The sequence below is a fragment of the Rhinoderma darwinii genome, chromosome 12 (genome assembly GCF_050947455.1).
Source record: "Rhinoderma darwinii isolate aRhiDar2 chromosome 12, aRhiDar2.hap1, whole genome shotgun sequence".
Taxonomy (NCBI): Eukaryota; Metazoa; Chordata; class Amphibia; order Anura; family Rhinodermatidae; genus Rhinoderma; species Rhinoderma darwinii.
In genome coordinates this window covers 27735965-27808053 of record NC_134698.1, presented here as the reverse complement: position 1 = coordinate 27808053, position 72089 = coordinate 27735965, and the positions used below count along the sequence as shown (strand labels likewise).

The 72089-nt window shown below is 42.9% G+C and overlaps 1 protein-coding gene across 1 annotated transcript; it reads right to left on the bottom strand.

Annotated features, from left to right (window-relative positions):
- Positions 1–13706: 13706 nt before the first annotated feature.
- Positions 13707–65668, bottom strand: VPS18 (VPS18 core subunit of CORVET and HOPS complexes). Its single transcript, XM_075843329.1, has 5 exons — positions 65439–65668; positions 63595–63736; positions 62205–62296; positions 57046–58901; positions 13707–15223 (listed from the first exon to the last, which is right to left on the bottom strand). The coding sequence occupies exons 1-5, from the start codon at positions 65644–65646 to the stop codon at positions 14495–14497; spliced, it is 3027 nt and encodes a 1008-aa protein (XP_075699444.1). The 5' UTR covers positions 65647–65668; the 3' UTR covers positions 13707–14494.
- Positions 65669–72089: the final 6421 nt, after the last annotated feature.

The window sequence follows — 72089 nt, the reverse complement described above, 5'->3', positions numbered from 1 at the left end:
AATTTCAAAAATGATTTTTAATACTGAAATGTTGGCCTACTGAAAAGTATGTCCAGTATATGCCCTCAATACTGCGGCGTGACATGGAGGCGATCAGCCTGTGACACTGCTGAGGTGTTATGGAAGCCCAGGTTGCTTTGATAGCGGCCTTCAGCTCGTCTGCATTGTTGGGTCTGGTGTCTCCCATCTTCCTCTTGACAATACCCCATAGATTCTCTATAGGGTTTAGGTGAGGCGAGTTTGCTGGCCAATCAAACACAGTCATACTGTGGTTATTAAACCAGATATTGGTACTTTTGGCAGTGTGGGCAGGTGCCAAGTCCTGCTGGAAAACGAAATCAGCATCTCCATAAAGCTTGTCAGCAGAGGGTAGCATGAAGTGCTCGGAAATGTACTGCCAGATGGCTGCGTTGACTCTGGACTTGATATAACACAGTGGACCAAAGTCCTGTTTTCAGATGAAAGTAAATTTAGCATTTCATTTTGAAATCTCGGCCCCAGAGTCTGGAGGAAGAGTGGAGAGGCGTCAATCCAAGTTGCTTGCGGTCCAGTGTGAAGTTTCCACAGTCAGTGATGGTTTGGGTGCCATGTCATCTGCTGATCTTGGTCCACTGTGTTATATCAAGTCCAGAGTCAGCGTAGCCATCTACCAGGACATGTTTTGTACTGAGCTTTGTTCTGGTGCTGTATATATGTACTGAGCTTGGTTACGGTATTGTTTATGTTCTAAGCTTTGTTCTGGCATTGTATTTATGTGCTTGGCTTTGTTCTGGTGCTGTATATATGTACCGAGCTTGGTTCTGGTGCTGTATATACTTAACTTATCTTAAGGTAAAATTAGATGTTAAATCTAAATCAATGAACAGGCCATACTAAGGGTATGTTCACATGGCAGCGTCCATAATGGCCGAAATTACGGGGCTGTTTTCAGGATAAAACAGCCCCGTCATTTCAGCCGTAACGGCATGTGCAGGCGCTTGAACGCCGCGTCCATTACGGACGTAACTGGAGCTGGTTTTCCATGGAAAACGGCTCCATTTACGTCTGAAGAAGTGACATGACACTTCTTTGGCGCGGGCGTCTATTTACGCGCCGTCTTTTGACAGCGACGAGTCAATATACGCCTCGTGTGAACAGACAAACGTCAGCCCATTGCTTTCAATTGGCAGATGTTTGCCAACTTTTTCAAGCCGTAATTTCGGACGTAATTCAGGGGTTAAAACGTCCGAATTACGTCTGTAAATAGGCCGTGTGAACATACCCTTACTCACATGGGCAAGTACACACACAGGTGAGCTTAAAAGTCCAGGGGATGGTGAGATACTCCCTGTTAACCCCTTAACGCTCCATGACCTATTATTAGGTCATGCTAACTGTAGCGTTCGCGCTCAGTGACCTAATAGTAGGTCATGGAGTAAACACGGCGCCGTTCGCGCTGGGGGCGTTCATGAGCTGTGATAGCTGCTGTTTCCGACAGCAGACTATCACTGCTCAATGTGCCGGGACCGATCGCAGAGCTCCCCCGCCGATTAACCCCTCAGAAGCCGCGTTCAATAGCGATCGAGGCTTCTTAGGGGTTAATCCGCCATCGACGGCCTGCTACACGATAGCGGCCGGCGATGGTGACTATGGCAACCGGACACCAAACAATGGCGTCCGGCTATGCCATAGACGGAAGCCTAGTGGGTCCTGACAACGTCAGGACCCACTATGCTTGCTGTCAGTGAGTAGCTGACAGTTCTAATACACTGCACTACGCATGTAGTGCAGTGTATTAGAATAGCGATCAGGGCCTCCTGCCCTCAAGTCCCCTAGTGGGACAAAGTAATAAAGTAAAAAAAAAGGTAAAAAAAGATGTGTAAAAATAAGAAAATAAAAGTTTTAAAAGTAATAAAAGTAAAAATCCCCCCTTTTCCATTATCTGTCGTTTGTTTATATATTTTTATTAATAATAAACAAATAAACTATACATAATTGGTATCGCCGCGTCCGTAACAGCCTGAACTACAAAATTATTTTGTTATTTATCCCGCACGGTGAACGCCGTAAAAGAAAATAATAATAAACCGTACCACAACAACAATTGTTTGGTCACTTCACCTCCCAAAAAATTGAATAAAAAGAGATCAAAAAGTCGCATGTACCGAAAAATGGTCCTGATTGAAACTACAGTTCGTTACGCAAAAAATAAGTCCTTGCACGGCTTTATTGATTGAAAAATAAAAACGTTCTGGCTCTTAGAATAAGGTAACACAAAAAGGAATGATTTTTTCCAAAACGTATTTTATTGTGCAAACGCCATAAGACATAAAAAAAAAAACATCTGGTATTGCCGTAATCGTATCGCCACGCAGAATAAAGTGAATATGTCATTTATAGCGCACGGTGAACGCTGTAAAAAAAATTTAATAAAAAACAATAGCAGAATTGCTGTTTTTTAGTCACCACGCCACCTAAAAATAGAATAAAAACTGATCAAAAAGCCGCATGCATGACATGAAAACTGCAATGGATTCCTCAAGGGGTCTAGTTTCCAAATTGGGGTCACTTTTGGAGGGTTTCCAATGTTTTGGCACCACAAGACCTCTTCAAACCGGACATGGTGCCTAATAAAAAAGAGGGCTCAAAATCCACTAGGTGCTCCTTTGCTTCGGAGGCCGGTGCTTCAGTCCATTACCACACTAGGGCCACATGTGGGATATTTCTCAAAACTGCAGAATCTGGATAATAAGTATTGAGTTGCGTTTCTCTGATAAATCCTTTTGTGTTATAAAAAAAATGTTATAAAGAGGATTTTCTGACAAAAAAAAAAAAGTAAATTTCACCTCTACTTTGCTCTAAATTTCTGTGAAACACCTAAAGGGTTCATAAACTTTCTAAATGCTGTTGTGAATACTTTGAGGGGTCTAGTTTCTAAAATGGGGTGTTTGATAGGGGTTTCTAATATATGGGCCCCTCAAAGCAACTTCAGAACTGAACTGTAACCTAAAAAAATAAATAAATGAGGCAATACTTCGCTTCTCACATTATACTGATAATGAGTCGTGCCCACCCCGAGATTACCCCAGTTTTGACCGCTTGTATAAACGGAGACCCCTATTAGACCGTTTCAGTGCCCGGTTTTCCCAAGCATACACCCCCGAGAAGTGTATTTCTATTGATGAGTCCCTGGTACATTTTAAAGGGAGGGTTCAATTCCGCCAGTACCTGCCGGGTAAGAGGGCAAGGTATGGCGTGAAGATGTATAAGCTGCGAGAGTGCATCAGGGTATACCTACAGATTTAGGATATATGAAGGAAAGGCCACCCCCAAACCAGACTGCATCCTGGACTACAATAGGTACATGGGAGGGATGGACTTGTCAAATCAAGTCCTGAAGCCCTACAGCGCCATGCGGTGTGGTATAAGAAGCTGGCCGGGCACATCATACAGATGGCTTTGCACAATGCGTACGTGCTACGTCGATGTGCAGGCCAGAGGGGAACTTTCCTGGAATTTCAAGATCTAATCTTTAGGGACCAGGAAGGGGGGGGCACCCAGTACTTCTGGAAGCGAGGCCACACGCATCGTACCAGGGCAACACTTTCCAGGAGAAGTTCCCCAAACCGGTGGAAAGGGAAAGAGTCAAAAGAGGTGCAGAGTTTGCTATAAGAGGGGGATAAGGAAGAACACAATATACCAATGTGACACGTGTCCCGAAAAACCAGGGCTCTGTATAAAAGATTGTTTTAAAATGTATCATACATCCCTTGATTTTTAATTTACCCTGATGCACTCCGCACAGCTTACCCCCCTCATCTTTCCCTTCTGAGCCCTGCCATATGCCCAGGCAGCTGATAACAGCCACATGTAGGGTATTGCCGTACCCGGGAGAACCCACATTACAATTTAAGGGGTGTATATCTCCGGTGGCGCATGCTGGGCACAATATATTGGACACTGAAATGGCATATATTTATATATAAAATTGCAAATCTCACACTGCACCATCTGCTGCGCATTATCTTTTACACAGTACCTGTGGGGTAAAAATGCTCACTACACCTCTAGATGAATGTCTTAAGAGGTGTAGTTTTTAAAATGGGGTCACTTCTCGGGGGTTTCAACTGTACTGGTACCTCAGGGGCTTCTGCATACATGACTTAGTACCAGAAAAGCTCCAGTAGGCCAAATGGTGGTCCTTTCCTTCTGAGCCCTCCCATGGGCCCAAACGGCAGTTTATCACCACAAATGGGGTATTGCCGCCCTAAGGACAAATTGGGCAACAAAATGGGGTATGTTGTTCCTTGTGAAAATAAGAAATTTTGATCAAAAATGACATCTTATTGGAAAAAATATCATTTTTTTCATTTCACAGCCCAATTCAAATAGGTGATGTGAAAAAACTGTGCGGTCAAAATGATAACAACAACCCTAAATTAATTCCTTGAGGGGTGTAGTTTCCAAAATGGGGTCACTATTGGGGGATTCCTACTGTTTTGATACCTCAACACCTCTTCAAACCTGGCATGCTGCCCAAAATATATTCTAATAAAAAAGAGGCCTCAAAATGCACTAGGTGCTTCTTTGCTTCTAGGGCTTGTGTTTTAGTCCACGAGCGCACTAGAGCCACATGTGGGACATTTCTAAAAACTGCAGAATCTGGACAATACATATTTAGTAGTATTTCTCTGGTAAAACCTTCTCGGTTACAGAAAAAAATTGAATAAAATTGAAGAACAGCAGAAAAAATGAAATTTGCAAATTTCATTTCCACTTTGCTTTAATTCCTGTGAAATGCCTGAAGGGTTAAAAAACTTTCTATATGCTGTTTTGAATACTTTGAGGGGTCTAGTTTTTAAAATGGGGTGTTTTATGGGGGTTTCTAATACATAGGCCCCTCAAATCCACTTCAGAACTGAACTGGTACCTTCAAAAAAAGGCTTTTGAAATTTTCTTAAGAATATGAGAAATTGCTGTTTATGTTCTAAGCCTTGTAACGTCCAAGAAAAATAAAATAATGTTCAAAAAACGATGCCAATCTAAAGTAGACATATGGGAAATGTGAACTAGTAACTATTTTGGGTGGTATAACCGTCTGTTTTTCAAGCAGATGCATTTAAATTCAGAAAAATGCTATTTTTTGTAAATTTTATCTAAAGTTTGCAATTTTTCACAAATAAAGACTGAATATATCGACCAAATTTTACCACGAACATGAAGCCCAAAGTGTCACGAGAAAACAATCTCAGAATCGCTTGGATAGGTTAAAGCATTCCGACGTTATTACCACATAAAGTGAAATATGTCAGATTTGAAAAATGGGCTCTGAGCCTTAACCCCTTAAGGACGCAGCCTAGTTTTGGCCTTAAGGCTCTGAGCCCATTTTTCAAATCTGACATATTTCACTTTATGTGGTAATAACGTCGGAATGCTTAAACCTACCCAAACGATTCTGAGATTGTTTTCTCGTGACACATTGGGCTTCATGTTCGTGGTAAAATTTGGTCAATATATTCAGTGTTTATTGGTGAAAAATTGCAAAATGTAGTGAAAATTTTGAAAAAATTGCATTTTTCAGAATTTAAATGCATCTGCTTGTAAAACAGACGGTTATACCACCCAAAATAGTTACTAGTTCACATTTCCCATATGTCTACTTTAGATTGCCATCGTTTTTTGAACATTCTTTTATTTTTCTTGGACGTTACAAGGCTTAGAACATAAACAGCAATTTCTCATATTTTTAAGAAAATTTCAAAAGCCTTTTTTTTAAGGTACCCCTTGAGTTCTGAAGTGGCTTTGTGGGGCCTATGTATTAGAAACCCTGATAAAACACCCCATTTTAAAAACTAGACCCCTCAAAGTATTCAAAAAAGCAGTTAGAAAGTTTTTTAACCCTTCAGGCATTTCACAGGAATTAAAGCAAAGTGGAGGTGAAATTTGCAAATTTCATTTTTCTTGCTGAATTTCAATTTTATTCATTTTTTTTTTCTGTAACACAGAAGGTTTTACCAGAGAAACACTACTAAATATGTATTGTCCAGATTCTGCAGTTTTTAGAAATGTCCCACATGTGGCCCTACTGCGCTCGTGGACTAAAACACAAGCCCTAGAAGCAAAGAAGCACCTAGTGCATTTTGAGTCCTCTTTTTTATTAGAATATATTTTAGGCAGCATGCCAGGTTTGAAGAGGTGTTGAGGTGTCAAAACAGTAGGAATCCCCCAATAGTGACCCCATTTTGGAAACTACACCCCTCAAGGAATTCATTTAGGGTTGTTGTTACCATTTTGACCACACAGTTTTTTCACAGCACGTATTTGAATTGGGCTCTGAAATGAAAAAAATGTCATTTTTTCCAATAAAATGTCATTTGTGATCAAAATTTCTTATTTTCACAGGGAACAAAATACCCCATTTTGTTGCCCAATTTGTCCTTAGTGTGGCAATACCCCATTTGTGGTGATAAACTGCCGTTTGGGGCCATGGGAGGGCTCAGAAGGAAAGGAGCGCTATATGTTTGTTGGAGTCCAGATTTTGTTGGATTGGTTTTCGGGTGCCATGTCGCATTTGCAGAGCCTCAGAGGTATCAAAGCAATGGAAACCCACCAAAAGTGACCCCATTTTGGAAACTACACCCCTCAAGGAATTCATTTATGGTTTTTGTTAGCATTTTGACCACACAGTTTTTTCACAGCACCTATTTCAATTGGGCTGTGACATTAAAAAAATGACATTTTTTCCAATAAGATGTAATTTTTTACCAAAATTTCTTATTTTCACAGGGAACAAAATACTCAATTTTGTTGCCCAATTTCTCCTGAGTGCATCAATACCCCATTTGTGGCAATAAACTGCCGTTTGGGCCCATGGGAGGCCTCAGAAGGGAAGGAGCGCTGTGTGTTCTTTGGAGTACAGATTTTGCTGGTTTGGTTTTCGGGTGCCATGTCGCATTTGCAGACCCCCAGAGGTATCAAAGCAATGGAAACCCACCAGAAGTGACCCCATTTTGGAAACTACACCCCTCAAGGAATTCATTTATGGGTAATGTGACCATTTAGACTCCATAGTTTCTTCACAGAACTTATTTGAATTGGGCTGGGAATTAAAAAAATATATATATTTTTTCCAATAATATGTCATTTTAACTCAAAAATTCTTATTTTCACAAGAAATAAAATACTCCATTTTGTTGCCCAATTTGTCCTGAGTGCGGCAATACCCCATTTGTTGTGATAAACTGCCGTTTGGGCCCATGGGAGGGCTCAGAAGGAAAGGACCACCATTTGGCCTACTGGGGATTTTCTAGTGCGAAGTCATGTATGCAGAAGCCCCTGAGGTACCAGTACAGTTGAAACCCGCAAGAAGTGAACCCGTTTTAAAAACTACACCCTTAAGGCATTCATCTAGAGGTGTAGTGAGCATTTTGACCCGAGACCTACACCCCATAAACTGTAATGTGGGTTCTCCCGGGTATGGCAATACCCTACATGTGGCTTTTATCAGCTGCCTGGACACACAGCAGGGCCCAGAGGGGAAAGACGAGGGGGGATAAGCTGTGCGGAGTGCATCAGGGTAAGTAAAATTGGGGTAAATTATAAACCAAGGGATGTATGAAATTTTAAAACACTTTCATACAGAGCTCTGGTTATTCGGGACACGTGTCACATTGATATATTGTGTCATCCACTATCGCCCTCTTATAGCAGACTTTGCACCTCTTTTGACTTTTTCCCTTCTTGCCAGTTTGGGGAACTTCTCCTGGAAAGTGTTGCCCTGGTACGATGCGTGTGGGCTCGCTTCCAGAAGTACTGGGTGCCCCCCCTTCTTGGTCCCTAAAGATCAGGTTCTTGATAATCACCTCTTGAAATTCCAGGAAAGTTCCCGTCTGGCCTGCACATCGACGTAGCATGTACGCATTGTACAATGCCATCTGTATGATGTGCCCGGCCAGCTTCTTATACCACACCGCATGGCGCTGTAAGGCTTCAGGGCTTGATCTTACAAGTCCATCCCTCCCATGTACCTATTGTAGTCCAGGATGCAGTCTGGTTTGGGGGTGGCCTTTCCTTCATATATCCGAAACCTGTAGGTATACCCTGATGCACTCTCACAGCTTATACATCTTCACGCCATACCTTGCCCTCTTACCCGGCAGGTACTGGCAGAATTGAACCCTCCCTTTAAAATGTACCAGGGACTCATCAATAGAAATACACTTCTCGGGGGTGTATGCTTGGGAAAACCGGGCACTGGAACGGTCTAATAGGGGTCTCCGTTTATACAAACGGTCAAAACTGGGGTCATCTCGGAGTTGGGCACGGCTCATTATCAGTATAATGTAAGAAGCGAAGTATTGCCTCATTTATTTATTTTTTTAGGTTCCATTTCAGTTCTGAAGTTGCTTTGAGGGACCTATATATTAGAAACCCCTATCAAATACCCCATTTTAGAAACTAGACCCCTCAAAGTATTCACAACAGCATTTAGAAAGTTTATGAACCCTTTAGGTGTTTCACAAAAATTTAGAGCAAAGTAGAGGTGAAATTTACATTTTTTTTTTGTCAGAAAATCCTCTTTATACCATTTTTTTTTATAACACAAAAGGATTTATCAGTGAAACGCAACTTAATACATATTGCCCAGATTCTGCAGTTTTGAGAAATATCCCACATGTGGCCCTAGTGCAGTAATGGACTGAAGCGCCGGCCTCCGAAGCAAAGGCGCACCTAGTGGATTTTGAGCCCTCTTTTTTATTAGGCACCATGTCCGGTTTGAAGAGGTCTTGTGGTGCCAAAACATTGGGAACTCCCCAAAAGTGACCCCAATTTGGAAACTAGACCCCTTGAGGAATCCATTGTAGTTTTCTTGGGGTGCATGCGGCTTTTTGATCAGTTTTTATTCTATTTTTAGGTGGCGTGGCGACTAAAAACAGCAATTGTACGATTGTTTTTTTTTTCGTTTTTTTTTTACAGCGTTCACCGTGCGCTATAAATGACATATTCACTTTATTCTGCGGGGCGATACGATTACGGCGATACCAGATGTTTATAGTTTTTTTTATGTCTTATGGCGTTTGCACAATAAAATACGTTTTGTAAACAATCATTCACTTTTTGTGTTACCTATTCTAAGAGCCAGAACTTTTTTATTTTTCAATCAATAAAGCCGTGCGAGGACTTATTTTTTGCGTAACGAACTGTAGTTTCGATCAGTACCATTTTTAGGTTCATGCGACTTTTTGATCTCTTTTTATTCCATTTTTTGGGAGGTGAAGTGACCAAAGAATTGTGATTGTGGTTCGTTTATTATTATTTTATTTTACGGCGTTCACCGTGCGGGATAAATAATGAAATAATTTTGTAGTTCAGGCCGTTACGGACGCGGCGATACCAATTATGTATAGTTTATTTGTTTGTTTATATATTTTTATTAATAATAAAGGACTGAGAAGGGAAAAAGGGGGATTTTTACTTTTAAATCTTTTATTTTCTTATTTTTACACATCTTTTTTTACTTTATTACTTTGTCCCACTAAGGGACATGAGGGCAGGAGGCCCTGATCGCTATTCTAATACACTGCACTACATGCGTAGTGCAGTGTATTAGAACTGTCAGCTACTCACTGACAGGAAGCATAGTGGGTCCTGACGTTGTCAGGACCCACTAGGCTTCCGTCTATGGCATAGCCGGACGCCATTGTTTGGTGTCCGGTTGCCATAGTCACCATCGCCGGCCGCTATCGCGTAGCAGGCCGGCGATGGCAGCTTAACCCCTAAAAAGCCGCGATCTCTATAGAACGCGGCTTTTAAGGGGTTAATCAGCGGCGACACAGCGATCGGTCCCCGCTGAACAAGACAGCAGCGTCACAGCTCCTGTATGTGTCGGGAGGACGGCCGAAATGGCCGTTACTCCCGAGACGTACTATTACGGCATGGAGCGCGAACGATACAGCTGCCATGACGTAATAGTACGTCAAGGAGCGGGAAGGGGTTAAAGAGGCTCTGTCACCAAATTTTGCAACCCCTATCTGCTATTGCAGCAGATAGGCGCTGCAATGTAGATTACAGTAACGTTTTTATTTTAAAAAAAACGAGCATTTTTGGCCAAGTTATGACCATTTTTGTATTTATGCAAATAAGGATTGCAAAAGTACAACTGGGCGTGTTGAAAAGTAAAAGTCCAACTGGGCGTGTATTATGTGCGTACATCGGGGCGTTTTTACTTCTTTTACTAGCTGGGCGTTCTGACGAGAAGTATCATCCACTTCTCTTCAGAACGCCCAGCTTCTGGCAGATCACGCTGTGACGTCACTTGCCCAGGACCTGCATCGTGTCAGACGAGCGAGGACACATCGGCACCAGAGGCTACAGTTGATTCTGCAGCAGCATCGACTTACCTGCAAACGCCGATGCTGCTGCAGAATCATCTGTAGCCTCTGGTGCCGATGTGTCCTCGCTCGTCTGACATGATGCAGGACCTGTGAGTGACGTCACAGCGTGATCTCTCGAGAACACGGCTGTCTGCACTGCCAGAAGCTGGGCGTTGTGAAGAGAAGTGGATGATACTTCTCGTCAGAACGGCCAGCTAGTAAAAGTAAAAACGCCCCGATGTACGCACATAATACACGCCCAGTTGTACTTTTACTTTTCAACACGCCCAGTTGTACTTTTGTAAGCCTCATTTGCATAAATACAAAAATGGTCATAACTTGGCCAAAAATGCTCGTTTTTTTTAAAATAAAAACGTTACTGTAATCTACATTGCAGCGCCTATTAGAAGCCAGAATGCTGGCGAAACGCGCGTCGGGTGCTCTAACATTTTAATGTCCACTGGTGCACTTAGGGCCATAGTTGCCATATCTAGGCTCATTTGCTATCGATTGCTTCCGCTGCATTGCTGACAGCAGCCGGCTGTTCAACTTACAGCACGAGCGTGCTATTAGCGCAGCACACCCTGCTGTCACACCCGAGCAGCTGGGTGTCAGCTACCAACCACTATGCTCCTTTTGACCGCCGGTGAACCCACCGTGCGGTCTTATCATTGGGCTCACAGCACCAACGTACTGTCAGCACAAGCACACCCCGCTGTCATTTTTGAGCGGCTGGGTGTGAACTCTCACCAGCCGCTACGCTCTTTCTGACCGCCAAGGAATTCACCGAGCGGTCCTGTCATTGGTGCACTCACTGGATCAGGGCTGCTGCCTTGCAGGACAGCTCATCCTGCGGGGCTCCTTGATCTCTCAGCACTGGAGGCATCGCTCCGTTCTGAGAACCATTACACTTGCCAAGTCTGACTCCACTGACAGTTGAGTCACACTTCGGCAGAGTGTTGCGTTACCGCCTCTCAGCTGATGCTGAGCGCGGCCACAGCTAGGCAACCCCGGCTGTTCCTGCAGATGTGAAACACAACACGATCAACCTACTGCCTTACATCTGCACATACTGCTTTTGATTCATAATAAAATTTATTCTACCTCTCAAAGCCCTATGTCATTCAGTATGGTGATCACATTGCTATACAATTGACAGCTCTGCAGCCATCACTGTGCCACACGCTCAGGTTTTGGTTCACCTAGATCTTTACCTGGGGGGCGTATATAGCAAGGTCACATTCACACTGTGCTGCAGCACAGCCGCATGGTACTGCTATCGGCTACCATTGCCCTTATAATTGCATAGCTGCAGTCTTAGACCTCAAGCATGGTAGCGCAATAGTGTTTCCCTCACTGAAGCACTGTTGACAGCAACACAATCCATTTATTATCCATATACCATACTTTACTACACATGGCCCACAGGTATGTGATTTTGGGGGTCACTCACACATACCTTGGTGCACCATTGGACTTTTAGCTTAATTGTTCATTTAATATATACCAATAAAAGTTAACTTTTAATTACAGATCACATACTTTCTTCCCCCTTTCCCTTCCTCAATCATACAACTCTAAGGGTATGTTCACACGGCAGAGTCCGTAACGGCTGAAATTACGGGGCTGTTTTCAGGAGAAAACAGCACCGTAATTTCAGCCGTAATGGCATGTGCAGGCGCTTTTCGCTGCGTCCATTACGGACGTTAAATGGAGCTGATTTTCCATGGAGTCCATGGAAAACGGCTCCATTTACATCTGAAGAAGTGACAGGCACTTCTTTGACGCCGGCGTCTTTTTTACGCCCCTCCTTTTGACAGCGGGGTGTAAAAAAAAAAAAGACCTTGTGCACAGAACATCGTAAGACCCATTCTAATGAATGGGCAGATGTTTGCCAACGCTATCGAGCCGCATTTTCGAACGTAAATCGGAGGCGTAAAACGCCCGAATTACGGCCGTAAATAAGCAGTGTGAACATACCCTAATTAAAGAAGGTTTTCAACATGGTTTTTATGTTCCTGGTTGTAATGTTAATGGCTGTTTATGGGTAGAGAATTTAAAGTCCGTTAAGTTATTTACAGATATAGAGTTAAGTTGTGTTCTGAGATCGCTGAAGGCAGAATTGTGGGTCCTTTCATTTCACCACCGTTTAATGATTTTAAACTTTCCTCCTTAAGAGTTGTTCCAAAAAAAGAACCAAATTCTTATAGAATTGTCCAACATCTTTCGTACCCTAAAGGTGGTTCATTAAATGGTAGCATAGACAGTTCATTAATCTCTGTCAAATATGCATCTTTTGATGACGCTGTAAAATTATTACTATTATTCTTATTAAATTATTAGGACCAAAGCGCACATAATCTGTTTTTGGAGTTTTCATAAATAAGGAACCTTTAGAACTTTTACATATGCTCATTTCCAAACAGTTTGAAAGTGATGATCCAGCCACTTGCCGAAAGATGATCCCTTCCAATGCTCTAAATATTTAGCTATATTAACACGCAGAGCAATACAATTTTCAATGGTTAAAGCATACCTAACTTCTCAAGTGACTTTTCAGAATAAGCAGTCATATTTGCGTACATGAGGAATAACACTATTTCTGGCCATTACAGGACTTGTATATAGCAATTTTTTGTAGTTTTCTCCTCTCGATCTCCAATTCTAACTTTTCTCTGAGCGAGTGGGAGGGGCAAACGGCTATCATGTCTTCTATACAATGCACACAGAGAAGAGGAGAATCCTGCTTTCCTACCTCTGTCTATTACATATATAACAGCTGCAGTAGCATGGAGGACATAATACAGCAGTAATTAGCAGTGTAGCTGATAATCTAGCACTAGGGTGACAAAGAAGTCTTACCAGCAATCTGGGTGTTTCTCACTCTGCTCCTGCTCCCCCCTTAACTCTCCATAGACTTGTATGCAGCATGTCTGGTGACGATTCACTCTGTCCCTGCTCCAACTCCCTTCTCCATGGACTTGTATGGGCAGGCAGTGAAGAGACACACCCCCACCTTTCTACAGTCTGTCAATTCTGCACTGCAACCAGGGAAAGACTTTGCTTGACAACAGGTAGTGGACAGCAGATTCCAGGAAAAGAGACACCTAGTGGCAGTAACTCCACACAGAATTCCATGGATAAAAACAACTACATTTTAATCTATATCAGGTATAGTATTAGATTAGAAGTTGTTTGAAAAGTTAGTGTCCAATTAAAGCTCTCCCACTGATTATGCAAGTATAGAAAAATAACTATTACTCCCATCCTCATAATCCTAAAAGAACAAATACCTTTTTTCCCACTTTTACATATTGCTTAAGTTGTAACCAAGACATTGTGAACCACAAAAGATGAAAGAAAATAATCAAAGTTTAATACGCTTTAGTAACATTTGACATGCTACATTTTTTCCCTCATCAGAAGAAAAAAAAAAAAGGATACTAAAGAGGTGTATCTCTAAACTTAATAATGCAACATACTACTGAACATTAGTTAGGCTGCATCTTTGCAGATCAATCAAATAGAAATGACTTGAAAATAACAAGTTAAAGGGGTTGTCCAGTCCAGAAAAATTGATGGCCTATCCTCAGGATAGGCCATCAACAGCTGATCGCTCGGGGTCCAACTCCTGGTACCCCTGCCGTTCAGCTGTTTTGAAGGGTTTGCTTCGCTCGTAAAAAGAAGGCTGCAATACCTGTGAATCACCACTACATGTGTGTCAACGATTCACAGTGAGCGAGTAGAAATGATGGGGAAGCAGTGCCTCATTCAAAACAGCTGATCGGCTGGGGTCCCGGGAGTCGGACATCGAGCGATCAGCTATTGATGGCCTAACCTGAGGGTAGGCCATGAATTTTTAGGACTGGACAAACCCTTTAAGATAGAAATCTTTCCACAAGCAAAACATACATGATCACAACTGCAATATTATAAAAATATTGAGCAGTGACATCGGATGAAAATAAAAGTGTAAGTAAGTAAGAGGCTTCTTGATGGTCAAAAAGGAGTTTGAGACCACACATTACAGCAGCTGTGAATATTTACTGCTGACAATAATCGATTTTATTGTTAGAGATGGAAAAACCCATCAGGGTAACTTATGACCTTGCGTGACTTCACTAAAACCTTACAAGTAGATCCTAAAGCCAGCTGAGCATCTCTTCTTTATATCGCTGAGGATCTATGAAGGGTGTGTCAATAGATCGAATCATCAGTTCACCACAGAAAGGACACTCAGCTGCAACAATGTCGTCGATGTCTGCTTTAATTTGTTCGCGACTTTTCTGCCCTTTCCCCAGACTTATACTGTCCTCATCCTTTGCATGTGAGCGACTTTTGGAAGGCTGTGCTACAGCTATCAGTTTCTTCTGCAGGTCTTCCAGCTTCAACTGTTTATATTGTGGGAGGTTGTAGACCACAGTCTGCATCAGGCAATCATAATGGAACATGTGGTTACAAAGAAAGAGATAAAAGGGGCGATTCAAAAGGGGAAAGTCACAGCTAGAACATTTATCTTGAGGATCCACCGAGCCATACTTATTTCTCATTTCTTGCATGTCTTCCCGTATTCGCTTAGCACTCAATGTAGCATCTTCCATTTCTTGCTTAAGCTCCTCAATATGCAGGTTGTACGCTTGTAAGGAGCTGCAAATAGCTTCCTTAAAGTGGTCAATGGTCACAAAATCTGGAAAGAACGGGAGAATATCCTCAATTTTAAGTAGATTACAACTGGACAGACAAACCATGGCCTTCTTCACGTCCTTCTCTTCTTGCACCACATGGCGAGCAATCTTCAACCACAACTTTTTCTGAAGTTCTTCATCATCGGCTGGTAAATCTGCACAGGATTTGGCTAGATCCACATCAACCTATGGAAATTAAAATAAAAGATTTAACACAAAATATCTCTAACGTTAAGAAGAGTATCTTACAATAATCATTTGAAGTGTATTTTAGTTTTCTGTACAAAGAAAGGCTCAGGCGGCATAGAGATTGCAGAAAAAGCATCAGTGTGGCTGTGGAGAGCTCCCTAAGCCAGGAGCAGTCAAACTGGTTGTATGATATTAAATATAATCTGTGTGGCTAGAATATTCCTTTAACGGAAAATAACCAGAACAAATTTAGGATAACCCTTTAAAAAGGTGTCAAAAGACAGAAAAAATGTGCCCTGTAACTTCTAAATCTGCTTTTATAGCCTTAAAGCGTAATTAAACTTTCAAACAACTTTTTATTTTCTAGCAGCATGTGTAATATAAATATATTTTGTACTTATATATATACACTTTATTAATTTCGGCTACTTTTTGTGTTATATGTGTTTGAAATAGCCACTCTGACACTTTTCTACCACATTTTATTTCTAGATTTTTTGCTGTTGCTAGCAGAAATCCATACACCATTTGAACCTACTCGGTGTACGGAGTCTGCTGCCTGTGTGAACGGGTGGGCAGCGGCCTCATAATGACGTCAGACGTAGACGGCCCCATCATGACTTCAGGAAGGTCTCTTCCTCCATGTATTATTTAGTTCTGTATTTCAGTAGGCGGCAGCAGTAGAGCGCAGGGAAGATAATGTGATGTGCTCTGCTGCTGTCCGTGTGGAGCAGAGGCGCTTGGGAATAAGCCTCTGTTCATCGGCACCTCCCTGCACCCTCTTACCCCTCTATATACACTATGAAACCGGCAGCAGCAGAACACAGAGAATATGATGCACTCTGTACACACTATGGAAGCAGTAGAGGGGCTTTAGAAGAAGCCTCCGTCCGACGGCGCTGCCTCCTTGCATCCTCTTCCCCTCTATAACCACTATGGAACCGGCAGCAGCAGTGCGCAGAGGATATGAAGCGGCTCTGCTACTGCCCACTCCATAGTGTGTACAGAGCCGCTTTACAAGCCTCCGTCCAGAGCACCCTCTTCCCCTCTATAAACACTATGAAACCGGCAGCAGCAGAGCGCAGAGAATATGTTGCACTCGACTACTGCCTGTTCCACAGTGTGTACCGAGGCACTTTAGAATAAGCCTCCGTCAGACGCTGCCTCCCTGCGCCCTCTTCCCCCTCTATATACACTATGGAATCGAGTGTATAGACAGGGATAAGGGTAGAGGGAGGCGGCACCAGACCTGCACTCCTTCTCAAAGTGTAGTGCACGCCATTAGGCCCAGTTCACACTGTTTTTTAACTATGATTTTGACACAGAAACCACGTTGGAATCAGCGTCAAAATATGGCTGAAACCACCTCCCATTAAGTTCAATGTGAGGCGGGAAAAAAAGCAACATGTTCTTTCTTGCCGCGGTTCCGCCTCTGACCTCCCATTAAAATCAATGGGAGGCAGAGAAAGCATTTTTTTTTAGGCGAAAAACGCAACAAAACTACGGCATGAAAGTGCAGGCAGGTCAAAATCTGCCTCAAAATTCCTTCAGGAATTTTGAGGCACATTTTTCCGCCTGCAAAATGTTGGCTGGCTGTTTAGGTGTATGATGGCAACTATGGGCAGATTGAATTAAGCAAACAGTACTGGCAAATATCACACACAGTAAGACACGCCCCTAGCAACTGGCCAGAACAAGTAAGGCCTTATTCACACGGACGTCAGTTTTGCGCGCGCAAAAAACGCGTTTTTGGTGCGCGCAAAAGGTCCGTGTGGCATCAGCATATGGTGCGTGGCTGCGTGATTTTCGTGCAGCCGGCATCATTATGACACTGGTGCTTTTCTGTTTTCATTCATTTATTTATTTTACTACTGTAGCGCGCATCACGTGCGGCACCCGGAAGTGCTCCAATGGGTGCGTGCTGCGCGAAACACGGCCAAATATAGGACATGTCGTGAGTTTTACGCAGCGCACATACGCTGGGTGAAATTCACTGACAGTCTGAATGGCCCCATTCATTAACATAGGTCCGTGCGACGCGCGTGAAAATCACACGTGTAGCACGGCCATATAAAACGTTTGTGTGAATAGATGTGGACTGTTGCACTGTATTTTTTATATCGTTCATGTTTCATGCTAAATAACCTGTTAAATTAATTCTTCAGGTGATTACAGCCGTGTAGATACCAAATATGTTTACGTTTGTTGTTTCATAATGAATGGGCAATAACATTTTATACTAAATTACTTATTTTTTGGACATTCCTTTATTATTCTGTTAAATTTCGTTTTTCTTTATCCCATGCAGTCATAACTTTAGTAACCTTTATTTTAGATTTATAATGTATTAGAATACTTGTGTATACTGTGCTCTAACAGCAGGCCTACTGAAGAGACTGCAGAGGGTTCTCCAGTCTCCAATTGCATCACCGAGATTTCTGGTGACGTGATCGAAGAGGGAGTCCCCTTTGATCATGCTGCAGTCAGACCGTGACGTTTAAAGGGTTAAACAGCTAGACTTCCGGGTGCGATGCGCATGACGTAGGGAACATGCACGCTTGTCGCTCCCCCCGAACCAGGCTGTACTGGCAATAATGAACGGCGACTTCACATGAATCCACGTGGCTAAGTCATCTATACTGCATAGCCACGTCGTGGGTGGCTTTGGTTTAACTGCTGCATCTGAGAAGTATGGAGAGGGGGGGGGGTAAGGAATGGCTGGGCTTCATAGGAATCTCTTGTGATTGAATCGCTCCACATTGTGCTGAGGGTTAACCTAAACTCCATAGCCACACCATAGGTGGCTCTGGCTGAACTGCTGCTGCTGTCCTGTTAGCCCGACTACTGAGGTGAACCCAGGGAAGGAAGGGGCTGGCAACCTGGAGGAGAAGACCTGCATTTACCAGACCAGTTTCTGAGTGGGCAGCAAAGATTAGAAAGAATACAGTATGGGTCACTAAGGCTCGAATGACATGCAGCGCTATATATGTGCATATAGATCGATGGACAACAGTACACCCCCTTAAGGACGAAAAGCAATAGCAGACCAGTGAAGATCACCCGACCGATAAGTATACTTTATTATCTATCTGCGGATGCCGTCGGAGAAGAAAATGGCGACAGCAGACTGCGAACACTAATGCCACCTAAGCCACTACATATAAATAAATATGCATTACTGCTAAATCTACTTATAATAGGAAGGTTCTTAGCGCACATCTTGATCAAATTGTGTGAGCCCACCTGCCACGAAAAGGCGACCTCTATGGAGGTGGGAACCTACGCTGCACATACACCCAGAACTGGGACCAAAGCTACATATTCTTGGGGATGGTAGGAACCAGCACTAAACTAATTAAAATCACCCAGGGCAGAATGGGAGGAGTGCAAGAACAAAAATGGAGGCAGTCACTAAACCCACATATATGAATCATATAAAACAAAAAAATGTAAACAGCACATTCCAACAAAATTAAACAAAACATGTAAACAGGTGCAAGAACGCCTGTGACTGCAAACTTATACAGCACACACACACACACACATATATATATATATATATACATATATATATCAGTTGTCTATGTGAAGAACACATCAATATATATTTAAAAAGAATGTTACAAGAGAAATTGTTCTTTCTCCTTATTTATTAGGCAAGAAACCTGGAAAAAGATCATGGCTGCTGGAGTGGAAGAGAATAGTGGAGGTTCCACTCCGTCTCTAGGACAGTCCAGGGTTTGGGCTGCCTTATGAGTCTCATTAGCTGCCAGCTGTTAAGGCTCCTTTAAGAAAGGTGTGATCTATTCACACAATGCTCCCAGTCTGAGGTAGACAGGTATTGCCAGCCTGTGGGAGACAGAGGTTCTGGTAAGAACACATATGTGTTGTGAGGTGCTGGGCAGAAGGTCTTTCACCCTCATAGCTAGGGAAGTTGTATGTTTAGTTAGAGGCTGGAAGGCCTAGGGTTTATTTTGAATGGTTTTGTAAAACTGCTTTTCCTGTATGAAGACAATAAAAGCTGGTTGTGGCCAGTTTCAAACCGAATTCACTGCGTGTGAGTGAAAATTCTTAAAGAGGCTCTGTCACCACATTATAAGTGGACTATCTTCTACATAATATGATCGGCGCTATAATGTAGAATACAGCAGTGTTTTTTATTTAGAAAAATGATCATTTTTGACGGAGTTATGACCTATATTAGCTTTATGATAATGAGTTTCTTAATGGACAACTGGGCGTGTTTTACTTTTTAACCAAGTGGGCGTTGTGGAGAGAAGTGTATGACGCTGACCAATCAGTTGACCAATCAGCGTCATACACTTCTCCCCATTCATTTACACAGCACATGGTAATCTTACTAGATCACTATGTGCAGCCACATACACACACATTAACGTTACTCAAGTGTCCGGACAGTGAATATACATTACCTCCAGCCAGGACGTGAGGTCTATTCAGAATCCTGACACTTTGCTAACGTTTGTGTGAGATTCACAGCAAGGCAAGCATAATCTCGTTTTAAATGACAGGTTACAGAGTAATCTCGCAAGATTACGATTGCCTTCCAGTTTTAACAATTTTCTCAGGTATGTTACCACTTACATGACAGATGGGGTGAGATGAGAAAATGTTTGGCCAAATATTGTCCGGTTCTACAAACTGATGCCATTTTATCAGAGATCTTACCCACACAACCTGCTTTAGCGTCTAGACGTGCAAGAAACCTTCATGACGCTCTGGTTCATAGCTACCACAAACCTTCAATGATGAAACCAATCTTTGGAGTGAGTAAACCAAAATGGGGCTGTCGCCCATGTGGGCGGTGAGCAGCCTGTCCAAACATCGACAAGTGATGAATTCGTGGATTCATCTGGTTCGACAACATATAAAATTACTTGGCCAATTGTTACACCAAAGGAGTTGTATAATATGCATGCTGTCCTTGTCCAAAAATTTACATCAGCCTTACCACAAGAGAGCTCAAAGTAAGGACAAAAGAACATGTAAATGGCATTGAGGCAGCTACCACCTGCACTACACCCGAAAGGGTAGAATTCTTGAAAACTCTGCCGAGACACTTTTTTCTACATCATCAATGCAATTCCAAAGATCTTCATGTGAAAGGCATCAACCATGTAGAACTTGATCTGAGAGGTGGGTCATTGATGAGAAAATTGTTAAAACTGGAATCCAGATGGATTTGGAAACTGAAGTCAGTACAACCCTAAGGCCTCAGGCACACGACCGTAGCCGTGTGCACGGCTGTGATTTTCGGGTCGGCCGGCTGCGGACTGTCAGCCGCAGGCCGCCCGCAAATCGCGGGACATGCACATCGCCATTGTTTTCAATGAGCCCGGACCGCAGAACCGGGCCGTAATAAGACATGCCCGTTCTTTCTGCGGTCCGGGCTCCCGGGCCGTGCAAGGACCGCAAAAACTACGGTCGTGTGCATGGCCCCATAGAAAAGAATGGGGCCGCAATTCTCCCGTGGATTTTCGGGGGAATTGCGGGCGCAAAAACACGGTCGTGTGCATGGGGCCTAAGGCCCCATGCACACGACCGTGTTTTTGCGGCCGCAATTCCCCCGCAAATTCACGGGAGAATTGCGGACCCATTCATTTCTATGGGCCCATACACACTATCCGTGTTTTCACGGGTCTCCGCATGTCCGCAAATCCGTGCCGCAGAAACTCAGGACATGTCTTATTACGGCCCGCAAATTAGATGCGGACATGCACATAGAAGTCAATGGGCCCGTGGAAAATGCGGGTACACCTCAGTGTGTCAACCGCAGTTTGCGGATTTGCGGAAGTGTTGCTAGGCGACGACCGGGAATGAGTTCTGTCGTCATCCTGTTTTACCTAGGGTTTTTTTTTTTTATCCGCATTTTGCGGATTACATACGGATGAACTGCGGAGGACATTTCACGGAACACGGTCCTGGAATTTGCGGACCAGAAAAACACTACGGTCGTGTGCATGAGGCCTTAGGTCTAAATGAAAATGTGGGTTTTGCAGCTTTCCTGTAAGGGGTGTTGCGATCTCCCATGGTGTTATTTTTAAGTCTTTGAACTAACGTGTCTAGCAAACTTTCATTGTTTAACTTTTATCTATTTTAGTTTTTAACAGATTGCCAGTAACATACTTATGAGTTTGCCGTGACCTACTCGTTTGATATTTTTCGAGCCCACAATAATATTTTCTCAAAAAGTTCCGAGCAGCCCGTTTATGGACGAGGTTGACGAATGTCGTCCTAGTGATGGTTTTTTCATCCATCCTCATACTCCCTTGATTATTAACCCCTAGGCGCACCAGGACGCAACTGTACGTCCCTGCTGCCAGTGTCTTAGCGCACAAGGACGTACAGTTACTGAGTTTTTCCCAGTGCACACTATCGGCGACAGTGTGCACCGGGAAGTCAGCTGTCGCCGACAGCTGACACTCCACTCTTGCCGACCAGCGGTGCTTTGCCGCTGGTTTTCGGCGAATTAACCCCTTAAATTCGGCGATCAGGTGGATTTTGGGGGTTTCTAACATATCGGCAGACCCCGGTCCGAAATCTCGGGGTTTGCCGATAGTTACTATGGCAAACGGAAGCCAAACAATGGCTTCCGGGTCTGCCATGGACGGAAGCCCATCAGGACCAACCTTCGGCTGGTCCTGATAGGCTTCCTGTCAGAGTGACAGGAAGTCACTGTGTCGTTCCCGATAGTACACTGTCGGCGACAGTGTGCATCGGGAACTTGGAGATCAGCTGTCCCCGACAGCTGACACTCCAGTGTTGCTGATCAGCGGCTCATCGCCGCTGATTTCGGCAATTAACCCGTTACATGCGGGGCTCGATTGCGATCTCCGCATGTAGCGGGTTTGTAGCGCATCAGCAGCCCCCATGCAATCGTGGGGGCTTCTGATGGCACCCAGGGGCCAGACAACGGCCCCCAGGTCTGCCATGTATGTCAGCCTATGAGGATTAGCCTCTGTTGATCCTCGTAGACCAACTGTCAGAGTGACTGTGACATCACACTGACAGTTGAAATACGTTACACTACCTAGGTAGTGTAATGTATTCTAGCAACAATCAGAGCTGCAGGTCAAAAATATAAAGTGTAAAAAGTAAAAAAAAGTTAATAAAAATGTTTTATAAAAGTGTAAAAATAAGTTGTTTTTTTCCTATAATAAGTCATTTATTATAGGGAAAAAATGAAAACGTTAAAAAAAAGTACACATATTTGGTATCACCGTGTTCGTAACGACCCAAACTATGAAACTATAATGTTAATTTTTCCGCACGGTGAACGCCGCAAACAAAATAAACGGAAAACTGTCAGCATCGCTATTTCTTGGTCACCACCCCTCCCAAGATATAGAATAAAAAGTGATCAAAAAGTCGCATTTACCCCAAAATCGTACCAATAAAAACTACAACCCGTCCCGCAAAAAAACAAGACCTCCCACAACTTTTTTGACGAAAAAATAAAAAAAAGTTACGGCTCAGAATAGCGTGTCCCAGAAAATATATTATTTTATAGAAACGTCATTTTATTGTGCAAACGTTGCAAGACGTTAAAAAAAACTATACACATATGGTATCGCCGTAATGGTACCGACCAGCAGAATAAAGTAAAACTTAATTTATTGCGCACGGTGAACGCTGTAAGAAATAAAGATTTGAAAGTGCCAAAATCTTTGTTTTTTGGTCACCTTAGCTCTAAAAAAGATCCTGTGGGGTCAAAATGCTCACTATACCCCTAGAAAAGTTCCTTGAGAGGTGTAGTTTCCAAAATGGGGTCACTTTTTGGGGGTTTCCACTGTTTTGGTCCCTCCGGGGCGTTGCAAACCCGACATGGAACTAAAAACCAATCCAGCAAAATCTGCGCTCCAAAATCCAAAAGGCGCTCCCTCCCTTCTGAGCCCTGCTGTGGGTCCAAACATCAGTTTACCACCACATATGGGGTATTGCCGTAATCGGGAGAAATTGCTTTACAAATTTTGGGGTGCTTTTTCTCCTTTATTCCTTGTAAAAATGAAAAAATTCTATGTTTCCACAGAAAAATAGGTGATTTTCATCTTCACAGACTAATTCCACTAAATTCTGCAAAAAAACAGTGGCGTCAAAATGCTCACTATACCCCTAGAAAAATGCCTTGAGGGGTGTAGTTTCCAAAATGAGGTCACTTTGGGGGGGGTTTCAACTGTTTAGGTACCACAAGAACTCCTCAAACCTGACGGTGCCTAAAATATATTCCTAAAAAAAAGGAGGCCCCAAAATTCCCTAGGTGCTCCTTTGCTTCTGAGGCCGGTGCTTCAGTCCATTAGGACACTAGGGCCACATGTTGGGTATTTCTAAAATCTGCAGAATCTGGGCAATAAATATGGAGTTGCGTTTCTCTGGTAAAACCTTCTGTGTAACAGATTTTTTTTTTTTTTTATTCCAAATGAATTGCGGCAAAAAAAATGAAATTTGTAAATTTCACCTCTACTTTGCCTTAATTCCTGTGAAACGCCTAAAGGGTTAAAATACTTTCTGAATGTGGTTTTGAATACTTTGAGGGGTGCAGTTTTCAAAATGGTGATTTATTGGGGGATTCTAATATATCAGGCCCTCAAAACCACTTCAGAACTGAACTGGTCCCTGAAAAAATGGCCTATTGACATTTTCTTGAAAATATGAGAAATTGCTGCTAAAGTTCTAAGCCTTGTAACGTCCTAGAAAAATAAAAGTACGTGAAAAAAAATGATGCAAACATAAAGTAGACATATGGGGGATGTTAACTAGTAACTATTTTGTGTGGTATTACTATCTGTTTTACAAGCAAACACATTTAAATGTAGAAAAATTTTAATTTTTGCTAAAATTTGACGGTTTTCACAAATAAATATTGAATTTATCGACCAAATTTTTTCACTAACAAAGTACAATATGTCACGAGAAAACAATCTCAGAATCGCTTGGATAGGTAAAAGCGTTCGAGTTTTTACCACATAAAGTGATAGATGTCAGATTTGAAAAAAATCGGCTGTGCCACAAGGCCAAAGCAGGCTGCGTCCTAAAGGGGTTAATATGTATGTGTATGTATGGTATAACACGTATACGCGTATGTACTTATCCTTGGAATAAATATTAATTATTACTTTACAACCAATTTCACGCGTTGTAGGGACGCAACATATACATTGTTTTATATGCACTTGAATTCATTTTTTTGCCCAACACTTTTCACGCACACACACACACGCTCTTGCGTTCATATTGAATATTTTTGTCACTTTCTAACATTTTTCAAGGTTTGTTGGCTCATATACTTGACACAAATTCATATTATATCACATTATTAATTTGTCATCTTAATTTCACATTTTTTGCACATTAGTTTGTGTTTTCACATTTCACACGTTTTTCACGTGTATAATTGAAATTATTTAATTAGATCATTTCAAATCACTTTTTATGGTATATGAGGATTTTTAATATACATCTAATATCTATGCATTTATCAAGCATTTTTTTGGTATATGAATTGTCACATATAATGTGGGGGTTTTTATGGGTTGTGTATGTATGTATATGTATGTTTTCCTACAACTTGATGTATATATGTGTATGTGTGTATATATTGTATTGCATTGTGATCACTGCAAGCATTTGTGATGTATATGTGTAAATCAATATGTAATGTATGTTTATTCGTGTAAATGTATGAATATGTTTGTGCTTTTCACTCTATTGGTTATAATCTCAATTAATTGTTAATAATCTTTCATTCATGTGTGTAACGTATGTATTTATATTTATGCTTGTTTAACCCCTTCCCCCTGCTTGCATTTTGGGCCCTAATGACCAAGCCATTTTCTAAATGTTTCCATTGTCACATTCGAAGAGCTATAACTTTTTTATTTTTGCGTCGACATAGCTGTAGAAGGTCTTGTTTTTTGCGGGACGTCTTGTAGTTTTTATTGGTACCATTTGAGAGTAGATGCGACTTTTTGATCACTTTTTATCACATTTTTTTAAAGTCAGGATTAACAGAAAACAGCAATTCTTCCATAGTTTTTTATTTTATTTTTTACGGCGTTCACAGTGCGGGTTAATTAATGTAATAGCTTTATAGTCGGGGTCGTTACGGACGTGGCGATACCAAATGTGCAACTTTTTTGCTTTATTGTGGGTTTTTTTTAATAGTAAATCCGTTTGTAAGGGGAAAAGGTGGGTTTTTAATTTATTTATTTTTCAAATTTTTTTTAAATTAACTTTATTCAACTTTTATACTAGTCCCACTAGGGGACTTCACTATGCGATCCTCCAGCATGACCTAGCAGGCATTCATTACAGGCAGACCTGGGGCCTTTATTAGGCCCCTGGCTGCCATCGGAGACACAGACACTCGGCGATTTCATCGCCGGGTGTCCGTGGGATGAGAGGGAGGGAGCTCCCTCTCTCCAAAACCACTCAGATGCGGTGCACACTATTGTGCACCGCATCTGAGGGGTTAAACGGGTGAGATCGATACTTATAAATCGATCTCACCCGGCAGAGCAGGGACGCCCCCAGCCCTCAGCTACCTCTGGCAGCTGAGAGCAGGGAGATTTCATGGCTCCCTGCTCGGTTTACTTTATTCTAATGCAGCGCCGTGGAATAGCGGCGCTGTAGAATAAAGCCCATTAATGACCGCCGTGAAAAGGCTTATCGGCGGTCATTAAGGGGTTAATAATTCACCACTTGCTATGGCACATCACCTACGTTGTGTATACACTATAGGGAAAGTATAGGGACAGGTACCAATCCATGTGTTTATATACATTTGGGTAAAATGCTGCTACTGTTTTCTTTTACCCTTATCCCTTTTCTTCCTCGGTACAGGCTTCTTGCGAGTGGTATTTGCTCGCTTGCTCGTTCCCTGCATAGAGCGTGTGAGGTTGCGCCTGCGCACTCTCCCTGCTTGTATCTCTGTAATCTGGGTTGCAAGGGCTGGTGGGACACGTGACTCGTACCCTACCACTTCCGGTTTGTGACCTGGATGTTGTTACTCTCGCTTCAGATGCTACGTTCAGCGCTGCTCTGTGTGATTCGTTTGAGATATCACAGGTGAGTTCCTCACCTGTGATTGGCTCAATGTTATTTAAAAGGCTCGTCCTGACTCTCTGACACCACCCCCAGACAAAAGGCTTCCTGCTGAAACGTGCGTCGGGGTGCGATGTCAGACAGTGCCGCTCTTTAAACATGGGTAAGGTGTTCCACTGCAGTTTGCAGAATTAACTAATAGTTTATACCAACATTGGACCATACTATTCAAATTGATTTAATATCCATTCTTTAAACTGATTGTTAGGCTGCTGTAGGTATATTCTATGCATGGTTTCATTTAGGAGTGGGGGATCTTGATTGATTTTTTGACTTTATACAGGCACATGCAGGCTGCATGGTGCAATATACACCATACACATTGCCCACTCTATCCTGTTTGATACAGCGCCTTTTCAGTGCCTGGTATCCATCTATACCAGGGGTGGGCAAACTTTTTGACTCGCGGGCCACAATGGGTTCTAAAATTTGACAGAGGGGCCGGGCCAGGAGCATTTGGAGGGAGTGTTTGGGCCGGATATACTAAAGCATTAAATGTAGTGTGTGCAAACCTCATAGCACAGTAAGAACACTACAACCCAATTTATTAACTGTCTTTCAAATGTGAAAAACAGCCCTTATCAGTTAATAAATTTGTCTCAAGGAATATGCAAGATATGGCATTTACATACTATTTTGCAGATACTGGGAGGAGGAAATGTAAATAGATTAAAATAACATACGCACTGTGATTTATCAAGAAAAAAGTTCTGTTGACTCTGTAAATTAGCTGCCAACCTCTGAGCAGTAGCCGCCCGTTCTTGTGTTGACTGCTTGCTAGCATAGTTTGCATGCTTCGTGGCAAAGTGACGGCTGATATTGTACTCTTTGAAAACCGAAGGGCTTAATGGTGACGTGAAACGAAGTGAAAATTAAAGTGAAATAAAGAGAAATACGCGCCACATTAACCCCTTAATGACCGGGCCATTTTGCACGTTAATGACCAAGGATTATTTTTTGTTTTTCCACGGTCGCATTCCAAGAGTCGTAACTCTTTTTTTATTCCGTCGACATAGCCGTATAAGGGCTTGTTTTTTCCAGGACGAGTTGTATTTTGTAATTGTACCATTTTTAGATGCTTATAACATATTGATTAACTTTTATTAACTTTATTTTAGGAGAGAATTGAAAATAAGCAGCTATTCCAGCATTAATTTTCACGTTATAAATTTACGCCGTTTACTATGCAGCGTAAATAACATGTTACCTTTATTCTACGGGTCGGCACGATTACGAGGATACCAAATGTGTAAAGGTTTTATATGTTTTTTCTACGTTTGCACAATAAAAACCCTTTTAGAAAAAAATTACTTGTTTTTGCATCGCCGCGTTCCAAGAGCCGTCATTTTTTTATTTTTCCGTCGATGTGGCCGTACGTGGGATTGATTTTTGCGGGACAATGTGTAGTTTTCATTAGTACTATTTTGGGGTACATAGGACTTATAGATGAACTTTTATTTTATTTTTTATGGGGGAATGGGAGAAAAGAGAGAATTTTGCCGTTGTTTTTTGCGTTTTCTTTGGACGCCGTTCATCCGGCGGTTTAATTAATGTGTTCATTTTATTGGTCAAGTTGTTACGATCGCGGGGATACCATATATGTGTATGTGTGATTTGTTTTGACCGTTTTATTAAATAAAACCACTTTTTGGGGCAAAAAAGTAGTTTTATTTGACTTTGACTGTAATTTTTTTTTATTTTTTTTTTCACAAACTTTATTTAACGGTTTTACTTTTATTTTTTTAGTCCCACCAGGGGACTTCACTATGCGATATGCCGATCGCATATATAATGCTTTGGTATACTTCGTATACCAAAGCATTATTGCCTGTCAGTGTAAAACTGACAGGCAACCTGTTAGGTCATGCCTCTGGCATCGCCTAACAGGCAGATGCTGAAGACAGACCTGGGGGTCTTTGTTAGACCCCCGGCTGTCATGGAAACCCGACGGCGACCCGCGATTTGTTTGCGGGGGCACCGATCGGGAGACAGAGGGAGTTCCCCCCTCTGTCAAACATATTAAATGCCGCTGTCACTGTTGACAGCGGCATTTAATGGGTTAAACTGCCGGAATCGGCGCGTGCTTCGATTCCGGCAGTTGCAGCAGGAGCCAGGCTGTGTATAACAGCCGTGCTCCTGCTGCTGATCGCGTGGGTAAACTGTCAGTACCCGCGCGATCACAGGACGGATATATCCGTCCTCCTGCGCGAACTAGCAGCTGCTGAGGACGGATATATCCGTCCTTCGGCGTTAAGGGGTTTCCATGACTCAAAACACGGTCAATGTGTTTTGAGTGCGCCATCTATTGGGAAAACGTGGGCATTGCAGGGAAAGGGGAAAAAAAAGGAGGTTTTTACTATTATTTGGACAAGTTCGGCGGGCCGGATTAAAAAGCCTAACGGGCCGTATGTGGCCCGCGGGCCGTAGTTTGCCCATGTCTGATCTATACTGTGGTAATCCTCTCTGTTTTTAAATTGTTTGTTTTTATGTACCAATAAACTTGTATATTTTTAATATAAATTCGTAGTGTGTCAGACTCCGATTTTTAGGTTCTTGTTTCCAGTGGCGGGTTTCGCACCGTTACTATGGAAGTGTACTTCCATAGTAACCCATTAACCATTAACCCCATTAAACCCATAATTAAATGTAAAGTAGTCAAGGGACTGGGCAATTGGGCCCATGGTGCACATGGAGTGCACCATGGGCCCAATTGCCCAGTCCCTTGAGTACTTTACATTTAATTATGGGTTTAATCTCATTTCATAGTGTGGGGATTTTTCTGGTTGCTCTCCACATAGGTATAACTAGACGCCATCAGAACAGCGGCCTCAACAGCCACACTATTAAACGTAGCGACCTTCAATTCTAATGGCAGAAAGGTCCTGGAGACAAAAAGGTCCGGACGTACAGGCAAGGGCCACGGGACATCGGTTGACAGGGACACAAGATCCGAATACCAATTACAGGCCAATCTGGGACTACCACAATAGTTGGAATTCCCTCTGCTTTCAGACGTCGGAAGAGCCACAGCAGGAGAGGCAGAGGAGGGAAGACATACCAGAGAGTGTCCATGGTGCAAGCCTTCCTATCTTGTGCTTGGGAGATAAAGTAGGGGACCTCGCAATTGAACCTCTGTTCTTACCTAGCTGAATTAAATGGCTTGTGATATAAGTGGAGTTGTAAAACTGGAGTTGAAAAGAGGAGTTAAAGCCCCTGTAAGTACTCTCCTTTTATTTTAACAATTGTTCACAGTTTTTTTCTAACTGGGATAATGGATAGCAAGATTGGAGGTTTTCTTCAGTGCACATTTTGCCATATGTATGCACGACTGGAGCCGGAGTTCCAGGGTGAATACCTCTGTGGCAGATGTGAGAATGTTGGTCACCTGGAAGCTCGCATTAGAGATCTGGAGGAGCAGAATGCAACACTGAGGGCGATGGACAATCTTGAGCAGAGCATGCTGCTGACGGAACAAGCAGTTAGTGTGGTAGAATTGGAAGGTGAAGACATGGGTCAGCAGGATCATACACGTAGCTGGGTTAATGAAGTTAGGGGCAGTAGAAAGGGGTCCAAGAAAAGGAAGGCCAATCCGGTTTCTGATATTCCAAGCAAAATTGCCAAGTTGGGTGATGATGCGAGAGTGTCGGTCTCAGAAATAGAAGCCGTGGTGGATACTAATCTCCCTAACAACCGGGAGAACAGCCCAGCTAGTAGTCGGCGGGATGGAAATGCAGGTAAAGCAAGACAATTGATAGTTGTAGGGGATTCTATAATCAGGAAGGAGGATAGAATAATTTGTTGCCAAGACCGCCTCAACTGAATGGTTTGCGGTTTCCCTGGTGCCAGGGTTCGGCATGTGGTGGAACGGGTGGACAAATTGCTGGGAGGGGCTGGTGATGATCCAGCTGTTGTGGTCCATGTAGGTACAAAAGACAGAATAAATGGTAGGTGGAGAAGCTTTGAGAATAATTTTAAAGAACTAGGCTACAAGCTGAAGAGAAGGACCTCCAAGGTAGTATTCTCAGGAACATTGCCTGTGCCATGCGCATCACAGGAAATACAGCGGAACTCAGGGAGTTAAAGAGGCTCTGTCACCAGATTTTGCAACCCCTATCTTCTATTGCAGCAGATCGGCGCTGCAATGTAGATTACAGTAACGTTTTTATTTTTTAAAAACGAGCATTTTTGGCCAAGTTATGACCATTTTTGTAGTTATGCAAATGAGGCTTGCCAAAGTCCAAGTGGGTGTGTTTAAAAGTAAAAGTCCAAGTGGGCGTGTATTATGTGCGTACATCGGGGCGTTTTTAATACTTTTACTAGCTGGGCGCTCTGATCAGCGTTAGCAGGTAAGTCGATGTAGCTACTTACCTGTAAACGCCGATGCTGCTGCAGAATTATCTGTAGCCTCTGGTGCCGATGTGTCCTCGCTCGTCTGACACGATGCAGGACCTGGGGAAGTGACGTCACAGCGTGATCTGGCAGAAGCTGGGCGTTCTGAAGAGAAGTGGATGATACTTCTCTTCAGAACGCCCAGCTAGTAAAAGTAGTAAAAACGCCCCGATGTACGCACATAATACACGCCCACTTGGACTTTTACTTTTAAACACACCCACTTGGACTTTTGAAAGCCTCATTTGCATAACTACAAAAATGGTCATAACTTGGCCAAAAATGCTCGTTTTTTTAAAATAAAAACGTTACTGTAATCTACATTGCAGCGCCTATCTACTGCAATAGGAGATAGGGATTGCAAAATCTGGTGACAGAGCCTCTTTAAATGCATGGCTTAAGTCTTGGTGTAGAGAAGGCTTTGGATTCCTAGAGAACTGGGCTGACTTTTCATTGGGGTACAAACTGTATTCTGCAGATGATTTGCACCTAAATGGAAGGGGGTCTGCTGTGCTGGGGGAGAGAATTCTAGCTGGGGTGGCAGAGTATTTAAACTAGGGCTGAGGATGGAGGCCAATCTAGAAAATAAAGGGGTAGTTAGGTTAGAGGGGGGGGTCGGACTATATTGGTGGGGGGAGAAAGACTGTGGTTAGAGGACTAGGCAACAAGATAAGGAGATCCTTTTGTTACAAAACAGCAATGAAAATAAAAATGCCCAAATAATCACATTTCTGATACTAAAAGTGAAACATTTAAAAGGCAAGTTAAAGTGTATGTTCACAAATGCCAGAAGTCTAGCAAGCAAAATGGTGGAGCTGGGGGCCTTGGTACTGGAAGAAAATATAGATATAGTTGGTGTTGCTGAAACATGTCTAGACTCAGTTGTCGACCCCGGGAATGTGTACGGATGTCAGAACCAGAATCTTTCGCCCAGGCCAGAATCTTCGCAGCCTTGGCCATCCCCACCATTGTGCAAATGCTGCCCTGGGGAATTAGATAAGCCAGGGCCGTGGCATTGTGCGTTTGAACCCGAGCTTGGTGTCCTGACAGCGACGACATGAAGTGCAGTAGGCATAGGAAAATGGCTTTCAATTCCAGAACGCTGATGGGAAGGGAGGATTCCTGTGGAGACCACAGCCCCTAAGGAGGGGGAAGGATAAACTTCTGATCCAGATAATTCAAGGATCATTTCCTTCCCATCACCTCTCCATGTACCACTGCCTATGATTGATCCTGTTGCAAACAAAACATCTACCATAACCAGATACCCGGTCCTTTCGCTCCCTATCAATCTGCCTACAGGGCCGCCATCAGGGGGGTATTAGGGGTAGTGGTGTGAGGGGCCCGGCCAAACCTAATTGAAAGGGGGGCCCGGCAACTGCCTCGACATTCTTTTGGTAGGAAAAAACGGGCCCCTGCAATGGGGCCCGTTTTTTTCACCAAAAGAATGTCGTGAGCTGCTGCTGCTGCTGCTGCGGGCCCCCTCCCCTCGTCATGGGGGGCCGTCAAACCGTCCGCCCGCGTGCGCACCCGATCGCGCGCACAATGAAACTCCCGCGCGTGCGCACTCGCGAGCGCGCATTCACGAACGCCCGCACTGGAGACCGCCCGCGCGCGCACCCGCGATCGACCGCGCGCGCACCCGCGATCGACCGCGCGCGCACCCGCGACCGGCCGCCCGCGCACCCGCGAACGAAGCGCGCGCAGCCGCGGACCCACATGGACAAAACTTACCTGGAGCCTGGCTGGAGGTGAAGGACTGGACGTCTGGACCGAAGACCTCCCCTGGAAGACATCGCCGGAAGAGGACTGGAGTGGGAGCAGCTCTTCTGACACAGTGAGTAAATTATCTCAAAGTGTTGTTTATGTATGGCCCTGTTCACACAGTATTTTGCAGGCAAAAAAAAATCTGCCTCAAAATTCCTTAAAGAATTTTGAGGCAGATTTTGACCTGCCCACACTATCTTGCCGCGTTTTTTTGCTGCGTTTTTTGCTCGCGGCGATTGAGGACAGCAGACAAAAAACGCAGCGAAAAATGCATTTTCTGCCTCCCATTGATTTAGATGGGAGGTCAGAGGCGGAACCGCGGCAAGAAAGGACGTGCTGCTTTTTCTTTTTTCCGCGACTGGCTCCCATTGATTTCAGATTAAATCAATGGGAGGCGGTTTTGGAAGTTGTTTGGTGCTGATTCTGACGCAGTGTCCGAGTCAATATCAAGGCCCAAAAACTCTGCGAACTGGGCCTTATTGTTAGGGCTTATTCAGACGAACGTGTAATACGTCCGTGCAACGCGCGTGATTTTCACGCGCCTCGCACGGACCTATGTTACTCTATGGTGCCGTGCGGACTGTCAGTGATTTTCACGCAGTGTGTGTCCGTGTGTCCGCTGCGTAAAACTCACGACATGTCCTATATTGGTGCATTGTTCGCGCATCACGCACCCATTGAAGTCAATGGGTGCGTGAAAATCACGCCCAGCGCTTCCGCAGCCGTATAAACTATGAATGAAATTAGAAAAGCACCACGTGCTACAAACATACAAACAGAGTGTCATAATGATGGCGGCTGCGCGAAAATCACGCAGCCGCACATCATACGCTGCTGACACACGGAGCTGTTATGGACCTTTTGCATGCGCAAAACGCCACGTTTTTTGCGCGTGCAAAAAGCACACGCTTGTGTGAATCCGGCCTTAGGGTAGGAACACACTAGGCATGAACGCTGCGGATTTTATGCAACACATTTTATTGTGGATAATCCGCAGCGTATTACAGTCGCAGCAGAGAGGATGAGATTTTAACAAATCTCATCCACACGCTGCAAAAAAAATGGACCTGCAGTGTGGCTTTTTAAGCCGCAGCATGTCAATTTATTCTGTGGAATCGCCGCTCCTCTGTTGCGGAAATGCTGCGGTTCTGCCGCAAAAATCACACAAGAGAAGAAAAAAAAGGTACTTTTTTAAATTGATAAAGTTTAGACTTGCCCCGGCCGTAGTCCTGGTGACGCGATCCTCTATTCTTAGCGCAGCCCGGCCTCCTGTCATGACGTTTCATCCCATGTGACTGATGCAGCAGTCACATGGTCTACAGCGTCATCCCAGGAGGCGGGGCTACGTTCAGAAGAGAGAGATGCGTCACCAGGACTACGGCCCTGGCAAGTCTAAACTTTTTTTTCCCTGCAGGATTCCCGCAGCGGACACGCCTCACCAAACCTGCGCCGCTATTTGGTGCGGTTTTGCTGGCAGAATTCCCTGCGGCTCCCGGGATAAGCTGTGTAGTTTTACTCAGCATATCCGCCTAGTGTGTCCCTTATGATGTCGCTCCTGGAGCTGCTGCCGGTCTCTAAATAGGCAATTGGTCCAGTAGAATTTGGAATTATTTTTTTTTGTGAACCAGCTTAAAAAAATACAAAACTTTTGTGTTAGGGCCTGTTCACATCACTGTTCGCTTCCGCTCCGGGGTTCCGTCTGAGGTTTCTGTCGGGTGAACCCCGCAACGGAAAGTGAAAGTGACAGCACAGCTTCCGTTTCAGTCACCATTGATCTCAATGGTGACGGAAACATCGCTAATGGTTTCCGTTCGTCACCATTCCGGCTGGTTTTCGGACGGAATTAATAGCGCAGTCGACTGCGCTAATGGTGATGGAAACGGAAGCTGTGCTATCACTTTCACTTTCCGTTGCGGGGTTCACCCGACAGAAACCTCAGAAGGAACCCCGGAGCGGAAGCGAACAGTGATGTGAACAGGCCCTAACACAAAAGTTTTGTATTTTTTTAAGCTGGTTCACAAAAAAAAATAATTCCAAATTCTACTGAACCAACTGCCTATTTAGAGAGCGGCAGCAGCTCCAAGAGCGACATCATAAGGGACACACTAGGCGGATATGCTGAGTAAAACTACACAGCTTATCCGCCCCGGTAGCCGCAGGGAATTCTGCCAGCAAAACCGCACCAAATAGTGGCGCAGGTTTGGTGAGGCGTGTCCGCTGCGGGAATCCTGCAGGGAAAAAAAAGTTTAGACTTGCCCCGGCCGTAGTTTAAGTGACGCATCTCTCTCTTCTGAACGTAGCCCCGCCTCCTGGGATGACGCTGTGAACCATGTGACCGCTGCAGCAGTCACATGGGCTGAAACGTCATGACAGGAGGCGGGGCTACGCTAAGAATAGAGGATCGCGTCACCAGGACTACGGCCGGGGCAAGTCTAAACTTTTTTATAAATTTAAAAAAGTGCCTTTTTTTTTTTTTCTCATTTGTGATTTTTGCGGCAGAACCGCAGCATTTCCGCAACAGAGGAGCAGCGATCCCACAGAATACATTGACACGCTGCGACTTAAAAAGCCAAAAAGTCACACTGCAGGTCCATTATTTTTGCAGCGTGTGGATGAGATTTGTTCAAATCTCATCCACTCTGCTGCGACTGCGATACGCTGCGGATTTTACACAATAAAATGTGTTGCATAAAATCCGCAGTGTTCATGCCTAGTGTGTTCCTACCCTAAGGCCGGATTTACACGAGCGTGTGCTTTTTGCGCGCGCAAAAACGTGGCGTTTTGCGCTTGCAAAAGGTCCATAACAGCTCCGTGTGGCAGCAGCGTATGATGCGCGGCTGCGTGATTTTCGCGCAGCCGCCATCATTATGACACTCTGTTTGTATGTTTAAACAGAACCGATAAAAACACAGGGACATATACAGAAACACCGACAAAGGCCATACTTACAAATGGACACAGCCAGGCCAGAAATGCTGATGAAAGGGCGAGCAGGTGCTTTAAATAATAATAGCCACTCCCACTAGTCTTGAGGGGAGTGGTGTGTGGTGCATGGGATGTGTAGTAAGAAATAATAAATGAATAGTGTGTGTGCAAGTGTAATACTATAAGTGAAATATAGGGGGCAGTAATAAATGAAGTGCCTCAATAGAAATAAATGGATAATGGGGTGCAAGTGAGTGAAACATGGAGGGATAGTGTGTACGTCATGAGGCACAACGTGTATAGCCAGGTAGAAGCCTATTTGTGACGCCTTGATAATTCATAGAGCGGGCTACCCTGCTTGCTATGCCAAACAACAACACACCATGCTCTCCCAGCATCAAAGACCCGGCTGTGTCCAAGAGAAGCGAATATACATAATAATGAAAAATACCTGGGGTATTGGTAATCATTTTGGCCAAAAGGACGCAAGCTCGCAATCCACGACAAGGATCCCCAGACTTGCGAGTAAGTATGGCCTTTGTCGGTGTTTCTGTTTGTATGTTTGTAGCACGTGGTGCTTTTCTGTTTTCATTCATAGTTTATACGGCTGCGGAAGCGCTGGGCGTGATTTTCACGCACCCATTGACTTCAATGGGTGCGTGATGCGCGAACAATGCACAAATATCGGACATGTCGTGAGTTTTACGCAGCGGACTCGAGCTGCGTGAAAATCACTGACAGTCTGCACGGCACCATAGAGTAACATAGGTCCGTGCGAGGCGCGTGAAAATCACACACGTTTCACGGACGTATTACACGTTCGTCTGAATAAGCCCTAACAATAAGGCCCAGTTCAGAGTTTTTGGGCCTTGATATTGACTCGGACACTGCGTCAGAATCAGCACCAAAAAACTTCCAAAACCGCCTCCCATTGATTTAATCTGAAATCAATGGGAGCCAGTCGCGGAAAAAAGAAAAAGCAGCACGTCCTTTCTTGCCGCGGTTCTGCCTCTGACCTCCCATCGAAATCAATGGGAGGCAGAAAATGCATTTTTCGCTGCGTTTTCTGTCTGCTGTCCTCAATCGCCGCAGGCAAAAAACACGGCAAGATAGTGTGGGCAGGTCAAAATCTGCCTCAAAATTCGGTGCGCGGTTCCAGGCGGTCGCCGGTGCGCATGCGCGGGAGTTTGTGGGTGCGCGTGATCGGTCGCACGGGCGGCGGTGTTTGACGGCCCCCATGCTACCCAGGGCCGCCATCAGGGGGGTATTAGGGGTACTGATGTGAGAGGCCCGGCCAAACCTAATTGAAAGGGGGGCCCGCAGCTCATGACATTCTTTTGGTGAAAAAAACGGGCCCCATTGCAGGGGCCTGTTTTTTTTCTACCAAAGGCAAGTCGCGGCAGTTTGCCGGGCCCCCCTTTCAATTAGGTTTGGCCGGGCCTCTCACATCAGTACCCATAATACCCCCCCTGATGGCGGCCCTGGGTACCATGATATAGTACTGGACGGAGTACCGTTAACAGGCGGTGCCACGGTAGGGGGGCCCAGAAAATGTAGCTGTAGGGGGCCCTGAAATTCCTGATGGCGGCCCTGTCTGCCTATCCAGAACATATATAAACGCCCCCACCCATACTAATCGACGCTTCCTATATAGAAACACACCATTCCCCTAAAAATAAAACAAAAAAAAAACAGTTTGTCAAGCAAGGAGCGCGTCCCAAAATACACACCAAAGATACACAAATTACCTCCTTCTTTAACCCGTTAGTGACCGGCCCATTGTGTTTCTACGTCGGTCACTAACGGGCCTTATTCCGATGCCATAGACTTTTTACGTCGCGGCATCGCAATAAGTAAACAGAGCAGAGAGCTCCCTCTCTCTCCCACCGACACCCGGCGATACGATACGAGCTGAGGGCTGGGAGCATCCCTGCTCTGCCGGGTGAGATCGATATTCGTATTGATCTCACCCGTTTAACCCCTCAGATGCGGTGCGCATCTGAGTGGTTTTGGAGGGAGGGAGGGAGCTCCCTCTCTCCCCCACCGACACCCGGCGATACGATCGCCGAGTGTCTGTGTCTCCAATGGCAGCCGGGGGTCTAATAAAGGCCCCCAGGTCTGCCTGTCATGAATGCCTGCTAGGTCATGCCGCAGGCATGACCTAGCAGAGGCCTGTCCGTGTTAAACGGACAGGCAGTAATACACTGCAATACAAAAGTATTGCAGTGTATTATAAATGCGATCGCAGAATCGCATATTATAGTCCCCTAGTGGGACTAGTAAAAAAGTGAAAAAAAAGTTTAATAAAGTTAATTAAAAAAAAAATGTGAAAAAAATGAAAAACCCAGCTTTTCCCCTTACACAATGCTTTACTATTAAAAACACAAAATAAAGTTAAAAAGTTACACATATTTGGTATCGCCGTGTCCGTAACGACCCCGACTATAAATCTATTACATTATTTAACCCGCACGGTGAACGCCGTAAAAAATGTAATATAAAACTATGGAAAAATTGCTGTTTTCTGTGAATCCTGACTTAAAAAAAATGTGATAAGTGATCAAAAAGTCGCATCTACTCCAAAATGGTACCAATAAAAACTACAAGTCGTCCCGCAAAAAAAAAAGCCCTCATACAACTGCATCGGCGAAAAAATAAAAACGTTACGGCTCTTCAAATATGGAGACACAAAAACAAATAATTTTGAAAAAAAAAGCGTTTTTACTGTGTAAAAGTAGTAAAACATACAAAAACTATACAAATTTGGTATCGTTGCAATCGTAACAACCCGCTGAATAAACTTATTGTGTTATTTATACCACACGGTAAACGGCGTAGATTTAAGACGCGAAAAAGAGTGGCGAAATTTCAGGTTTTTTTCTATCTCCCCCCAAATAAAAGTTCATAAAAGTTAATCAATAAATAATATGTCCCCCAAAATGGTGCTATTAAAAAATACAACTTGTCCCGCAAAAAACAAGACCTTATACAGCTATGTCGACGCAAAAATAAAAGAGTTATAGCTCTTGGAATGCGACGATGGAAAAACGTCAAAAATGGCTTGGTCATTAAGGTGTTAAACCAAATCCACCATCCCCGCTGATGATCAGAGATTAATTTGTTTTTGAGTTTTACAAGACCCAAAAATCACACCTAGGCCTACCAGATACTCCACACAGTCGGCCCACAGTGGAGAAAGAAAGTGGGGGCACAACACCGCTGAGATTATTACTGAAAAGAGCACTAGAAAGCAGGGAAAGAGGAGAATGTCGCATACTATCCCCCACAGTACAATCAAAAGTAAAGAATGTCTTCAATCTATCGTCAATCTATCGTCACGCATAATAAGTGAAGTAGAAACAGAATTACTCTCAAAGGGTTTATCTTATGCTCTGACTAAAAAAGCTAATCAGTTCTAACTATTTGTCGCCCACAACAAATATACACGAAACCACACACTAAAAATACACTTCACCCTTAAAAGGACTACAAAAGAAAAAGACTGGAAACTGCCTTCCAAACCATAACAGAGAATACCTCTGGGGACCATCTAAATCAAGATCTTGGTCCAAACTAGGGATGCCCGATGCATCGAAATTTCGATACCATTTCGATACTGTGCACCCTCAAACGTTTCAATACCGTTATTTCATGTATTTCGATACTAAGCTGTGCAGCCGCGCAGCTTAGTATAGTAATACATGGATGTATGAGAGCGGGTCTGCGGCTGTGTAATACAGCCATTGCCCCGCTCCTGAGAAGCGCGCATGTGGTCAGCATGATGTGATGTGGCCGGCGCTGCACTAAAGATTGCCGGCACTGAAGACAGAACATGGCGGGCGCACTGCAAAACACACCCATGTTCTGTCTTCGGTGCCTGCGCTGCCGCTCATTAGTGCAGTGCCGGCCACATCACATCATGCTGACCGCGCACGCACTTATTGCTAGGCAATGGCTGTATTACACAGCCGCAGCCCCCATCCAACGGCGGAGAACAGAGAAACCTCTCATCTCTACCGCTATTTCCCTGAATGCTGCGATCAAATCTGACCGCAGCATTCAGGGGAAAACGAGAAGGGAGATGCACTTTGGATCGCGTCACAGGAAATTCCTGTGACGCGATCGAGGGCCATACATATATGGGCAGACAGCCCCAGGTCCATTGAAGGACCCCAGGGCTGTCTGACCATATTTCATGTCAGGGCATTCTTAGGTATGTCCTAACAACTGCCTGTGTACGATAAGTACTAGGGATGCACGATGCATCGAAACTTCGATACGGTTTCGATACTGTGAATCCCCAAACGGTTCGATACCGAAAATGTCATGTATTTCGATACTTAGCTGCGCAGACGCACAGCTCAGTATAGAAACACAGGAATGTATGAGAGCGGAGCTGCAGCTGTGTAATACAGTCATTGCCGCGCTCCTGAGTCCTGATAACAAGTGTGTGGGGTCAGGATGATGTGATGCGGCCAGTGCTGCACTAATGAGCGGCGGCACTGAAGACAAAACATGGCGGGCGCACTACAAAACACCCCCATGTTGTGTCTCCAGTGCCTGTGCCGCCGCTCATTACTGCAGCTCCGGCCGCATTACCTCATGCTGACTGCGCACGCACTTCCTGTCAGGAGCGGGGCAATGACTATTACACAACCGCAGCCCTGCTCTATAACGGTGGAGATCAGAGAAACCTAATCTCCGCCGTTATTCCCGTGAAAAGCTGCGATCACAGCGGACTGCAGCATTCAAGAGGAAAGTGAGAGGGGGGATGCCCCTTGGATCGCGTCACAGGAATTTGGGCCATACCATATATGGGCAGACAGCCCAGGGTCCATTGAAGGACCCCAGGGCTGTCCTAACATATTTCCTGTTGTTAGGGCATACTTAGGTATGTCCTAACAACAGCCTGTGTACTATTAGTACACAGGCTAATGTACTAGCATACAGATATATGCCAGTACATTAAAGTTTAAAAAATAAAGTAAACAAAGTAATGTTAAATAAAAAAAATACACATACACCTTTTTTACAATAAACATTAAAATAAGTCTCTATACATAAAATATACACATATTCGGTATTGGCGCGGCCGTAATAACTTGCACAACAATTTTTTTGCGTCATTTATGATGTGTACGCTGTAAAAAATAAAATAAAAACTGCTTTCTATCACTTATTGTGGGGCACGAGGTGCGATGAATTTAACCAGGTTGGGTGATGATGCGAGGGTGTCAGTCTCAGAAAAGGCAGCCCTAGTGGATACTGATCTCCCTAACAGCCGGGATAACAGCCCAGCTAGTAGTCGGCGGGATGGTAATGCAGGTAAGCCAAGACAATTGATAGTTGTATGGGATTCTATAATCAGGAAGACGGATAGAATAATTTGTCGCCAAGACCGCCTCAACCGAATGGTTTGCTGTCTCCCTGGTGCCAGGGTTCGGCATGTCGTGGAACGGGTGGACAAATTGCTGGGAGGGGCTGGTGATGATCCAGCTGTTGTGGTCCATGTCGGTACCAACGACAGAATAAATGGTAGGTGGAGGAGCCTTAAGAATAATTTTAAAGAACTAGGCTACAAGCTGAAGGGAAGGACCTCCAAGGTTGTATTCTCAGGAATACTGCCTGTGCCATGCGCATCACAGGAAAGACAGCGGGAGCTCAGGGAGTTAAATGCATGGCTGAAGTCTTGGTGTAGAGGAGAAGGATTTGGGTTCCTAGAGCACTGGGCTGACTTTTCATTGGGGTACAAACTGTATACTGCAGATGATTTGCACCTAAATGGAAGGGGGTCCGCTGTGCTGGGGGAGAGAATTCTAGCTGGGGTGGAGGAGTGTTTAAACTAGGGCTGAGGAGGGAGGCCAATGTAGGAAATAAAGGGGTAGTTAGGTTAGAGAGGGGTCAGACTATATTGGTGGGGGGAGAAACAGACGGTGGGGAGAGGACTAGGCAACAAGATAAGGAGATCCTTTCGTTACAAAACAGCAGTGAAAATAAAAAGGCCCAAATGTCAAATAATCACATTTCTGATAGTGAAAGTGAAACATTTAAAGGCAAGTTAAAGTGTATGTTCACAAATGCCAGAAGTCTAGCAAGCAAAATGGGGGCGCTGGAGGCCTTGGTACTGGAAGAAAATATAGATATAGTTGGTGTTGCTGAAACATGGCTGGACTCTTCACATGACTGGGCTGTAAATCTACAGGGTTTTACACTGTTTCGGAAAGACAGGGCAAATAGGAAAGGTGGTGGTGTATGTCTGTATGTGAGAAGCGATATGAAGGTGAGTGTAAATGAGACATTAGAGGGTGAAGACTGTGAGGAGGTTGAAACCTTGTGGGTGGAATTACAAAGGGAAGTAAACACTGAAAAAATTACTTTTGGTGTAATCTATAGACCCCTCAATATAACTGAAGAGATAGAAGGTCAAATATATAAACAAATGGAGCGGGCTGCACAGGCGGGTACTGTTGTGATAATGGGAGATTTTTAATTATCGGGATATTAAATTGGTGTCATGGTTCGGCTTCAACTGCAAAGGGGAGACATTTCTTCAACCTGTTGCAGGAAAATTTTATGGGCCAGTTTGTGGAAGACCCGACTAGAGGTGAAGCTCTGTTGGATCTTGTCATTTCTAATAATGCAGAGCTTGTTGGGAATGTCAATGTTCGTGAAAACCTCGGTAACAGTGATCATAATATAGTTATATTTTACCTATACTGTAAAAAACAAACGCAGGCTGGGAGGGCAAAAACATTTAATTTTAAGAAAGCCAATTTCCCCAGGATGAGGGCGGCAATTCAGGATATAGACTGGGAAGAACTAATGTCAAATAATGGGACAAATGATAAGTGGGAGATTTTCAAATCTACTTTGGGTAATTATAGTGCAAATTGTATTCCTTCAGGTAACAAGTATAAACGACTAAAATTAAACCCCACATGGCTTACACCTTCTGTGAAAGGGGCAATACATGACAAAAATAGGGCATTTAAAAAATACAAATCTGAGGGTACATCTGTAGCCTTTGTAAAATATAAAGAGCTTAATAAAATCTGTAAAAATGTAATAAAATCAGCAAAAATACAAAATGAAAGGCAGGTGGCCAAGGATAGTAAAACAAATCCTAAAAAATTCTTCAAGCATATAAATGCAAAAAAGCCCAGGTCTGAACATATAGGACCCTTAGATAGTGGTAATGGGGAGTTGGTCACAGGGGATCAAGAGAAGGCAGAGTTACTAAATGGGTTCTTCCGCTCTGTATATACAACAGAAGAAGGAGCAGCTGATGTAGCCGCTGCCGGTGCTGTTAATATATCAGTTGATATACTGAATTGGATGAATGTAGAGATGGTCCAAGCTAAATTAAATAAAATAAATGTACACAAGGCCCCGGGACCAGATGGGTTACACACCTAGAGTTCTTAAAGAGCTTAGTTCAGTTATTTCTGTCCCCCTCTTCATAATATTTAGAGAGTCTCTCATGAGTGGTATAGTGCCAAGGGACTGGCGCAGGGCAAATGTGGTGCGTATTTTCAAAAAGGGCTCTAGGTCTTCGCCGGGTAATTATAGACCAGTAAGCTTAACATCAATTGTGGGGAAAATGTTTGAGGGGCTATTGAGGGACTATATACAGAATTATGTGACAATAAATAGTATTATAAGTGACAGCCAGCATGGTTTTACAAAGGACAGAAGCTGTCAAACCAACCCGATTTGTTTTTATGAAGAGGTAAGCAGAAGCCTAGACAGAGGGGCTGCTGTGGATATAGTGTTTTTGGACTTTGCAAAGGCATTTGACACTGTCCCTCATAGACATCTAATGGGTAAATGAAGGACTATAGGTTTAGAAAGTATAGTTTGTAATTGGATTGAGAATTGGCTCAAGGACTGTATCCAGAGAGTTGTGGTCAATGATTCCTACTCTGAATGGTCCCTGGTTATAAGTGGTGTACCCCAGGGTTCAGTGCTGGGACCACTATTATTCAACTTATTTATTAATGATATAGAGGATGGGATTAATAGCACTATTTCTATTTTTGCAGATGACACCAAGCTATGCAATATAGTTCAGACTATGGAAGATGTTTGTGAATTGCAGGCAGATTTAAACAAACTAAGTGTTTGGGCGTCCACTTGGCAAATGAAGTTTAATGTAGATAAACTAGGGGGAGCTACACTGGGGGAGTCAATTGTTGAGAAGGATCTGGGTATACTTGTAAATCATAAACTAAATTTCAGCATGCAGTGTCAATCAGCTGCTTCAAAGGCCAGCAAAATATTGTCGTGTATCAAAAGAGGCATGGACTCGCGGGACAGGGATGTAATATTACCACTTTACAAAGCATTAGTAAGGCCTCATCTAGAATATGCAGTCCAGTTCTGGGCTCCAGTTCATAGAAAGGATGCCCTGGAGTTGGAAAAAATACAAAGAAGAGCAACGAAGCTAATAAGGGGCATGGAGAATCTAAGTTATAAGGAAAGATTAAAAGAACTAAACCTATTTAGCCTTGAGAAAAGACAACTAAGGGGGGACATGATTAACTTATATAAATATATGAATGGGGCATACAAAAAAATATGGTGAAATCCTGTTCCATGTAAAACCCCCTCAAAAAACAAGGGGGCACTCCCTCCGTCTGGAGAAAAAAAGGTTCAACCTGCAGAGGCGACAAGCCTTCTTTACTGTGAGAACTGTGAATCTATGGAATAGCCTACCGCAGGAGATGGTCGCAGCAGGGACAGTAGATGGCTTTAAAAAAGGCTTAGATAATTTCCTAGAACAAAAAAATATTAGCTCCTATGTGTAGAAATTTTTTACTTCCCCTTTCCCATCCCACTTCCCCTTTCCCATCCCTTGGTTGAACTTGATGGACATGTGTCTTTTTTCAACCGTACAGACTATAACTATGTAACCTCATGTGCCTCACATTAATAGTAATTAACCCCATCATGTACCTTACACATTAACCCATTATGACTGAGAAACATGATGGGGTTAATTACTATTAATGTGAGGCACGTGGAGGTTAAATTCATCATGTACCTCACACTTTAACCCAATGTTGTCCATTATGACTGAGGAGCATGGTGGGGTTAATTATTATTAATGTGATGCACGTGGAGGTTCAGAATTCATTGCATCACATCAGAAAATCGAAGAATTTTTTTCTATTATTATTGTTGGCAAAAGTATCGTTTTGGTATCGAGTATCGCAATACTACACAAAGTATCGGTATCGAAGTCCAAATTCTGGTATCGTTACATCCGTAGTCCGAACACAGTAAATATTGAGGATATAAAATATGGAAACTATAGGGAACCAACGACCACCAAAACCCTTTGAGAAAAAAATCCAACTTCTACCCACTTGAAGACTAGGGAAAATTTGTAGAAATATTCCATCACACCATGTGACACGACATACAGAATACACACAAGCGACTATCGAAATACCAACAAAAGAGCCCAACAGTAAAAGGAAATAAAAGCAATGAAAGACCTACAAAAAGCCTCTGAAAAAAACATCAAACTGGCCAAAAACGGCGGGGGAATTGTCAGTCAGGATACTACTGTCTATCACCAGGAGGCATTGCACATACTGGAAAACAGATACTATTACCAACCTTTAAAAAAACAATCCGACTGAGGAATAAAACATGGAACGACTTAATATCCTGAAAGAAGCAAAAGCTAAAAGTATTATTTCAAAACAAGAGTTTGATTTTCTTTTTATGAACAAACCAAAATTTTTGCTGTACTATTATCTACCAAAAATCCATAAAAATTGAACCAACCAACCAGGTAGACCCATCATCTCCGGTATCAATAACAATCTCAAATCTCAGTCAACACCTCGATTACCACTTACAGAACCATGTAAAAAGACTACCTAGCTACATAAAGGATACCATTCACCTTCTCAACACACTAAAAAGCATCACTATAAAGAAAACTCCAATACTGTTAACCAGGGACGTAAGTGCACAATACTCTAATATACCACATTCTCTAGGAATAAGAGCAGTATCAAATTATCTGCATGAAATCTGCTCCAAGTTTTGCGAATCTATACATGGGATGGTGGGAAGAGATATACATTCAAGAAAATAATACATTTCTCCTCTACTTCAGAAGATATATCGACAACATCCTTATTATATGAGAAGGGGTCTCAGAAATCTCCCACTTCAAAGAATATCTGATTAACTGCCCACTAAATGACATTTGAGACCCAATACAAGTAAAACAAAACAGATTAATTTTCTCGACCTTACACTGACTATAACGAAACAACGATACAAATGAAAACATATACAAAACTGACTGATGCAAATCGCTATCTCCATTTCCACAGCAGCCGCCTTACAAGATGGAAACCCAACATTCCATATGGGCAGATCAATCGGATCAGCAGGAACTGCACCAATACGAACGACTGCATAAACCAAATAAATAGGATGATAGAATTCTTTGAAGCACAACAATATCCAAAAATAAACTACTATTAGTAGCAAAAAAGAAAATCCTAGAAGAAAACCAAAAATATTTCACCAAGAATGTTTCAGACGAAACAAAAGAAAAAGATTCATCAAAAAACTATAAATATAAAAAACAAAAAGAAGTATGTGACCTACCCTTCGTCACACAATATGGAAACCAGGCCAGTACCATCAAGAAAATATTGGAGAAAAACGAAGTGACCAAATCCTCCGCGACAGACTCCCAGAAAAACTGTGTATCATATACAAAAAGGGAGAATCCCTAAAGAACATCCTAGCCTCAACACTTAAATCAGATAATAAAACACACAACGATAAGGGCTGCCATAGAAAGCATAAGAAACTGCATTACTTGCTCCCATGTGCAAGAATCTATCAAAGAATACTCATCCAACACAACAAAAGAGAAATTCACAATTAAACAAAGCATCAGCTGTGAATCTACATATGTGATCTACACGATTACGTGTACCTGTGGGCTACAATATGTTGGTAGGACAACTAGAAGAAGGACAGATTCCCCGAGCACTACAGAAACATCAAAATCATCCTATGGCTCAACACATGTTCATTAACAATCAAGGATAAAAAAAAATGACTGACAGGGATCGACATCACCGAGGAAAAAATTGGTAAAGATCGCTTTAACAATCTCTGCGCCCAGGTTTCCGACTGGATATATAAACCGGACACTAAAACCCACTGATCTAAATGCGAACACTGATCTTACAGGACATTGATACAAATAAGCTTGCCACAACACTACTCAGCTATAATATGAGTGCATCTCAACAAACTACCACTGAAAGCAAAGCAACCTCCATCTTCAAAAGTCCAATCTCCACCTCCCATACCAACCGCACACCACCTCCATCCACCTTGTGCCGTAACCCACTTTTTAATCTAAGACCTGACACCAAAAAATAAATAAAAATTTACGGTCCTAGCCATATCCCCCATCACTATCGCTCAATAGATCTACCCTCCATTTGCCTTTACTCCATAATTGTAACCATTCATCATATAAACTAAAATACATTGCCTTTCACCAGTTTCATTCTCCAGGGTAACTACTACATTAACCATACCCTCACAGCAACATATACCTAATAGCCCCTGTGACGATCGCCGGTCACGTCACAGGTGTGAATTACACTACTGAGCTTATTAATTTACCACATAAATCCAGCCAGCTTTTACGCTAAATTACTCACGTAGGTTTCCAACACCCCAATAATTTATACCACAGTATGCTACCACCACCTATACTCATCTAGGCATTAGGGGCCTACGTCTCTATATACCCTTAACACCAGTTCCTATAACACAGGTTATCTAAATGGAACATAAAATACAGGTAACGTTCTTCACATTCTGAAGATTAAGTTCTGTAAGACTACAAGGAAGAGACTTAATATTTCAAATTTAATACCATTAGTGCAATAAAAAAAACACAGTTGTCAGATTAAAAGATGAAAAATATACACACAGTTACAATGCATTCAGTTTATAAAAATAAATGGGATAAAAGAAACAGAACAGAACAAAACCTTACTGATGTACATCAGTGATATCCCGGCTGTGGGGACAGCTGAAAATATGGGCAGTCACTCCAACCGAGATATGGATCCCCAACGACTGACACTGACACTCACTTCTCCTGGCATTTTAAACCCAATTTTTCCCTCCAGTCCACTTGCTGGTGATGTCACTGAGAGGAGGCTGTTCATATGATAATGAAGCGTACTCCTCCCATTACACAGTTGTATTTCTATAGGGAAACACAAAAATAATCATGCTTTCTTGCAGGAATCCCCTAGAGATATATTACCTGCATTCACCTGTGCAGACATTTACCAACCAGGGCATATCAAACACCACTGTAATAGGCCCATGTTTTTTAGCCAATAGCCAATTCAAGGTAGGTTCCTCTGGGGTGTATGGATGTGAATATGACATTTGATTAGGGGAAATACCCCTCACATATAACTAGCTATGTGGGTCACTCCAAATATCAATTATGATGGGGTTTGCCTTGATGCATCGTATTTTCTTTAAGCGTAGGCTATTGTCACGTTTCACCTGGTCCACATGGCAGACACACCACAGGTACCCATTTGCATAACTTTTGATGCCTGGTCAGGATGTGTGGGTAATTACCTCCAACCCTGGGTGAGAATGTTATCTGATGCTAGATACAGGCCCTAGTGACAAATTCTTAATCAACACTTCTAGCACTTTGGTGAGGAAAGGGCCAATTAATGATTTGGCTGACAGTGGACGTCCTTTGATGGCCAAAGATATGCATTTCTTACGTAAAACACATGTGTTTTTTTCCTGTGTCAGAAGGGGTTATGAACTGATAACTTAATAACCCACTTTTGATGATATTACCTATAACACCACAGCCCCTTAACTTCATACCCAGTAATGCACTCATGCTAAAACCTAATACATTTAAAAATAAACTGCAATGCACACTTACAATTTGTTTAAGCAAACAAACATTTGCTAGACATAATTCTTCCAGGATATCGCCGCCTGTATACACGCACGCACACACACACACACGTCAACTTTAGTCCTCTGGTCTGGTCATCTCCATTGCACAGGACATGTATTCAAAAGTTAAAACAAAATGTATTTTCTCACAGTTCAAACTACACAAGCAAATATATCAGACAAATCAGAAACACTGGGGCCCCATGCACACGACCGTAAAATCACCCTAATTATGGGCCTATTCATTTCTATGGCCGGACACCTTCCCGTATGTCTACAGGAGGGTGTCCGCGCCGTAGAAACCGGCCGAAAAAAAATAGGACATGTCCTATTTTCTTACTTTACAGACCGTGCTCCTATACTTGATAATGGGAGCACTGCCCGTAAAAACTGCCAGCTGCCCGCGGCCGCCCACGCCTGTAATTACAGGTCGTAATTATGGACACGGTCATGTGCATGTATCCTGAGGAACTGAATCTCCTTAATTAACCAGCAGCCACTAATTCCTGAAACACCTGATCCCCAACCTTTAAACGACGTAATTGATGTCAGCACTCTGGCCTATTTAAGAGGGACACCCAACCCTACATCTCATATCACTCCTGATGAAGCAGGGATCACCCACACAACATTGAGCTCCTGGTTTTATTTATGTATTTTACCAGTCCTTTTGTCAGGGATCATTACCATGTATATTGTTATCAAAAATATTATCCTCACACATATGTATATACATTTCAGTTCTTTGTGTCATATACTGATATATAACAAATTCTTTGTTCATGACGGACACGCCTATGGAGACACCGCCCCTGGAATGAAAGAGGAATGCACAGAACTTACAGCTGAGAACTTACAGCTGAGGAGCCAATGGGGCTTAATTAAGCAAGTCCCACATCTCTAGGGAGGAGACATGTGTCTCTGTCTTTTTTGTTCTAAAATAAAGTTCAGTTCACTTCCAGTTTCACTGTAGGAAAGATGTCTACCAACTTTTATGACTGGTCTGCTTCTTTCATGCATGCATGCATGCATGCATGCATTCAGGTTTCAATTTACAGAGGTGGTTATTCGGTGTGGTTTAACAGGGAGAAGGAAGCTACCCTGAAATTCGTACCTGACATTTTTGGCACCCGAACAGGGACCTCACTTGAGGAAATATCGGAACCCGGACAACCGACAATCACAGGGTGAAACAGAGGACCCAGGATTGCCCTTTGAAGGAACTTGATCACCTCCACAATAACACGGTAAGCGAGTTGATTTTATAAATCTTCGTCTTATCTGTGTTTGTGGACAGTCTTGTGGCGATCTGTAGAACCCTTTTGTTGATTTCCTGGATTATCTCAGGCGACAGAGGTGATATCTTCCGCTGTGAGGTCGAAAACCTGTGAGACATTAGTCGCGCCCGCCTAACCATCCTCTGGGTAAATAGGGACTAGATAGCAAATATAACCTGTCTTGTACAAAAACACTGATAAGTCGTGTGAGAAGGCATACGCGGGGTGTATAAACTGATAAAGTTGTGTGATAAGTTGTGATAAGTCGTGGGTAATATATATTGGCCAGGTCAGAGAGTTGTAGACCCAAGACTGTTATATAAATTACGTGTATAATATAGACTGTTAGAATGGATGGTTTACGGTCCATATTCAAAATCACCAGGGTCGCCCGTAGCCGGACTATCCTATTTGTATGATTTGGTGAAGCGAAGGGAAGCGGTATGTGGGTAAAATGAAGAAATTGATGGATGTGTGTGGAATCCATAGAGGAGGGAGGCTGCAAGCCGGAGATTGGGCAAAAGGTATTCTGGAGAACAAAGGGAAGTTGGAAGGTAGTAAGTTGATGGAAAAAGTGCTTTAGCATGGCAGCGAACAGCCATAGCTGTCAGCAAAGAGGGATTTGCAGAAGAGGAAGTTAGGAATAAGAAAGGTATTATATTATGTTATATGTATTAGAAAACAAAAGAACAGCCCCCGCCTTATAATGGCTCTGTAAGGAGCAGCCCCCACCTTATAATGGCATCTGTACCTCATGTCGAGTGTGTTCTCATTGTGGGCGGAAACCCCCCCCCCCCTCACAGCTGCACAATGTGTTTCCAATAGGAGAGGCTGCCTCCCCGCCCCTGATGTGGCCACGCCCGGCCCAACCAAATCAGTATGAAATAATCGCTTTGTTAATTTTGTCATTGGTAACACATGCTGCAGTGTTTATTTCTATTTTAGATTCCATCCCAGAGTGCAGGACGCTGTGCACTGATGAAACACCACGTCATCATAATATAGAGATGGTGGCCGACAGATTGGACTGTTACAGATTATGTGTTTGATGTTTTGAACGTAGATAATTCCTATACAATAGTGTGGTGAATTATTGCAGATACGTAGGTTGTTTTGCCGGCATTGAAATGGTTAAGATTGTGAGACTAGAAGCTGTGAGGAGTGAGTATGTGACCCCCCTCCCCTCCCCCCTGTGGTATGCCGTGTTTGGAAGGAGGAGGAGGGGCTGACTGGGTGCAGTCTGGAGGGCTGGGGAGACAAAGGGATTACAATATTGCACTGATTTTAGAGATATATATATATATATATATATATATATATATATATCTACAAACCTAAATACATTTCTTATCTTTGCGCATGCGCTGTTTATAAAAGTTACGATATTTATGTGTTATGATGTGATCAGATTTAATGGGTTTTGATGTTAATTCAGATGTATTAAACTATAGATACTGCGAGACACAGGGTTTTGAAAATGTATGTGCCCCCCACCGTTCCCTATTTTTATATACAGTTTATTGGTTTGCAGTAATTAATGTTATCAGAGATAATATTTTCTGTTTTATTGAATAACTAACTACAATTGTTTTGTTTTTGATTTCACACATGAGTTATGTCATTGTAAAGATAAAATGTATTTGTCAGGAAAAAGTCATTTTTGTTTCAGGCTGTTGTACATTACAGGGAGTTAAACGAGTGCCCCCCCCCCCCCCCACACACACACACACACACACACAGAGTGCCCAACCTTATTATGTTGATATGTAGTTTTGAACCCTGCTACATTACTTTCGCAGAGTCCACAAAGGGGGGGGGGGGGGGGAGGGACTGATCAGGTACAATTTGTTTGTTTTGAATCAATTTGGTTCCAGGAGATCTACAAAATGTGCATGAGACCTCAATGAGTAATTTAGATTAAATGTGTATAAGAGTAATCTAAATGTTGAAGTTTTCTGTGTAGATCTGTCCAGAACAGTAATGTGTAAGAGACCATCCCCCTCCAGCAGATTTACACAAGAGGTGGGGGTCACTTACAGATGAAATTTCACTGAGTTAGTAAGGAAGGAGGTGAAAATTATAAACCGCTGTTCGCAAGCAATATAGGAAGGAGGTGAAAATTATCTGAACATTGTTAATTTGATGAAAAGTTTTTAGGAATTTTTTTTTATATTAATCCAGTATTTACAGAACCTGATAAAGTGAGATTCTCAAAGTGTTCTGGATTATCAGATGAGTGTGGAGAAGTGTATAACATTTGGTTTTATTTTAGAGAATGAAGACGCCACCCCTTTGAAATGTTCTATCTATATGTGACGTGGGTTTTTTAAATGTAAATTTTTAATGTAGAGATACTTCATCATATACAGTATGTACAAGAGAGGATACGAGGCACCAGGTAAATTACCCAGAAACCACTCTCACCTTCTTGTTAATCCCAAGGAGTAGAGCTGGAGGTGCTCGCTGAGGCTTGTAACCTGGCAGAAGGTAAGACGGCCGACATTTACACTGACTCTAGGTACGCTTTTCGCATCGCCCACAATTATGGGCCCATTGGTAGTAGGAACTTTATTGGATCATCGGGTAAGCCAATTGAGAGCGCAAGAGAAGACAGAACTGACAACAAGGGTATGTACAGCCAGGTGTCAGTAAATTGGTTTGTCCCTGCATACAATAATGTCACCACTAAGTTTGTAGCAGCCTGCATGATGTGTGCACGGCGTGACATAGGTAAAACAGCAAAGGTACCTGTGAAAAGTGCAGCCCGGCCAGATTACCCGTCCCAGCGACTGCAGAACATACAACTACCCGAGGTAGAAGTGTATAACAATGTGCTCGTGTGTGAAGACCTGTTCTCAGGGGGGCCTGAAGCCCGGTATGTATTTTCCCCACTGCAAACGTTGTGTGTAGTGACAGGAGAATATAGTGTTATCCCAAGTATTGACCTGGTGTTTGTACAATGGAGAGAGAAAGAGAAAGAGAAAGAGAAAGAGAAAGAGAAAGAGAAAGAGAAAGAGAAAGAGAAAGAGAAAGAGAAAGAGAAAGAGAAAGAGAAAAAGAGAAAAAGAGAAAGAGAGAAAAAGAAAGAGAAAAAGAGAAAGAGAAAGAAATCAGTTTTTAGGTATCAGTTTTAGTTACTGACCAGTATGAACGTTTAACATAAATCTATCATTGTTAATGTTTTTCTTCAAGTTAATTATCGGATTAAGATCAATTACTGATTAGGCTATGAAAAGCTTGTTCTTCACAGGAAGAGTCCAACTGGGAGCGGAAGGCGTGAGAACCAGATTCTAACAGAATGTGGACGGATAAAGAAAGGTAAACCGGTAGCGCCCAATGCATTCTTGATAGCACTTGTATTGATGGTGTGACCTCACATATGCCCCAAGACTGCAAGGATCGACGTGGTAAGATCTAATTGGTATGTCCCAGGTTTTACAGCTGTTGCTGCTAAATTCTGTTAGAGCTGTTTTATTTGCCTACAGAACAGTCCTGGCAGACCGGTGCCAACCTTATCATACCCGCCTCCCACAAAGAGAACCGACTTTGAGAGGCCTTCCCAGGTAGAACGAACCAGATTAGAGTAAGAAAAAATTGGTTTGAGACACTTGTCAGATACACATGTGGAATCTGTGTATATTTCTGCGAGGTGGAGATGTTCTAGGCAATCAGCTGAGATCAAGGTACAAATCCTGCTGAAAAAGTATCACCAAGTGCAAATGAAATGTACCCAGTAATCACACATCTTCTAGGTGCCCTGTCCATTGTAACAGAGAAGTTTTTTTCTTATATAAAAGGTGTTTGATGTCGTTTAAGGGCCTGACATTATTTTATGTACTTAGAACAACATTTATAATGTATGCGGATGATGTTATCACCAGATTAGTATTTATTTTAACAATTGACAAGAGTTGGGGGTCCCCAGCAAATATGAACTAAAAGACTTTTAACACGATGAACTCCATCACTGAGATGCGGCAGGCACAGCCGGAGCCAATACAACGCGTTTATCATGAACTGACAGGAGTCACAATTCTAAGCAGCCGCCCAGACAAGTAACTTGCCAGAGGAAGAGGACAGATGCGGAGGGTTTGTGGTAGTCACAATACAACTCCACTACTCCGTCTACGTGGGATCTCACCCCAGGCTCACAGCATGAGGTGTTATGCACAGCACAGTGACGTAAACTAAAGGAGACGGTGTCTGACAGATGAGAAGGATCAAACCAAGTCCTGATGACATCAGCAAAGATCAAAGTAAAGACCAAAGACCTGAGTGAATCCGTCAGCAGTATCAAGTGTTTTAATAAGTAAGTGGCTAGGAGGGGGTAATAATAAATTCCCCCACTGGACACCACGTAGTCTGACTCTACAATTGTGTGGGATACCCTGAGGGTGACAGTCAGTGAAGAGCAGAAGACAGGAGAAGAAGGGGACGATGATGTACAGGACTGGCAATGAACTGATGGGACCCGAAACCTGAGGGTGATAGCATGAGATTGGTGATAGCATTATGTTATTAGTTGAGGCCCTATTGTTTATAATGTCTGAGGTTTATAATTATAATGTGTGTAAATATGCCACGGTGCTGCAAATTACAATCTGAGGAGTTTTATGTGAAGGTGTGAGGTGAAGGTCACTGTGCTGCCCATGACCTGTTATATCTGCAGGGGTAAAAGTCCCATTAGGACAGTAAGTGACAGTGCGACAATTGTTACCATTAATAAAAATGTAGACTGGATTAATATATATATATATATATATATATATATATATATATATATATATATATATATATTACAACCAGCAGCTTGTAGATTATATCAAGACAACCACCCTGTATCCAGAGAATAGGGAAAGTTAGGACCACTCCGAAACCTTGAAAGTCCAGGTACAAAGGGGGGTTACTTATAAAGGAGTAGCTCGTCTCAAGCTGGTGAAGAAATCCAAACCCCTGCCTGGTTCGAGTGGTCAGTGGTAGGTTGCTAGGCAAGACTCAGGGATAGAATAATAATATTTTTAGGGGGGACTGTCAGGGATCATTACCATGTATATTCTTTGCAAAAATATTATCCTCACACATATGTATATACATTTCAGTTCTTTGTGTAACATACTGATATATAACAAGTTCTTTGTTCATGACGGACACGCCTATGGAGACACCGCCCCTGGAATGAAAGAGGAATGCACAGAAGAACTTACAGCTGAGGAGCTAATGGGGCCTAAGCACGTCCCACATCTCTAGGGAGGAGACATATGTCTCTGTCTTCTTTGTTCTAAAATAAAGTTCAGTTCACTTCCTGTTTCACTGAAGGAAAGATGTCTACCAACTTGTCTGACTGGTCTGCTTCTTTCATGCATGAATGCATGCATGCATGCATTCAGGCTTCAATTTACAGAGGTGGTTATTCGGTGTGGTTTAACAGGGAGAAGGAAGCTACCCTGAAGTTCGGACCTGACACTGACTAAAACTTTTTAAATGGAAAAAAATTTAAAGTAACTTTTTGACCCAATACCGAGTCCTGGTCTGTTACTTTTTCACAGAATTACTGATCTATAAGATCACTTCACCAGCACAACCTGTGATACAACAGTACAAATGGAGGACTAGTTACAGACCATAGACGGGAAGGACGATCCCAGGTACAACAACTGAGGATCACATTTTTACCCCATGTGAGTACAGAATTTATATACTGCACCTTTAAAACTATATGCTACACAATGGCGCAGGCTCTTTTTGCGTAATACTTTTTAGATATACTGAGGAAATACCGAATTTTCCTTGCACCGCCAGCCTGTGATATAGGGAAAGACGGTCTACAAAAAAGAATCACACTACCCCACCCAGTAAGAGAGTGCGGAAATACATTGGCACACCTTTACCAAACTATGATCGAAAACATCCAGATGGCTAGAGTGAGAAAACTTCTTGCCCGGGTGTTTCCATTCCTTAAAGACAATACCTTCAAGTTCCACATGGGCTAGAAAGACCATGGAAACGTTGAGACTGAAGAAAGGAAAGGTGAAAAAAATCAGTGACTTGTAGGGTGTTAGAGACAGCCCTAATAAGGACCTCCACTGAGGTGGGGAGAGGTGTAGAACCCTTACCAACTGAAGGACTTCAATGGTATATCAAAAAATTTTACAGGAAGATGCAAGGGCATCAGTCTATTACCTCAAATTGAACAGACATTGGGTGATGAATCAAGACAATGACCTAAAGCCCAAAAGAAAATCAACTAAAGAATGGTTGAAAAAGAAGAAGATTTGTGTTTTGGAAAGGTCAAGTCAGAGTGCGGACATTAACCCTATCGAGATGCAATGGCATGACCTGAAGAGGGCTCTGAACACGTGTATCCCCAAAATATTCATAAACTTAAAACCACATTTGCAGGGAGGAGTAGTCCAAAATTCATCCTCAACTACTAAAGGCAGATCTACAGGTCATTCAACTCAAAAGGTTTAATTACTTTTTCTCCCTGAACTTTGGAAGTTTAAACAATGTGCTTAATAAGAGACATGAAAAGTACATCTGTTTGTGTGTCATTAGTTTAGGCTCTGTTCACATCTGCGTTTGAGGCAACGTTAGGGGCCTCCGTTGCAAATCCAGTGAAAAATAGGTCAAAAAAAATTGAGCAGCATGCTGCTCTATTTCTTCTAATAAAATGACACGCTTGTGGGAACCAATTTAAGTCAATAGGTTCCGTCGAGCGCCGTTAGTGTCCGTAATGAAGGGCTCTGGGGCTACATTCTTTTTCATTCTTCTGTTCCTATGTGAACGAAGCCTTAGAGTGTTTGTCTATAAATGTGACCACATTTTATAGTAATAAATTCGCAGTTTGGGAATACGTGAGACCTACACCAGCTAATAGCACTGGTTGAGACTCACAAATCTCTGAATGATTCGCGAACAGGTATTTTGCTTAAAAAAAAAACAAACAAAAAAACATTCAAATGAATGAAGTGGTAATGTGTTAAGTGGCACAATGTATCACTAATCCCCATGTGATTATCTTCTAGAAAGTCCACCTAAGACTCCGTTCACACCTGCACTGTGGCTTCCATTTATAAACGGAAGCAATGATGCAGCGACAAATCAGTCAGACTGAAGCCTGATGATCCTACTGACTTACAACGGGGTAAGTCGGAGTTCTGTAGTTTGAAAAGAGCATGCAGCGATATTTGTTCCGTCAAATCTAACAGGAGTTGCAACGGAGGTGCGGAGCCTCCAATGTGAATGTGACAAAAATGTCGAATTTCTGTCTGAAAAACAGAATAAGCAATATTACAGAAGTACTTCAACAATTTATATATTAATTTCAATAATATATACCTTTAACGCAAGATCCACCGCTTCTTCATACAACTCCATCACTTTATAGACATGGACACAGGCACGATGATGCTGGTGTTCGGCACAAAGACGCAGGGCATATTTTAGATCGTAATAAATTCTGTTAGGATATGTGCCCGCTTTTTCTAAGTATAAAAGAAGAGAATCCGGTAGAAACTGGGCATACAGCGACAATAGGTAGTTGTGAATAGCCTGTTCGGTTTCCCTCAGTTCATATACACAGAACTCCATGTACCGAACGGCTTCCTTTATCTGAGTGCATGCGCTTTGATTGTAGTTAACAAGGGCAGGAATGAGGTTCTTTGGGTCAAGTTTTCGGCCCATTTTGACCCAGGCATCTACAACTTTTTTCGGAATATGTTGCATCAGTACAGGAGAGAATTTGTAAAAGAGGTTTTTATCTTTGTGCTTAGATAGTACATTGAGGGCTTCATCATAGTCATCATTTTGGCAGTGATGAGATACTACTCGTTCATAGTCTTCCATCAGTACAGCAAAATAAACCATATGCTCGGTGTCTCCGTGACTGGCCAAGAGATCATATATGGATGCACGGTTATTACTTAGGCATTCCTTATTTATTTTGCTGCTGAGAAAGGTTCGGAATTCGTCCCGCATAGTCAGATACAAGCTCCTTTTTGATGAATCACTTTCCAACGTTCCGAGTCGATTCAAGTACATCTCTGTTAACCAAGTTGTAAGTAATGTGACCTGAATTTTTTCGGAAGACTTAAGACTAGATAACTTTTTCGAGAGAAACTCCATAAGTGCATCTTCCTGTTTGGCTTCAATGAATTTAAGTGCGATTTCTTCAAAGTAGTTTTGAGTAAGAGCGTAACATTTGGCACTTTCTTTATATTTTTTGATCCGGAAGCAGTGCTCAGCTTCTTTAGCCAACACCATATCCATGCATTCTGGACGATCCTTACAAAACTCTTTGGCCAAGTCAAATTTGCCCATGTTCATGTACATCTTCCAAACATCTCTGGGTTCACGTTCAACATGGTATCTGAAGACTGCTCTCTCCGTATGGATCCAAATCTGGCCTATAAATGGATCCTTCACCATCCTTTTTAAAGGGCCAAACTTTTCAGTGAAGATATCTTCAAACACTACCTGGCCATTTAGAGTACAAATGGCCTTTATTCGGTCAGGTAGCAAGAGCAAGAAATGGAACTGTGTAATCACGATGGATATTGGCTTTTCAGCATTAGATTGGTACTCCCACACTTGGACATCTGTCAATACCGAGTCAGGCCGAGAAAAATCCAAATTGCCATAAAGCACACCATTACCCATCATCCAGGCAAACGACATTGGGTAGATTCGAAGTTTTTGAGTGTAAAAAGCTATTTCACTATAACCAAGATTACCAGGAAATTCCTGGATGCTTGGAAGGTCATCCACAGTCTGGTTGAAAAGTGGTGCAAATCCTTGCTGTTCAGTGCCTTCAGTTATCTTGGCAGCAAACTGGAAAAGCCGCTTTCGAGTTGTTGCAATGACACAGTAACGATTTTCATACCCACAATTGATTTCTAAACAGCAAACTGGAGCAGGTCCAGTCTCTTCTTCCAAGGTGTGAAGATAGCGAAAATACTGATCAGTATTTGTGCCAAAAAGTCCACCTTCAGTGGTGGAGATTTCTGCTTCAAAGATTTGACCCTGGGCAGTACCAACTAGTATAGGTCCAGTGGTAGTATCATTCTTCTGAAACTTGGTCCATCCAATGCTTTCGATCACATGGCCTTTCCATCGGGAAAGGGGACGAACTTTCTGGGCATTGCGATTAAGATACAGGCATTCACCAGTGTTCAGAGCAATCACGAGGTGTGATCCTAAAATAAAGACATATTACATTTGTATCAGAGACAGTCGTTTTTTATCTTCAACAGCAACAGTTATCAAAACGCAGATTTTGTTTAACCCCTTAAGGACACAGCCTGTATTGGCCTCGTGGACAGCACTCTGACCTGTTACTTTATGTAGGAATAACTTTGGCGTGCTTTTATTTATCCAAGTGATTTGGAGATTGTTTTCTCGTGGCTCATTGTAATTTATGTTACTGATGAAATTCAGGTAATCCATTCAGTGTTTATTTGTGAAAAACACCAAAATTTAGAGAAAATTAGCAAAAATGAAATGCATCTGCTTGTAAGACAGATCGCAATACCAAACAAAATAGTAACTAGTTTACACTTCCCATATGTCTACTTTAGGTTTGCGTAACTCTTTGAACGGCATTTTATGTTTCTATGACGTTACAAAGCTTCTAACTTTAGCAGACATTTCTCACATTTTCAAGACAGTTTGAAAAACCTATTTTTTCAGGGACCAGTCCTGTTCTGTACTGTCTTTGAGGGGCCTTATATATAAGAAACTCGCAATAAATCACCACATTTTGAAAAACCCACCCATTGTTTTTGCAGAAATTAATTTTTAATCCAATTTTTGCTAGAACACTGAAGGTTTTACCAGAGAAATACAACTCAATATTTATTGCCCAGACTCTGCAATTTTTAGAGATATCCCACATGTAGCCTTAGTGTGGTAATTTTCTGGAGCACAGGCCTCAGAAGCAAAGGAGCACCCAGAGGATTTTGGGGCCTCCTATTTTTTAGAATATATTTTAGGCACCATGTCAGGTTTGCAGAGGCCAAAACAGTGGAAATCCCCCAAAAGAGAGCCCATTAACTATACCCACAAGGAATTCATCTAGGGGTGTAGAGAGCATTTTGACCTCACATCATATCTTTCATTAGCATTAGGCAGTGAAAAATTAAATTTTTCCAAAAAATATGTCGTTTTAAACCTAAATTTTTCATTTTCACAGGGGGTAATAGGAGAAAAAAAAACTCCACACAATTTGTTAATCAATTTCTCCCGAGTATGGAAACTGCTGTTTGAGCACATGGCAGAGCTGAGAAGGGAAGGAGCGCCATTTTATTTTTGGAGCGTAAATTTTGCTGGATTGGTGTTTGGGCACTCTGTCGCATTTGAAAAGCCCATGAGGTACCATAGTACAATGGAAACTCCCGAGAAGTAATCCCATTTTGGAAACTACACCTCTCAAGGGATTTTTCATTTGCCTGGACAAATGTCAGGGCTCAGGAGTGAAAAAAAGCACCATGCGCATTTGAGGTCTATTTTGGCGAATTTCACAGCATTGGCCCACAATTGCAGGGCTCCAAGGTCAAATAGTAAAACAAACCACCAAGAAGTGACCCCTATATTGGAAACTACACCCCTTAAGGTATTTTAAAGGGTGTAGAGAGCATTTTGACACAACAGGTGATTTTTCATTACAAATGAATGTGCAGCGGACTGTGCAAAGTGAAAATTTACATTTTCCACTGATATGCCATTTTAGTGAACAATATATTGTGCCCAGCTTGTGCCATTGCAGACAAATACCTCAAACTGTTAAGCGGGTTCTCCCGGGAATAGGAATGACATATGTGGAAAGTAAACTGATGTTTGGGCACACTGTAGGGAAGGAGCGTCATTTGGCTTTTGAAGAGTGGATTTTGCTTGGTAGTAGTTCTGTTTGGGGTTTTGCTGGTATTTCAGTTTATAATGTGGGGGCATGTGTAAACTGCGCGGAGTACATCAGGGTATAATAAGGAGGTATAATAATACGGTAAATAATAATCCACAGATGTGTGGCTAGTGTCGCACTGATAAATGGTGCCCAATCTTATCCCCCTTTTATGTCGCCACATTCTGGCCACCGGAGCCATCTGAGGGTTTATGTTTTGCGGGACAATCTGCAGTTTTATTTTGTACCATTTTGGGGTACGTGCAACTTTATCACTTTATTTTCCAGTTTTTGATAAGCAAGATGACCACAGAACAAAAATTCTGGCATTGTTTTTGTTTTGTTTTTTAGTGTTCACTGTGCGCTATAAACAACATAGTAACTTTATTCTGCTGGTCGATACAATTAAGAACATACTAAAAGTATATAGTTTTTTATGTTTTACAGCGTTTGCACAATAAAAAAAAAAATACAAAAAAAAATAAAAAAATCACTTTTTTTTTGTGTTCTATTCTAAGAGCCATAACCTTTTAATTATATCCGTCAAGAAAGTATGTGTGGGGGCTTGTTTTTGTGGGACAGGCTGTAGTTTTTATCGTTACCATTTTAATAATTTTTTTTTCCATTTTTTGAGGAGGGAAACAAAAAAACAGAGATTCTGGCATGGTTTTATACAGCGTTCACCGTGCGGGTAAAATAACTTAAAAGTTTCATAGTTCGGGTTGTTACGAACGGGGCAATACCAAATATGTATACTTTTTTGAATGTTTTCATTTTTTTCTTATAATAAAAGCTTTGTTTTTTTAACTTGAAACTTTTGTACGACATTTTTATTAACTTTTTTTTAACTTATTTATTGTCCCAGTAGGAGGCCCACCGTACTCTGCTGACCAGAAGGCCATTGTTAGACCTCCAGTTGCCATAGCAACAATCGGTACCCCTACGACCGCGTCGCGTGCGTGATGATCGGCTACAAACCGGCTAGATGCCCTGGTTGCTTTTGACCACGGCATCTAAGGTGTTTATGGTGGGGATCGAAGACCGCTCCGGCCCCCACCGTTACTGTAGGGTGTCTGCTGTAATAAACAGGGTATCAGCTTCTGAGCTCGCATAATTACCATAACTTAATGTTACGTGTTGTTGCGGTAACTGCAACAACGTCACTGTACGTTGTATGTCGTTAAGGGGAAAAAGACCAACCAATAATACACAAACCACATTTCCTACTACGCGAGGTTCATTTTCTGTAAATACCTTCTATTGTGTTCTCCCGAATTTCCTCTGGGTTACCCAATCAGAAAAGCGGCTCAATCTACCTTTGAGAATACGTAGGTTAACAGCTTCCTCTACATGCTGACCGGGGGAATACAGAGAAATGATAGGGCCCCACCTTTCTTTAGCTGATGCAGTTAATAAAATAAAATTCGGAATTGAGGTGGTCAACAATGCCCGAAGTTTCAGACAGTTTATATTAACGCTGCAGTGGAATAGGATGAACTAGAAGGACTTATGTCTTGTTTAAACCTTACTTTATATTACAGTGTTACTATAATATATAAAATTACACCCAGTGTATCAATATTAAACACTTATTAGTTATTACCTGTGGGATCTAAGAACACCTTGTGAACTTTGAAATCATCTTTACGACCCAGTTCTACTTGATTTGGCTGGTCAGCTTTCACCAGATCGATCCTTTAAGAATAGAAAGAATATGAGAGCGTAAAATAAAATATTTTTCTTAAGTATTTACGATGCTTGGTAACGGATGCGTTAAGCATTTGCCTAATAGCAGCACCCGTCACCCATAGGCTATGATGTTATCCACTTAACGAATACGTCATGAACTCTCGTGACCCCTTTTCATAGTGTATCCGTTAAACTGATACCATAAGTCTATGGGTAACGGGTGCAACTATTAGGCATCAGTCACAACATATGTTAAACGTACACGTAAGGAGCTTATCCTTACATATGCCTCAAACATAGAAAAAAAACGTGATGTGAACAGTGCCTTAATTAGATCGTAAAATAATCTAAAGCTATATATGCCCACGCTCAGCGGCCCCCAGAGAAGAATTGATATACCTTCTTTGCACTTGTTTATTCCTTAACCCAAAAGACCGACGCAGGTAGTAAATGAAAACATTTTTTACCCAAGAAAGCAAAGTTTAATAAAAATGTATAACCTCTTCCAAATGGTTTCTCACATCTTTATTTTAATAAATATAAAATTGGCTGAATCTACTAATTACTTTTGCCAGCCTTCTTTGACGTCCCAATGTTAACATATTCTCATAAAATACACGTTATAGCCGAGAATACAGATGGAGAAATGGTAAGTGGCATACGGAACATAACCAACAGATTTTGGGCCCGATGCCCCAGATTTCTAGACGAGCACCGTTTTCAACTGTATCTGCTACCTCAGGATGCAGATACAGTTGGATACTATAATGGAACAGGAAGAATTCATCTCTGTGCTCCACCATTCTCTTTTTTGTTGGCGGCTCGTCAAAAGCAGGCGCAATTACGTAATTTCACTGCACTGGCCTGTGCAGGGGGCCCAATCCAGTGTTTTGTAGGCTACAGGACTAAATTGGCCTGCAGCCAACAAGAAGCAGGGAAAGGACACCAACGCAGGCTGGTGTGATTTAGGGCTATAACACACGACCGTGTGTGCCGCCCGTGTCCCGTCCGTGATCCGTGGAAAGATAGAACATGTTTTATCCTTCCACGAATCGGAGAGTCGAGTCAGTTTTCACAGACCTGATTCACCCACTGAAGTGAACGGGTCCCTGAAAACTAAAAAGTGCCATTCGGATGCCATGAAAAACGGCCCTAGTAGCACTCGGCCGTGTGTAAGAGCTCTAATGGACGTCCTCGCGTCTGCCTGAACCAAGCCAATGACCATACAGGATGGAAGAGGCCTGTAGGCTGCTCCGCTCTATTGCGTGCTTATCTCTATATGGAGAAGAGTGTTACATACATACCGGAGGATTGTCTCTTTCCCCAGGCTCATGCACAGCTGATTACTACACACCACTAAACTGTTAATGTTTTCTGGAGGGGTGAAATCAATCCTTTGCTTATTGAAGATTGGCGTCTCTTTCTCTAAGCAAGCATTAACATAGCCTGAAAAACAACAAAAACTAAGAAAATTAAAATGTTAATAAAACTTGAAAAGGCAGAAAAAAAAACCTGAAATCAATTTTGCCATTTTACTTTTGTAACAGAATATTCGCTATTGAAGTTCCAGGTATCACATCCACCCTATTTCCCAACGATAACACTCCAGGGTTCAAGTGGCTCAGAAGTCATAGTGAAATGATGTGGAATGGACCTCATGCTGACCGCACGCTGACACTTGTCAGGAGCGGCTCAATGGCTGTATCACAGCCGCAGGCCGCTAATCGATTGCGCTATTCATTCCGTCAAAACAATGGAACGCTTTCCCAACGGTGACAAACGGAAAACTTTAGCAACGTTTCCGTCACCATTGAGATCAATAGTGAGGTAAACATAAGCTACGGTTTCAGTTTGCCTTCCCGTTGAGGGGTTAACCTGATGGAAACCTCCGACGGAACCCCTCAACGGAACAGCAACACTGATGTAAACAGGACCTTAAGTCTTTTCTTTATACCGTTCCTTCTTTTTGGATCTACTTCTGGGATGGTTAAAAAAAAACCTACTAAAAAACTGCGTTTGTAAACCTGGTCTTAGTTTTTTTTTAGTACCCTAAGTATATACAGTCCTTAGAGGGTCAAATTGTTGTTCACTACAAAGCAATAAAATACAATGGAAATTTGTTATTTCAAGTCATTCACACAGAGACTATCGATAGACGAGAATTTAGCCGGCAGCTTAGGCTCGTTCACATGTCGCAAATTCCGTCAATTTTTGTCAGACAAAATAACACAGCATGCGTCACTATATTATCCAGCAAAACAACAGACACCATAAAGTAAACTCAGTGCAACCCATTAAAGTCAATGGGGGAGATCTATCAAAACTGGTGCAAAGGAAAAGTAGAGTAGTTACCCATGGCAACCAATTAGGTTGCTGCTTTAATTTACCAAAGGACCTTTAAAAAATGAGAGGTGGAATCTGATTGGTTGCCTTGGGCAACTAGTCTACTTTGCAACAGTTTTAGATATATCTCCTCTATTGGGCACCGTCAGTGTTAGTCATGCGACGGATCAGGCGCCTCCGGTATTTTTCTGCTATGATGGAACAGAACAATGGGCTGATATGGCAGGGGGGGGGGGAGCATTAAACTGGATGGGGTCTGATAAGATAGGGGGGGCATTATACTGTATGGGGAGCACTATACTGTATGGGGCAGCTATGGGAACGTTATACTGTGGGGGGGCATTATACTATGGGGGCTGTTGGACAAGGCGGCGGGGCATAGACACGCGCGGGGGTCTGGTGGTGTTGGGGAGGGGTAGCGGGCCCTAGCTGAATTCTCGCACCCGGGCCCGTGAAGCCTTTAGCTACGCCCCTGTCCTAACCCCAAATAAACCTGTATCTAAAGCTCTGTTTACACTGGTCTCCTAACTAATAACGGATCCACTGACTGATCAGGTTTCTGTATCAGGCAGAATAGTGAAGGGGACGATTCTCATCACCGGACAGAACATACAGTCACAGGCCACATGAAATCCGGGAACGTCATGTAGGTTCAGGTACACGGGCCAAAACGTTACAAATGTAACCAAATCCAACTCATTCATCTACACCCACAATCTGAGGCCATTCAATCTTCATCACCTCCAAACTACTACGACAAATAGAAACATTTCTAGCCCTGATCCTATGAGATGGAGACACACACCCGAGAGAGGAATGCCGGACCCCCTGCTCGGATTCGAGAAGTTTTCACGGGACAAGGAGTTCTCGTATTCTTCCAGGATGGAGGCCATGGTCGGTACTGGATCTTTCCGACAGCCTGTGAGCTGCACGAACGACTTCCGGTATATCCCTAAGTCACGTGATCTGTCAGCTACGGTCCTCCGTAAAGACCTCGATGACGTCATGGTCATATGACCGGTATGTCCGTGTATCATGTGACCGCTCGTTTAGTAGCTGCGCCAGTAGAGTCAGATCTTCTGATGCGGAGATAGAGATGTCATGTACAAAGGGACGTGTGCTGCGTGATAGATGTGTATGTACTGCGTGATAGATGTGTATGTACTGCGTGATAGATGTGTATGTGCCGCGCTAGAATGTATGGGGGTTGTCGTCTCATGTAGGTCAGTTCTACTGCGCTGTGTTGTGGCTGAAGAGTTTGATTCCCGATTAGGAAACAGCTAAGCTAAGTCCCATAGAACTGAATGGTAGTTACGGAAACAGCGTAGTTTGCATGCTACACTGTTTACGTAACTGCCATTCACTATTATGGGAGTTACGGAAACAGCGTAGCTCAGTGAGCTATTCTGTTTTCGGAACTCCCGACCATATAGTCAGGAAGTGGTCTGGGAGGCCTCCGTTCTATAGATCGGTGCTTACCTGCATCTATCTGGCATTTATGGCATATCCTTTGGATATGTCATAAATGTCCCTGATGAGAAAACACCTTTAGGCTATGTTCACAAGGAGTTTTTTTGACGTGGAAACCGCGCCGCAAACTCTTCAGAAATGGCCGAAAATGCCTCCCATTTATTTCAGTGGGAGGCGGAGGCGTCTTTCTCCCGCGAGCGGTAAAAAGAAGCGACATGCCCTATCTTCGGGCGTTTACGCCTCTGACCTCCCATTGACTTCAATGGGAGGCAGAGAAAGCATATTTTGCAGCTTTTTATGCCCGCGGTGCTCAATGGCCGCGGGTGAAAAACGCAGCGAAAATCGGCGTGCAGGGAGAGGAAAATCTGCCTCAAACTTCCAAACGGAATTTTGAGGCAGATATTCCGCCTGCATAATACTCTGTGAACCCAGCCTTAAAGTGGCCCTGGAAAAAAATCTAAAGTGGCCCTGATATTGCAGGTGGGTCAAAGTTGGCGAACACAAGTAGGAGGGCAAGAAAATCATTAGTCATAGTCACATTGGTGGTAGGTGGAGCCAATGCAAAGATACAATGGCAGAGCATTACAGTAGGGGGGGGGTAATGCGCAATTTAGCGAGGCATCGCAGTGGTAGAAGGGGCAAATAATACAGAACAGTAGGTGAAGCAAACAGCCAAATCCCTGATCTCAGTTCTGTGCCATACATACTGGCATCATTGCTGAGGCCAGTGACTGCAGCGGTCATGTGCCAAAACGGAACATCATCGCTCCTGGCAAGTAAATTACAGTTAGGGTATGTGCACACACACTAATTACGTCCGTAATTGACGGACGTATTTCGGCCGCAAGTAGTGGACCGAACTCAGTGCAGGGAGCCGGGCTCCTAGCATCATACATATGTACGATGCTAGGAGTCCCTGCCTCTCCGTGGAACTACAGTCCCGTACTGAAAACATGATTACAGTACGGGACAGTTGTCCTGCAGAGAGGCAGGGACTCCTAGCATCGTATATAACTATGATGCTAGGAGCCCGGCTCCCTGCACTGTGTTCGGTCCGGTACTTGTGGCCGAAATACGTCCGTAAATTACGGACGTAATTAGTGTGTGTGCACATACCCTTACTGGGAAAGATCGCCTATCACACAAATGTATATTGTATAAGGGAGACCACATTGGTGTACACCACCTTGATGAGCAGAAATGAATCAGGAAAAGGGGAAGGGGAAAAGAATGTGGTCTGTGGGTTAATTCATATTTAACTTTTATTAATATGCATTAAGATAGATAATGAGTTAAAAGTCCATTGGTGCAACCTGGTATGTGTGAGTGACCCCCAAACTCACATACCTATTGGCCATATGTTGTATAGTAGAATATTGTATTGAAATAAAGAATAATTATGCTGTCAGTATTGCTCAAGTGAGAAACACATAGGTTTCTATACTGTCTAGATGCCAAAATACGTGGCAAGTAACATTAAATTAAGCCAGTGGGCTGTATTGTGTAGCAGTAAATCGATCTCAAAACAGCAAAATTGAACTTTGGTTAACGTTACTACGCTTTCTGTATTGACAGGCAGCGCAGTTGGAGTGATTCAAACTTGCCGTGCAGTGAGTATTAATGTCAGATTATGACAGTGCAATGAGTGAGCGCAAATTTTGCCAATTGCACTGCCATGCGATGTTGTTGCGGCACAGTGTGAACAGTTAATTTACACCTGCACCCTCTCGCTGGTGTCCCTGCGATCCAGAGCAGCAGCGTGGGGAGCAGCCGCAATATGTGCTATAGCCGCGCTCAGCTGTCAGCTGGGAAGCGATGTAAGGGAGCCGTCCCACAGTTGGACTCTGTTGTGAGAGCAGCCGTGATGTATTGAAGTAGCCGCGCTCAGCTGTCAGCCGAGAAGCGGTATCACAGAGTCGGCCTGCAGTTTGACTCTGCCCACAACAGAGTCTGACCCAGCATGTGCACTGGGTTTCAGAGCGGAGCGGCAAGTACTCCAGCGCCGAGACGTCAGAGCCACCTCGCAGGACAAACAGTCCTGCACGGCAAACTGCGGTCTGCTCCCGTGGGTGTCCTGTAGGACACAGCGGGGTGTGCTGCAGCCACGGTCGTGCAGTGAGCAAACAAGCAGCTGACAGCTGTCAGCCGCACAGTAGAGGATCGTGATAGAATTGTAGAGCAGGTTAGCCTGAGCTTGGACAGCTAGGGCCAAGTGTTTCACCGAAGGAACATTAAAATGTGCTAAGCACCCGACGCGCGTTTCGCCAGCATTCTGGCTTCTTCTAGGGGTGGGAGGCCGCCATTGTAACGCCCTATAAATAGGGTCCTAGTTGATTGGCAGCCTCATCATCCAATCAGAGACCTTAGTCTCGATTGGTATAATTGGTATAAAAATACAAGCACTTCTCAGTAGGAATTGTGAGAATTGTATAAGGGATTAAATAATTACTTGTAGAACACCATATATGTATAGCATAAACGGACATGTCCAGAACCCATCGGGTAAATAAAGTGACGATAGAACAGGAGAGAGGGGGACTGAGGTCAATGAAAGATGGTATAATAGTGACCTATTATGACTAGTTGTATTAAAGGAAACAGCCAAACCCAAAGTTTTCATTGAGTCCTGAGGGACTTACTGTCTTCATATTTAAGATCCACTCACTCTCCTTTTTTAGGAGTGCCTGATCTAAATTGCCCCTTCTTATGCCCAAATGTATTTGGCACAAGGCCCAGCCTTTCAAGGAGGTCCAGTTGGAGTTATGTGCATCCTTAACAGGTTCCCGACCGCTGGCCGTATTTATACGGCCAGCGGTCAGGGTCTCTGAAGTCCGCTGTATAGACTATTTACGGCGGCACTTCAGAGACTGTGCACGCGCGATCGCGTGCATACAGCTCTATGCCCTGGCTGTTGCTAACAGCCATGGTCACTGGGCAGAATGTCAGGGGTCAATCTTTTGGCCCCTGAACATGTGATCGCTGTGACAACCAATCACAGCGATCAGATGCATTTCTGCATAGAAAACAGTGTGCACGCGATCGCGTGCACACAGCCCTGTGCCCATGCTGTTACCAACAGCTCGGGCACTGGGCAGAGTATCAGGGACCAATCTGATGGTCCCTGAACATGTAGTCGCTGTGAAAACCTATCACAGCGACCACATTTGTTTTATTTTGACTTTTCTGGCAGTAAATCTCCTGCCTCTTTTCTTCTCCTCAAACATTGTTTCAGTTTGATGAGAAGAAGAGACTCGGGAGAATTGCTGCCAGAAGATTACAGTTACAATTACACAAAAAATACAGTTACACTGTAAAACATTCTCTGTATAGATAGATTTCTATCTATCTATACAATCTATCTATCCATCTATCTTTTTTTCTATATATCTACCTTTCTATCTTTTATTCTATTAGAATAGGCAGGTAGGGAGTATATAATTATATATATATATCCACATATATATAATATATATAGCAATAGCGGTTTATTTTTTTGTTAGCGGTAGTGTAGATATATATACCAGATAGTTTGTGTGTTTTATAAAAAAAAAAATGTGTTTAGTTAGTGTTAGTTACGTTATGGCGAGTAAGTTGTTTAGCGCCGAGGAGGCATACGCCATGCTGTGGTCTGAGTCGGAGACCGCATCAGAGATGGCGTCCGAGATGGAACCTGTTTTAGGTAGTGACGATGACAGCGTCACTTCAGGTTCATCTTCAGGGGACGTTGTCCCTGATGCAGTTGAAACTGCAGAACATGAAAGCGCAGGGCCAAGTAGCGCTGTAGTACGGGACAGCCTGGTCCCTGCCCCATCTTTTGGGCCTAGAATCCATGGATTTACTGCCACTCCTGGCATAACCGTGGACAATACAAATTTTATCCAAATGGATTACTTCCATTTATTTATAACGGACGACATCCTAAATCAGATTGTCCACGAAACAAATTTATATGCCACTCAATATATAAGGCAGAAACCTTCATCCACCCATGCCAGAGATTGGACGCCCACCAATTTGCTGGAATTAAAAAAAATTTTGGGGCTCACCCTAAATATGGGTATTGTCAAAAAGCCCTCCATTAGGTCTTACTGGTCAACAAGACCCGCCCAAGCCACCCCAGTATATTCTGCAGTAATGCCCAGGTCTCGTTATGAGACAATAATGAGGTTTCTCCACTTCAATGACAACGCACAGGCCCCCCCAAGTACCGATGCAAACTGGGATCGGTTGTTCAAAATAAGACCGCTAATAAATTCCCTGAATAATTTATTTCTGAAACTCTACACCCCTGAGCAGAATGTAAGTGTGGACGAATCCCTCCTCAACTTTCATGGCAGACTTAGCTTTCGCCAATATCTACCTTTCAAAAGGGCAAGATATGGCGTTAAGCTCTACAAATTGTGTGAAAGCGGGTCAGGATATACCACCGCCTTCAGGATTTATGAAGGGCGGGACCGCACAATAAATGTTCCTGGATGCCCCCCTGATCTTTCCACCAGCAGTAAGATCGTGTGGGAGATAATGCAGCCTCTGCTTCACAAGGGGTACCACCTGTACTGTGATAATTTTTAGTCGAGTGTGCCCCTGTTTAGGCATTTGCATGCTGCAAGGACTGGGGCATGTGGTACCATGCGCAAAAACAGAATTGGTTTTCCACAGCAATTAGTGGGGAAACGCATGGTAAAGGGGGACTCCTGTGCTTATGCATCTGAGGAATTGCTGGCGGTCAAGTTCAGGGATCGCAAAGATGTGTATGTGCTAAGCACGATTCATACCGCAGGAACAGTGGCAGTGAGGGAAAGGGGGGCAACATCGGACAAGCACAAGCCAGTGAGCGTGTCCGAATATAACAAGTACATGGGGGGGTGGATTTAAGCGACCAGGTTTTACAGCCCTATTTAGTAAAACGCAAAACTAAAACCTGGTACAAAAAAGTGGCCATTTATCTGTTACAGGTGGCCATCCACAACTCATTTGTGCTCTACAAAAAAAAACAGAGGCAGAGACACATACCTGGATTTCCAGGAAAAAATTATTGAAGGCCTCATTTTTGATGTTCAGGACACCCGAGAATGCCCCCAGTCTGAGGATGTCACACGACTGACTGAAAGACACTTCATCAGTCGGATTCCCCCAACAGCAACCAGAAGCAACCCCCAGAAAAAGTGCCGCGTCTGCAGAAAAGACGGGCACCGCAAAGATTCCCGATATTTCTGTCCCTCATGTCCCTCACAACCAGGCCTGTGCATTGAGCCATGTTTTAAAAAATACCATACTGTTCTGAATTATTAGATTTTAGTTAATTCGTTGAAAATATATTTGCCCTACATTACGTTTTTATTTTTCCCCTGATTTTACTCCAAGGGTGAGGGAGGGAATGGGTGGGGGGTGGATGTCATGTTTGCATGTTTTTCTAAAGTTCATCTGCTGGAGAGCTCCATTTGCATAAACCTGCAATTTCTTATTTTAGAAAACCCCAAAAAATAAATTCCCATTATACCCCTAGATGAATATTTTGGGATTTCTGCTTCAAGAGCAGATATTTTGGAAGTGTTATAGAAACTCTGTTGAGTTTTGTAAAACCAGCTTTGAAAAAAAGCGATTTGTGAAATAAGCTTCTTCTATCGTCCGCCCTCCTACTTCTCTATGTGATAAATAAGGCACACATATTTGGTATCCCCATGCTCAGGATAAGTGGAAGAATGTGAAAGGAGATTAATTTTGGCCGTGGTCTATACCGTGTGTGAAAAATGCTGGTATAAACTGACGCATTTGCAAAAAAATTGCTAATTTTATTTTGATCCATCTTATTCAAGAAACTTTCAGAAGAAAACTGGACTGTCTAAAAATATGATAAACCCCGTGGAAGAAACCTTGTGGGGTCTACTTGTGTGAGTGAAGTCATTTATGGGGTGTTTCTAATGTTTCAGCAGCATTACGCCCCCCAGAAAACAGTATGCTGATATAAAATCAAATGCAGAATTCC

Coding starts and splice junctions, on each gene's coding strand:
- VPS18 (XM_075843329.1), bottom strand. CDS start 65,646: ATGACCATGACGTCATCGAGGTCTTTACGGAGGACCGTAGCTGACAGA. Junction 62,297..63,594: donor GGGAAAGAGACAATCCTCCG/GTATGTATGTAA, acceptor CTATTCTTAAAG/GATCGATCTGGTGAAAGCTG. Junction 15,224..57,045: donor CGGTGGATCTTGCGTTAAAG/GTATATATTATT, acceptor TAATTTCCATAG/GTTGATGTGGATCTAGCCAA.